Source organism: Oncorhynchus masou, chromosome 32, assembly GCF_036934945.1.
Source record: "Oncorhynchus masou masou isolate Uvic2021 chromosome 32, UVic_Omas_1.1, whole genome shotgun sequence".
Classification (NCBI taxonomy): Eukaryota; Metazoa; Chordata; class Actinopteri; order Salmoniformes; family Salmonidae; genus Oncorhynchus; species Oncorhynchus masou.
This window is the reverse complement of record NC_088243.1, coordinates 62,174,338-62,237,665: the sequence shown is the minus strand read 5'-3', so window position 1 is coordinate 62,237,665 and position 63,328 is coordinate 62,174,338. Positions and strand designations below refer to the sequence as shown.

General features: G+C 43.9%; 1 protein-coding gene across 1 annotated transcript; it reads left to right on the top strand.

Moving 5' to 3' along the window:
* Positions 1-18,674: 18,674 nt before the first annotated feature.
* On the top strand, positions 18,675-34,541 carry LOC135527062 (neuronal acetylcholine receptor subunit beta-2-like). Its single transcript, XM_064955714.1, has 3 exons — positions 18,675-18,829; positions 31,889-32,897; positions 33,112-34,541. The coding sequence occupies exons 1-3, from the start codon at positions 18,693-18,695 to the stop codon at positions 33,265-33,267; spliced, it is 1,302 nt and encodes a 433-aa protein (XP_064811786.1). The 5' UTR covers positions 18,675-18,692; the 3' UTR covers positions 33,268-34,541.
* The last annotated feature ends 28,787 nt before the right edge of the window (positions 34,542-63,328 follow it).

The window sequence follows — 63,328 nt, the reverse complement described above, 5'->3', positions numbered from 1 at the left end:
CTCGTCCATCTCCAAGTTTTTCGGATCTCAGGGGCGCAGTGGAGGGAGCGAGCGGCGATGGCAGCCCGGGTGACAGCAGCGTTCGCTCTCCTGGTTCTCACGGTGGCAAGTGAGTAATCCTATACTTAGACAGGCCCATATAGCAATAGCCTACCATGGCTTCTCGATACTGTAATTTGTCCGCGACACACCCTGCATGTCCATGATGCTTACAGTTGGAGAGTGAATCATACTTTCTTGTGAATTTCAAGACCTAGAGGATACATAATGACACATATTCTCATTCATGTCTGGATATAGGCTATGCGTAACGGGGATTATGTGTATAATTGTTTCTATGATATTGTTGGAAGTGATTGTGATGTTTTAATTGTTGCCCTGGTTTGATAACATGATATATTTTCAACGGGACATTATAGTCCATTGGGGAAAGTCGTTTTCCGTGTGTCAGATTGTGTTAAGCACGTGATTTTTAACATGGCTCGATTAACTAACGTGCATTATTTTACACTTCTAATACACGCTGGCTGTTATGCACTACGCATAAATGTGCCATATACACACACAGGCTTAGAGAGAAGTCTCCGAATTTCACACAGGAGGCCTACAGTAGGCCTAGCCAACTTTATTAGGCTAATGTTTGAAGCTTTTGGCCGAATTGATTAAATTATAAAACGTACTCACTTCACGTATCTTTGAAATCTTGTGACATTATATACATTTTATGACAGCCTTTTAACCGACAGGGAATTTCCATTTAGTGTCTAATTGAATTCTCACAATGCCAATTAAACATGCTTGATTAGGCTATTATGATTTCATTATGGCTAATTGTGCTTAATGGTTTAGTTTGCGCAAAGCCCACTGCTGCTGATGATTAGGAAGGACATCAAGTTGCCATTCCATCCAGGATTTGGAACAATAGCCTCAGTTGAATTTGACTCAAACCCAAAGAGGAATGCTTTTCTTTTATTTTGAGTTATCCCTACAACATAGATATGTACATATGTGCGTCAGTGTGTCACCTTTTTAGTTTCTTTATTGTCCCTAGGCCTTCTTTATCAAGCCCTTTCATTCTGCATTTGTCAGTCACGAGCTGGTCAGCTACTGTATAGCAACCTAACGGTGTCAAAAGCCCTGGTCTGCCCTTGACTGACACTATCCATGGTGCTGAATTATGGCCCCCTTGACTGATGCTGTCCATGCCGCTGAATTAGAGCCCCTTGACTGACGCTGTCCATAGTGCTGAATTAGGGACCATTGACCTACACTGCTCATGGTGCCGAATTAGGGCCTCTTGACCAACGCTTTCCATGGTGCTGAATTAGGATACATTTCAGTATAGTCACGTTTTTCAGCTCAGCCTACTGGATTGTGGATTGTACCAACATGGTTTAAATTAATCTAGGATTAGAGCTAATCTAGGTTTTGTAAATCTAGGTTTGTAATTAGTCAGAGATGTGTTGCACCAATTAATTTTAAATCTGGATCAGTAAATCTATGACTAACGGTTTTAAACTGTGATTAGTGACATGTTACACCAATTTATGAGGTATTTCATAAATTGAAATGAAGTAGCTAGCCTACTTGACAAATGAGGCCACAAAGTTTATGTTCCTTGATAAAATAATAACAACGTAACGTTAGAACTATTTCAACTCCATCTGAAATGTTCTCATGTGTTGCCTGAATTTGAAATAAAATCCGTTATTTGCCAGTACTATACAGAAAACTAATTTGTTAGCTAACGTAGCTAGGTAGTTTCTAAACCAAGATAGCTAGCATACAATATTGTTTATTATTGTCGTTACTTAAAGTTATTTAGCAACTGTATTATTTGTCCGCTAGCCACCTGATCATGGCACGTCAAAGAAGTAAACATGTCTGTTTCTGAAAAAAAATATTCTCGGAGCTGATGGAGAAATGTAGTAACGTACTGGAGGATAAAAAGAAAGCCAACACGACTGTCAAAAAAGAAGGAAGACACCTGTGCCACTTTTTGTGACAAATGTAATAGATCAACACGGATTAAAGAGAAGAGGGAAAAACTTCAAAGCGAAAGCCAATCAGGATGCGGCAAAGGAGAGGCGGGGGCTATTTCAGACGGGAGCCTCTGTCCTAGGCAATTCATCCTATCACCCAGAAGATATGCGATATGATTCTCCAGCAGTTTGCTCCTCTTCATAACCCATATGATGACGACGGACAATTTGACCCACCAATATTCAGTAAGCACAAATAATTGGTAAATATCAATGCCTATAATGTGTTAAGGCTAACGTCACTTCACTACAATCAGGCCGTTATCAGGCCCGTTACAGCATGTTGCATAATAATTATTAGCTGAGGAACTCGTTTTGGTCTCTCCACAGTAGGTATGCTGCCATTTTATCAGTTAAACCTCCTCAAGTGGCAGTTTAGAATTCATCTCCAATCTAAGTTTATATTCATTGACCAAAAGTATTACCTTTAATCTATGTTCAACGTGAAAACTAAACTTAGATTAGTAGAAGGATTTCATTTAACTAGGATTTATTTCAAACTAGGTTTAAACTAGGATAAACCTTGATTTAACCCAGTTTCAGAGTTCATCCATGTTGTTGCAACCCACCCTGTGTCTTTTAAAATATACTATTTCAAATCAAATTTGATTTGATTAGTGTGTTTGGACCATGATAGTTTGTTGGTGATGTGGACACCAAGGAACTTGAAACTTTCATCCTGCTCCACTACAGCCCGGTCGATGAGAATGGGGGCGTGTTCGTCTTTTTCCTGGGCACAGAGACTATGGTGGTCTGCTTGAAACATGTTGGTATTACAGACTCAGTTTGAAAATGGTTGAAAATGTAAGTGAAGACAATTGCCAGTTGGTCAGAGCATGTTCATAGTACACGTAATCCATCTGGGCCTTGTGAAAGTTGACCTGTTTAAAGGTCTTACTCACGTCAACTATGAAGAGCGTGATCACACAGTCGTCCGGAACATCTGATGCTCTCATGCATGTTTCAGTGTTACTTGCCTCGAAGAGGGCATAGAAGTAATTTAGCTCATCTGGTAGGCTCATGTCACTGGGCAGCTCATGGCTGTGCTTCCCTTTGTAGTCTGTAATAGTTTGCAAGCCCTGCCACATCCGACAAACGTCGGAGCCGGTGTAGTGCGATTCAGTCTAGGTCCTGTATTGACGCTTTACCTGTTTGATGGTTCGTCAAAGGGCATAGCGTGATTTCTTTTAAGCTTCCGGGTTAGAGTCCTGCTCCTTGAAAGTGGCAGCTCTACCCTTTAGCTCAGTGCGGATGTTGCCTGTAATCCATGGCTTCTGGTTGGGAAATGTATGTACGGTCACTGTGGGGACGACATCATCAATGGGCTTATTGATGAAGCCAGTGATTTATGTGGTGTACTCCTCGTTGTTCTATCCTGCCGAAAAATCTTAAAACCCACCAGCTGTGTTATTCATGTCGTCGTTCAGCCACGACTCGGTGAAACATAAGATATTACAGTTTTTAATGTCCCGTTGGTAGGATATACGTGATCGTAGTTCATCTATTTTTATTTTCCATTGATTGTACATTGGCTAATAGGACCGATGGTAAAGGGAGATTACCCGCTCACCATCGGATCCTTACAAGGCACCAAGACCTTCGTCCCTGGTATCTCTGTCTCTTTCTCATGCGAATGACGGGGATGAGTGCCTTGTCAGACATCTGAAGTAAATCCTTCCGGTCCGACACGTTAAAGAAAAATATTTTCACCAGTATGGGGTGAGTAGTTGCTGTCCTGATTATCTAGAAGTTCTTTTTGGTCATAAGACACTGTGACAGAAACATTATGCACAATATAAAGCAAAAAAAATAAAAATAACGCAAAAAAAACCCCACACACAATAGCACAATTGGTTAGGGGATCGTAAAACGGCAGCCATCTCCCCCGGCACCAGATGGCCACACCAAAAGCATATGTCTCCCAATACCAGATACTTGGATACTCAGGTAGGCCTAAAGAGTGGTCATCATGTCAGCTCAGGTGAGGTTGCATTGAAAAGTTGGATTGTAACTCTTACATTTTCTTTGATAAAATTACATAAATATAAACTTTCATGACACATGGTGTCATTTTAAGGTGGGCTAGTAACACATGGTTGATATGAAGATGTAAAATGTCTAACTTCAAGTGCAGTAGGCTGCTTAATGTGTTTTTCTAACGTGGCTTATCTTCCTCCTGCGGACGTGTAGTGAGCACCTGTAGACCAGGCACTCTGCCTGTCCTCTGAGAGCTGTCTAGGAAGACAACATAGAGTGACTGTCACTGTCACCTCTCGTCTCACTCTGTCTGGAAACAGCTAAATCTGACAACTGCCTCACTGGAGTTTAGCTTAATGTTCTCACTGTCTGGCACTCTATCTCAGTCTTTTCTTCTGTCTAGATCTCTTGCTTTTTACCTGGCTGCTCAATGCTGGTCTGCTCAAGGTTGGGCTGCTCAATGCTGGTCTGCTCAATGTTGGGCTGCTCAATGCTGGGGCTGCTCAATGCTGGGCTGCTCAATGCTGGGGCTGCTCAATGCTGGGCTGCTCAATGCTGGGGCTGCTCAATGCTGGGCTACTCAATGCTGGGCTGCTCAATGCCCAGGAGTGCAGGAAGGGCAATCACATGCTAGCAGTCTTTAGCTTGCTGCACGCATGCAAATCAAGTCACATTTTATTTGTCACGTGCGCCGAATACAACTCATGTAGACTTTACCATGAAATCTTTGCTTATGAGCCCTTCCCAACAATGCAGAGTTTAAAAATAATAATGACAATAAAATATTAACACAAGAGGAATAAAATAAAATACACAGAATGGAGCTCTATACAGGATGTACCAGTACCAGATCAATGTGGAGCTCTATACAGGATGTACCAGTAACAGATCAATGTGGAGCTCCATATAGGACGTACCAGTACCAGATCAATGTGGAGCTCTATATATGACGTACCAGTACCCGATCAATGTGGAGCTCTATATATGACGTACCAGTACCCGATCAATGTGGAGCTCTATATATGACATACCAGTACCAGATCAATGTGGAGCTCTATATAGGACGTACCAGTACCAGATCAATGTGGAGCTCTATACAGGGTGTACCAGTACCAGATCTATGTGGAGCTCTATTTAGGACGTACCAGTACCAGATCAATGTGGAGCTCTATACAGGATGTACCAGTACCAGATCAATGTGGAGCTCTATACAGCATGTACCAGTACCCGATCAATGTGGATCTCTATACAGGATGTACCAGTACCAGATCAATGTGGAGCTCTATACAGGATGTACCAGTACCAGATCAATGTGGAGCTCTATACAGGATGTACCAGTACCAGATCAATGTGGAGCTCTATACAGGATGTACCAGTACCCGATCAATGTGGAGCTCTATACAGGATGTACCAGTACCAGATCAACGTGGAGCTCTATACAGGATGTACCAGTACCAGATCAATGTGGAGCTCTATACAGGATGTACCAGTACCAGATCAATGTGGAGCTCTATACAGGATGTACCAGTACCTGATCAACGTGGAGCTCTATATAGGACGTACCGGTACCAGATCAATGTACAGAGGTACGAGATATTTGAGGTAGACATGTACTTCAAGGGTCAAGTGACTAGGCATCAGGATAGAAAATAATAAGAGTAAAATAAAGAACAGAGTAGCAGCAGCAAATTATGAGTGTAGAAGTGTGTGTGTGTGTGAGAGTGTGCGTATGTGTGTGTTTGTATTGTGTCGGTATGCATACTGTATGTGTGTTAAGTGTCTGTGTGCATATGTAGTGTACAGTATGTGAATGTGTGTGGGTTTTGAGTGGGAGTGTCAATGTAGTGTGCATAGGGTAAGCGCAAGATAGAGTCAGCAGAGCTACTTTGGGTAGCATTAATTGACTATTTAGCAGTCTGCACCCCCACAACCCCCCACCCTCCCCCACATCCCGCTGGGCTATGGAAATCAGCTCTCTTTTGTGTTAAAAACATAGTTTGTGGGCCTTTGGATCTGCGTAAGGCTTTTACATTTTGTTGTGTGTTTGTTCTATTATATGTGGCTGTTATTATGTTGATGTTTTCCACTTGACAAAGTTTACAGTGTAGACGTGCATACTCACTGACAGGCAACGCTAGAGATTCAAATTAACATTGTAGGTGTCCTACAGTATCACTTGTTTGAATGTGTTATTTTTTTTAATGAGAATCGTTAGTGCATCACTGTGGTCTTGATCCTGTCCATTCCTGAGGTGATATTTTAAATATTGAGGTAATATTTTAAATATTTCAGAAACACTGTTGAGGAAAGAATTGGCACAATACCTGTCACGCCTTGGTCTTAGTATTTTGTGTTTTCGTTAATTAGTTGGTCAGGCCAGGGTGTGACATGGGTTTATGTTGTTGTATTTCATAGTGGGGTTTTTTGTAGTATTTGGGATTGCGGCTGAGTAGGGGTGTTGTATAGGCTTGGCTGCCTGAGGCGGTTCTCAATCAGAGTCAGGTGATTCTCGTTGTCTCTGATTGGGAACCGTATTTAGGTAGCCAGGGTTTCACTTTGTATTTCGTGGGTGATTGTTCCTGTCTCTGTGTAGTGTTCACCAGATAGGCTGTAATAGGTTTCACGTTCCGTTTTGTTGTTTTTTGTATTTATAAGTTATTTTGTGTATCGTCATTTGTTCCATTAAAGAACATGAGTAACCAACACGCTGCATTTCGGTCCGACTTTCTTTCGACAAACGAAGAACGCCGTTACAATACCTCAACGAATAATCTGGAGACCATATTCAGAGAGCAGAAGAAAATGCGATAGAGTGATCGAGAGGGAGAAAAAGGGGAGAGAGAGAGAGCTTGAAAGTGAGAGATTATACTCTTTTCAGACAGACTATTTGGTATATTACCAGTAAAAAAATATAATTCAATGTTTACATGACCTCCTTTCAAACAGCCCCTTATTTACATATCCGTGGGAAACTGGAAGATTGGGAGGGGTTGGGGGGTGTTGTTAAACCATGGGAGCTGTATGCATTTAAAAGGAGGGATGTGTTAAATAATGGAAGTATTCATGAATTTACCTGCAAAAAAGTAGCGAACCAGTCACACAGACCCGATACCTGTATTTTGGTTACAGGGTCTGTGAAAATGCAGGAATCATGACCAGGTCTTTTGGTGGCTTTTAATTTACAATGTTTTTGTTTTTTTACCGCCTACCCCTTTAAGATACACCAAAATGCTGGTATAAAAAAGCAGGCATGGTAAATGATTGGGATTTTGGTCTCTTTGTGAAAGGGATAGACAGAAAGATAGAGAGAGAAAGAGAGAAAAGGAAAGAGAGAGAGACGTCGAGGGGTCTCTTATCTAGATGACGTTCTGTGAGAGCCAGCAGCAGGAGTTGAATCAGTTGGTTTTAGAAACCAGGCTCTGCTCCCTCTCCTGCTCCAGGCCACATTGGTTGATGTGAGAATGACACACAGGGAGAAGAGAACAGGAGAAAACCAGTCTCCCTCTCCTGCCTTCGCTCTGCTCGACCTGCACTTGTAACCTGTTACTGTCGCTGGAGAGGAGAGTGGAGCAGGGGAGGGAAAGGGAAGAGGAGAGGAAGCGAAAGAAAGAAAGGAGAGATGAGAGCAAGGGAAGAGAAGAGATGTGGGAGGAGAGTAAGGGAAGGGAGGGGGAGTAGAGGAGAGGAGAGCAGAGGAAGGCAATGGAGGAGTGGAAAGGGGAGAAGAGAGCAAGGGAATAAAGGAGATGGGGGATGAGAGAGCAAAGGAAGAGAGGAGAGGAGGACAAAGGGGAGAGGAGAGGGGGAGGAGTGCAAGGGAAGAGAAGAGAGAAGAGGAGGGGGTGAGGGGAAGAGAGGAGATGAGTAGGCTGCACGCACACGCACATGCACACGCACACACCACCACCGCCAACAACAACAGTTCTAACACAACCTAACACAGCCTAGGACAGCCAGCGCAGGAAATTTACAAACTGCATAGTTATGGCAATGATCCCAGTCAACACAATTATCACCTTCACAAGAATCATGATCAGAGCAGACAAATCACACCCACAAAACAAGGTTAACAGTCAGAGCAGCCAAATCACAATGTTAACATTCAGATCAGCCAAAACACACCCACAAAACAAGGTTAACAGTCAGAGCAGCCAAATCACAATGCTAACATTCAGATCAGCCAAAACCCACCCACAAAACAAGGTTAACAGTCAGAGCAACCAAATCACACCCACAACACAAGGTTAACAGTCAGCACAGCCAAAACACACAACACACCCACAACACAAGGTCAACAGTCAGAGAAGACAAAACACACAGCTACAGTATCTGAGCTATCATAACCAGACCAATTTACAGAATATATATATATATATATATATATATATATATATATATATATATATATATTGTTTGTATATTATATATACAGTCCCAGTCAAAAGTTTGGACACACCTACTCATTCAAGGGTTTTCCTTTATTTTTTACTATTTTCTACATTGTAGAATAATAGTGAAATCATCAAAACTATGAAATAACACATATAGAATCATGTAGTAACCAAAAAAGTGTAAACATATCAAAATCTATTTTATATTTGAGATTCTTCAAAGTAGCCACCCTTTGCCTGGATGACAGCTTTACACACTCTTGGCATTCCTTCGACCAGCTTCATGAGGTAGTCAACTGAAACGCATTTCAATTAACAGGTGTGCCTTGTTAAAAGTTCTTTCCTTCTTAATGCATTTGAGCCAATCAGTTGTGTTGTGACAAGGTAGGGGTGGTACACAGAACATTGCCCTATTTGGTAAAAGACCAAGTCCACATTATGGCAAGAACAGCTCAAATAAGAGAAACGACAGTCCATCATTACTTTAAGACATAAAGGTCAGTCAATCCGGAAAAGTTTATTAAAGTGCAAATGCAAAAACCATCAAGCGCTAGGATGAAACTAGCTCTCATGAGGACCGCCACAGGAAAGGAAAACCCAGAGTTACCTCTGCTGCAGAGGACAAGTTCATTAGAGTTAACTGCGACTCAGACTGCAGGCCTCAATAAATGCTTCACAGAGTTCAAGCAACAGACACATCTCAACATCAACTGTTCAGAGGAGACTGTGTGAATCAGGCCTTCATTATCACGCCTCAGGATATGACCCAGACGCAGACACAGGAGGTTGATGGTTAAGTTCTCTGATCATTTATTATAACACAGGGGGCAGGCAAAGGGCAGGTCGAGGACAGGCAGAGGTTCGTAAACCAGGTCAGAGTCCGACAGGTGCAGGACGGCAAGTAGGCTCAAGGCAGGCTGGAAACAGGAGACAAAGGGCTGTGAGACAGAGGTTGGATCCTAGACACATGAAAAGTGGGATGTATACGGAGGGTGTGGGGCAACAGAAGACAAACAGCAGAGGGGCTAAGAATCTTGGGGAAGGTTTATGGGACTCCACCCAGAGGGGCAGATCGCGAGTGGACAGCCATACCCTCTGCCTGAGACTATAGCGGGGAGCAGGAGACCGGTGGCGGCTCGCCTGTTGCCGATAACTGGAGGTGGTCTTTGGAAGGGCGGACCGGGCTTTCTTCCAGGTACGGCGACAGTGGCGGACGAACATCTGGGCCGAGGGTATGCTGACCTCTTCCTCTTGCTCAGGAAAGAGTGGAGGCTGATATCCCAAGGAATACTCGAAAGGCTGGTTGGTGTTGCGAGCTTATTCCACCCATACGAGTTGCTGGCTTCAGGTGGTGGGGTTGGCGGAGACGAGGCAGCAAAGAGCCGTCTCCAAGATTGGCTCGCTCTGACTGGCCATTGGACTGGGGTTGATGACCCAATGAGGGTGCAGAACGCCTTCCAGAACCGGGACAAGAACTGAGGACCGCGATCAGAGACCATGTCCACTGGAAGACGTGCTGCACCATGAGCTGGGCCGTCTCCTTGGCTGAGGGTAACTTGGGAAGGGGAATGAAATGGGCGGCCTTGGAAAACCTATCTACCACCGTAAGGATAGTGGTGTTGCCATCTGATGGAGGGAGACCTGTGACGAAGTCCAGGGATATATGGGACCAGGGGTGGTGAGGAACAGGGAGTAGTTGAAGGGAGCCAGCCGGAGCTTGCCGCGTGGTTGAATTCTGAGCACACACAGTGCAGGCGGCAACAAACGCGGAGACATCAGGAACCATGGTGTACCACCAGGATGGCAGGTCAGTCTGGAGGAATGAGACCATTTCAGGATTGGGGAATGAGTCCGGGACAAACATTGGGTTAGCCGGGCACCCCCCAGGGTCCAGATGAGAATGCTGTGCCTCACGGACCTGGTTCTCTATACCCCAGTTGAGTGCAGCCGCAAGACAAGAGATAGGGAGGATGGGCTCGGGGTCCGACGGTGTAGCAGCGGGGTTAAGACGATTGCGAAAGGAAAGCAAAGGGATGCAGCTTTTGGTCCTGGGAAGAACGCTGGGACAGGATGGACCCAACTCAGATGTCCGAGGTGTCGACTTCCACCATAAACTGACGGGTCCAGATGGATAGTGAACTGATTCTTGAGGTGCGAGAATGCCCGGTCAGCTGCTGGAGACCACGTGAATGGAACCCTGGGAGAGGTGAGTGCTGAGAGGGGGGAAGCTTGGGTGCTGTAACCCCGAATGAAGTGGCGGTAGAAATGAGCAAACCCCAGGAAACGCTGAAGCTGCAACTCTGGATGTGGGTTGAGGCCAATTTACCACCGCTCTCACCTTGTCAGAGTCCATCGGAATATTTCCAGCAGCATTGCCGTACCCTAGGAAGGAGATGGTGGAGCGATGGAATTCACCATTTTCTGCTTTAACAAAAAGCTGGAGACGTTGAATGATCAGTCGGACGTGAAGGACGTGTTCTTGAGCTGACTGGGAAAAAACGAGGATGTGGTCAAGGTAGACAAACACAAACCATTTCAACATGTCACGGAGCACATCGTTGACCAGGGCCCGGAACACTGCGGGACTGTTGGTTAGTCTGAATGGCATAACCAGGTACTTGTCGTGCCCACTAGCCGTGTTAAAAATGTTTTCATTTGTCTCCTTCCCATATCCAAACCAGATGGTAGGCAGTCCAACTTTGAGAAGATCGTCGCCCCCTGGAGAGGCTTGAAAGCCGAGGAGATGAGTGGTACTGTGACAAAACTGCACATTTTAAAGTGGCCTTTTATTGTCCCCAGCGGAAGGTGAACCTGTGAAATGATCATGCTGTTTATTCAGCTTCTTGATATGCCACACCTGTCACGTGGATGGATTATCTTGGCAAATGAGTCTCACTAACAGGAATGTAAACACATAAGCTTTTTGGGATCTTTTAATTCAGCTCATGGAACATGGGACCGACACTTTACATGTTGCGTTTATATTTCTGTTCAGTAAAAATAGAGAGATGTCAATATATGGCTCTGGTCATAACTAAGACATAGGGTGCTGCTGAAGCACGTAGCTAAACCAGTTGAATGCTGGGAGATATAGGGGCAGGGCAGAGGCAGACGCAGCGGAAGTAGTTGGCCATGACAAGGCAAGGCCACCATACTGTAGATGGTGGGTCATTAAATAATTTACTGGCTGGATACTTCTGCCCATGAAGAAGTCGAATATGTGTTGGATGGTGTCTTTTCCCATAAGAAACCAACATATGTTGCTCTGAGCATTTGTCTGAAGTCTAATCAAGTGTGTTTGTACATTGTGGAAGAGACTGTTGTTGTTCCCGGTTGGAAATTAAAGCGTCAGAGTATAACCTTTGATTGTGTTTCATACTTTCTACATGTGAGATGATGCTGTTTTTAAAAATTTGAGATCAGATTAATTATTGAAGCAGTTAGAGTGCAGTGGGTGGGAGGAAGAGGAGGAAGAGGTGGAGAGGGATATTATGCATTGGTCTGAAACAAAGTCCTCATGCTCTTTGTCTGTCTCTGTTTCTGCTCTGCCACGCCTCTGCCTCTCAAAATGAAGACTTACAGTGTAAATCTTACATACTCCCACTTCTGTCAATCATTTTGTAAGCCAGTAGATCTTTGAAGTAGAGTCAAGAGCGCCTGTAGGATTATAAGAATGATCAGTGTTAGAGAGCAGTGTGTCCTATTCTGGGTTAGAGAGCTGTGTGTCCTGTTCTGGGTTAGAGGGCTGTGTGTCCTGTTCTGGGTTAGAAAGCTGTGTGTCCTGTTCTGGGTTAGAGAGCTGTGTGTCCTGTTCTGGGTTAGAGAGCTGTGTGTCCTGTTCTGGGTTAGAGAGCTGTGTGTCCTGTTCTGGGTTATTGGGCTGTGTGTCCTGTTCTGGGTTAGAAAGCTATGTGTCCTGTTCTGGGTTAGAGAGCTGTGTGTCCTGTTCTGGGTTATTGGGCTGTGTGTCCTGTTCTGGGTTAGAAAGCTATGTGTCCTGTTCTGGGTTAGAGAGCTGTGTGTCCTGTTCTGGGTTAGAGAGCTGTGTGTCCTGTTCTGGGTTAGAGAGCTGTGTGTCCTGTTCTGGGTTAGAGAGCTGTGTGTCCTATTTAGAGGTAGAGTACAGACCTATATGTGTGTAAGAGTCAAGGATTTGATGGCACCTGATCGATTCCTATAGGCCCTGGTCAAAAGTAGTGCACTATATAGGGAATAGGGTGCCACTTTGGGAAGTAATAGTGGTGCCGGTCTCAGTGAGTGTGGGTTCATCAGTGGGGCATCTGAGGTGCCTGACCTTCAGGTGACAGTCTTCCTGAGATGGTGCCATCGTTTGGAGTGCATTACTCAGCTGAGAACATCTTAATGGAAGGGAATGTGTGAGTGGTACAATGAGCTGATCTGAACCATGTGACTAATCCAGTTAACTGGAGATAATCATCACATCAGCTCCCTGTCATACAGCAGCCCCTGGACTGTGGCGCTTTAGACTGTGTGTGTGTGAGTAAATGTGTAGTGTGTGTATACAGTATATACATGCAGTATGTTTAAGTGATAATGCCCTCAAAGCCGGTATTTTGGAGGATATATTGGCACGGTGTTGTTAACCTCGGACCGACAAACCGTGCTAATATATCGTCCAAACACCGGTTTCGATGGCATTGTCACTTTTACACAACGGGTTACCAACATATTCAAATAATGATTGACATGTTTTCATTGAAAACGTTATTTGTATTAATTTATTCATACAATTTATCCTTCCACAATATATAATTCCGACACAAATCTAGGGTTGCTACCCAAGCCGGCTGGTCGTTCGTTCTATTGGTTCGGTTGCCAGAGACGCAGCCCAGTCGTTAATTCTTTTTGCTCTAAATCTATGGACCCATTTGGTTGGTTCTAAATGTTCCGTTGCCATGATGGCTGCAATGTTTGCATCCCTTGCTTGTTAGCTATCCAACTACAGCTAACACAGTCCCTTCAACCAGTGCAGCCAGAATAACAGCAAAGTAGCTGCTTTTGTTTAATTAAGCGTTTTGTTTTCGTGATTTCTTTTTTATAGATACATCCATAACAATGAGCTAATGATGCATGATTTCCAGGACACTGTTCAGAGGAGCTAGCCAACTACACAGCTAACAACAATAACTTCAAACAGAAGTTGGAACGACAGCAAATGATTCATGATTTTGACTGGTTGAGAACAGCTGCCATTATGTCTGTCTCATCCTGACTCCCGACACGTTCATTATGGGACATTTGGAGATCAAATTTCAATATTGAAACAATGTTGCAAATGTCGGAAAGACAGACAGCAAGGTGAATACACATCTCCACTGTTGAAAACCAAATGCTCGTCTCAACAAAATGGGATATAAGGTCTCAATTATTTTTACAGTGGAGATCAAGTTTATAAATTGCCTGGCTTGGTTGATGAGACAGTGGATTGCGCAGTCAGAGGGATCACTGAATAGTCATTTTAACTTCATAGCCTTAGCTGGTGGTAATTTGTGGAATAGACACCGGCTGGAACACGGTTTTAACTAATCAGCCTCCAGGATTAGACCCACTCGTTGTATAAGTAAGGGATAATCAACGAGGGGCTATGCGTTCTATGGAAAATAGTGTATGGTGTGTAAGATGTGTTCTGCAACATGTTAGCAGAGGGGAACAAGCCTTCCATTAATTGCTTTATTTTCCAGAGAACACATAGAGCTATGAGTTGATTATCCCTTAAATACCATGCCTATAACATATTTGCCGCTAGAAATATTTTAGCTAACCAAACCATCATTCCAGCTTGCTATTATGAAAATCAATAATGTTGTCAATTTGACGTTTTGCTTTCAAAAGCAGCTACAAAATAGAACATATAAGAATGAACTTCATAGCCATTGAATTATACAGTGCAATTATACTGTGCTTTATAGGAAAATAATGCACGCATTAGAATTCCCTTCAAGCCAATCAAAAATTAATATTCAACAATGCCATGGTATAAGTATGTAAATACTGTATGTGTGTGTGGATGCGTGTATTGGACCGTCAGTAAAGACACAATCACATCACAACTGTTTGTCAGATCAGAGACTATAGAATGTCCGTACACACCCACACATACACACACATTCTATCTGGAGAGATTTTGCACATTGCATTCTCATTGCAGCGGCAACAGGCGATGAGAACATCCCACGACCCTGCAGTCCAGATTAGAAGGACCTTCGCTCAGCACGAGATTTAAACCTCGCTCTGCTAAACACTGCCCTCTCTCTCTCTCTGTGTGTGTGTGTGTGTCCACTAATCAACTAACCTTTCAATTATGCTAATCAAGAAGCAGTTAGTTCATAATAATCCTCATTAAAAGCGATGCACTGAGTCAGCTGTGGTCTGAAAGTTCTGATGTTGGTCTGATGTGCCTCACTTGCTCTGCTACATGACAATCCTTTATAATGGATGGCTTACACACGCTCTGTTATGCTGAGTTATGTAAATATATGCACAGTGAGGATGATACCAGGGCATGATGAATACGGCCATGGTGATATGAAATGGCAGGGTAATTGTAGAGTACAGTGTGTACTAGATAAGAGTGTTTAAAGTTCAATATAAATATAAGTGATGAGTATGAATATGAAGTAGACGGGTTCATTTTAGTTCTATATGAATATATACTGAAACGGTTATGAGACTTTAGTATAAATAGAGAGGTGATTAGTTCTATAGGAATATGTACCAGATGTCACGCCCTGGCCTGAGTGTTTTGTGTTTTCTTTATTATTTTGGTCAGGCCAGGGTGTGACATGGGTGATTATGTGTTTGTCTTGTCTAGGGGCTTTGTAGATTAATGGGGTTGTGTTTAGTAGAGTAGTCTTAGGTAAGTCTATGGTTGCCTAGAGTGGTTCTCAATCAGAGGCAGGTGTTTATCGTTGTCTCTGATTGGGAATCATATTTAGGCAGCCATATTCTTTGAGTGTTTTGTGGGTGATTGTTCCTGTCTCTGTGTTTGTTGCACCAGATAGGGCTGTTTCGGGTTTTCACGTTTCTTGTTTTGTATATTTTTCGTATTTTTCATCTTTTATTAAAGATGTATAAAGATAACCACGCTGCATTTTGGTCCTCCTCTCTTTCGACTGAAGAAAACCGTAACAGAATCACCCACCACAACAGGACCAAGCGGCGTGGTGACAGGCAGCGGCAACAGGAGCAGCGCAAGGAGGAATGGACATGGGATGATGTGTTGGACGGTAAGGGTTGCTACACTTGGGAGGAGATCCTGGCTGGAAGAGATCGCCTCCCATTGGAACAGGTGGAGGCACTTAGGAGAGCAGAGGCAGCCGGAGAGAGGAGCTGGCGATACGAGGGAACACGGTTGGCAAGGAAGCCCGAGAGTCAGCCCCAAAAATGTATTGGGGGGGCACACAGGGAGTATGGCGAAGCCAGGTAGGAGACCTGCGCCAACTTCCTGTGCTTACCGGGGGGCTAGAGAGACCGGGCAGGCACCGTGTTATGCTGTGGAGCGCACGGTGTCTCCAGTGCGGGTGCATAGCCCGGTGAGCTACATACCAGCTCCTCGTATCGGCCGGACTAGAGTGGGCATCGAGCCAAGTGTCATGAAGCCGGCATTACGCATCTGGTCTCCAGTGCGTCTCCTTGGGCCGGCTTACATGGCACCAACCTTGCGCACGGTGTCCCCGGTTCGCCTGCATAGCCCAGTGCGGGCTATTCCACCTCGCCGCACTGGCAGGGCGACCGGGAGCATTCAACCAGGTAAGGTTGGGCAGGCTCGGTGCTCAAGAGCTCCAGTGCGCCTGAACGGTCTGGTCTATCCAGTACCACCTCCACGCACCAGCCCTCCGGTGGCAGCTATCCGCACCAGGCTTCCTGTGCGTGTCCTTGGCCCAGTACCACCGGTGCCAGCACCACGCATCAGGCCTATAGTGCGCCTCTCCTGTCCAGCGCTGCCAGAGCCGTCCTCCTCGCCAGCGCTGCCGGAGTCTCCCGCCTGTCCATTGCTGCCAGAGTCTCCCATCTGTCATGAGCCGCCAGATTCTCCCGTCTGTCATGAGCTGCCAGAGTCTCCCACCTGTTCAGCGCTGCCAGAGCTGCCAGTCTGCAAGGAGCCGCCAGAGCCGCCAGTCTGCAAGGAGCCGCCAGTCTGCAAGGAGCCGCCAGAGCCGCCAGTCCGCAAGGAGCCGCCAGAGCCGCCAGTCTGCAAGGAGCCGCCAGAGCCGCCAGTCTGCAAGGAGCCGCCAGAGCCGCCAGTCTGCAAGGAGCCGCCAGAGCCGCCAGTCTGCAAGGAGCCGCCAGAGCCGCCAGTCTGCAAGGAGCCGCCAGAGCCGCCAGTCTGCAAGGAGCCGCCAGAGCCGCCAGTCTGCAAGGAGCCGCCAGAGCCGCCAGTCTGCAAGGAGCCGCCAGAGCCGCCAGTCTGCAAGGAGCCGCCAGAGCCGCCAGTCTGCAAGGAGCCGCCAGAGCCGCCAGTCTGCAAGGAGCCGCCAGAGCCGCCAGTCTGCAAGGAGCCGCCAGAGCCGCCAGTCTGCAAGGAGCCGCCAGAGCCGCCAGTCAGCATGGAGCAGCCGGTCTGCCAGGATCTTCCAGAGCCGCCAGTCAGCCAGGATCTTCCAGAGCCGCCAGTCAGCCAGGATCTTCCAGAGCCGCCAGTCAGCCAGGATCCGCCAGTCAGCCAGGATCCGCCAGTCAGCCAGGATCTGCCTGAGCCGCCATTCAGCCAGGATCTGCCAGAGCCGCCATTCAGCCAGGATCTGCCAGAGCCGCCAGTCAGCCAGGATCTGCCAGAACCACCAGTCAGCCAGGATCTGCCAGAGCCATCAACCTGCCTGAGCTTCCTCTCAGTCCTGAGCTTCCTCTCAGTCTTGAGCCACCCCTCAGTCTTGAGCCACCCCTCAGTCTTGAGCCACCCCTCAGTCTTGAGCCACCCCTCAGTCTTGAGCCACCCCTCAGTCCCGAGCTACCCCTCAGTCCCGAGCTACCCCTCAGTCCCGAGCTACCCCTCAGTCCCGAGCTACTCCTCGGTCTCGAGCTGTCCCTCAGTCCGGAGCTGCCCCTCAGTCCAGTGGGGCCCTTTGTTAGGGTTACTAGGCCAAGGTCGGCGGCGAGGGTCGCCAATCTAAGGACGCGGAGTAAGCGGACTAAGACTATGTTGGAGTGGGGTCCACGTCCCGCGCCAGAGCCGCCACCGTGGACAGACACCCCCCCAGACCCTCCCTTATGGGCCGGGAGTCCGCACCTTTGGGGGGGGTACTTTCACGCCCTGGCCTTAGTATTTTGTGTTTTCTTTATTATTTTGGTCAGGCCAGGGTGTGACATGGGTGATTATGTGTTTGTCTTGTCTAGGGGTTTTGTAGATTAATGGGGTTGTTTAGTAGAGTAGTCTAGGTAAGTCTATGGTTGCCTAGAGTGGTTCTCAATCAGAGGCAGGTGTTTATCATTGTCTCTGATTGGGAACCATATTTAGGCAGCCATATTCTTTGAGTGTTTCGTGGGTAATTGTTCCTGTCTTTGTGTTTGTTGCACCAGATAGGGCTGTTTCGGGTTTTCACGGTTCTTGTTTTGTATATTGTTCGTATTTTTCATATTTTATTAAAGATGTATAAAGATAACCACCCTGCATTTTGGTCCTCCTCTCTTTCACCTGAAGAAAACCGTAACACTGGAAGGGTCATAGAGTATATTGCACACATTTCCACTGTACTGCGATGATGACATTAGGCCAGTCTGAATATGTACAATCAGGGTGTTTTTGGTTGCTCCTGTTTACGTATTTGGCTTGGAGTCCACTTTGAAAGTTCACACAGTGGTCAAAGATTAGTGCATTTGAATCGCTGAGGGTCAAATGCGGCTGTGGGGCAACATGGCATGTTGTCTTGAAAGTTAGTTTAAAACTCCTTTTGGGGATGTTTTTTGTGTATGTACGCCTTTTCTGCCAGTTACATAACTGTATCCCTCTCCCTCTGTCTGTGTGTGTGTGTGTGTGTGTGTGTAGCTGCCTTGGGTGCGGAGATAGAGGAGCGACTGGTGACCTACCTGCTGTCTCCAGAGCGCTACAACAAACTGATTAGACCTGCTGTCAACAAGAGCCAACAGGTCACCATCCATATACAGGTGTCCCTGGCCCAGCTCATTAGTGTGGTGAGTACACACACACACACACACACACACACACACACACACACACACACACACACACACACACACACACACACATTCGCTCTCATGCTCCTCTCTGTCTGTCTGCCTGTTGCAGAATGAGAGAGAACAGATCATGACCACCAACTGCTGGCTGACTCAGGTATGGAATGACTACAGGTTGATGTGGGACCCAGAGGAGTATGAGGGCATTAAGAAGGTCCGCCTCCCGTCTCAACACATCTGGCTGCCTGACATCGTCCTCTACAACAAGTGAGTGAGCTGTGTGTGTGTTTGTGTGTGTGTGTGTTATGTGTAAATATAAACTGGGTGGTTCAAGCCTTGAATGCTGATTGACTGAAAGCCGTGGTATGTATTTGTGTGTATACCCCGGGTATGACAAAACATTTATTTTACTCTTCTAATTACATTGGTAACCAGTTTTTAAAGCAATAAGGCACCTCTGGGGTTTGTGGTATGTATATATGATGGCTAAGGGCTGTATTCAGGCACTCCGTGTTGCGTCGTGCGTAAATACCAGCCCTTAGCTGTGGTCTATTGGCCACACACCACAAGCCCTCGAGCCTTATTGCCGAAATATAATCCATGTTTATATATCAGACACTATGTGTTATAAATGTATGCAGTAAAAAGTACATAATTTTCTTTGAGAATGTAGTGAAGTAAAAGTAAAAGTAGTCAAAAAATATATACCCCAAAAAACTACGTAAGTAGTACATTCAAGTATTATTACTTAAGTACTTTACACCACTGAAATACTGTATGTTGACTGTGTACATTTCTCTGTCTGTACATTTGTCTATTGCTGGCAGCACTAATTCACAGGTTGCCATTTATTGACATGAATTTTGCCCTGTTGGCAGCTCTGCAGAGTGGTCCCTAGCTGGCAAAGCCAAAAAGTCATAAAGTCATTGATCCCTAAGCTTAACCCTAAACTTAACCTAAACTTAACCACACTGCTAACCATAATGCATAACCCTAAACCGTAAATTAAGACTAAACAGCTTGTATTAGTTTTCATAAATTTTTACAATACAGCCAATTTTGATTTTGTAGCTGGCCCATCTTGCAGAAATCGCTAAATCTTATTCTGGGTATGTGTCAATGTACTTGGCAACTAATAGTGATTCTGGTTCTAATCTGAGCCTCAGCTAACCTAAGGTCTTCAGGACAGGAGGGAGGGCTAAAGTCAAGATGTGATTACTGTAATAATTTGGAGGGAGGGATCAGGAGACAGAGGTGAGGGCTTAGCGAGAGAGGGGATAGATGAGCACTGTTAAATCTGCAGAGAGGAGATTTGGATTATGAAACTCCTGTGTGATGTGTGCAATTAGAGGCCAGGTCAGATGGCTGTGTGATGTGTGTAATCAGAGGCCAGGTCAGGTGGCTGTGTGATGTGTTTAATCAGAGGCCAGGTCAGGTGGCTGTGTGATGTGTTTAATCAGAGGCCAGGTCAGGTGGCTGTGTGTGTGTGTAATCAGAGACCAGGTCAGGTGGATGTGTGTGTGTATGACAGAAAGGCTCTCGCCCTCACCTGTTTCACACTCCTGGTACTCAACACCACCACCATGGGAGTTCTGTCCCGATCTAGTCTTTCTGGACTTTAGCTTTTATAGTGGAAATAAGGAAAATTATTTTAGTTGCGAAGAATCATGTGAAATATGGAAGTGCAATAGAATTTCTATTTGATTATATTGGGCTGACTTGTCAAAGTGTGACATGGTGAGTTTGGAACCAGGTGCAGAGAAGAGACCAGATGAGGAATCAGCGGTTAAGGATAAACAGAAATACGTTACTAAGAAACAGTAGCTGCAGAATCACAGTACACTGGGGAAAAACAACAAACACTATGTCTCAAAAACGCACGCACTGCACACGATAAACAATTCAAGCTTCTGCAAGGGACCACAGAAACACACCTCCTTTAACAGGGACACAATCATGAAATAATAAGACACACCTGAGTTCAATAAAAGTCTATAGGGCGGTCTCTGCCGCCCTCTAGTGCCAGGAGGAACCATGACACAGTGAAAATAAATGATTTCATTTTTTCATGCATGAAAGTGTTTAGTTGACAAATGTTTTATTGACTATGAAGTTATTATATTTATTTGGATATTGAGTAATAGACGTTTTCAGGAATAGTTGTTCGGGTATCAAGGTATAGCTGTACTGTAGTTAGTTCAGAGTCACAGCCAAACCTTTAGATCTCAATGTGTTGGAAACCTGGTCTGGTCTGCGGGTTGATAGTTACAGTTGTTTGGGTATAGAGCTATAGTTGTTTGGGTATAGAGCTATAGTTGTTTGGGTATAGAGCTATAGTTGTTTGTGTATAGAGCTATAGTTGTTTGGTTGTTGAGCTATAGTTGTTTGGGTGTTGAGCTATAGTTGTTTGGGTGTTGAGCTATAGTTGTTTGGGTGTTGAGCTATAGTTGTTTGGGTGTTGAGCTATAGTTGTTTGGGTGTTGAGCCATAGTTGTTTGGGTGTTGAGCTATAGTTGTTTGGGTATAGAGTTATAGTTGTTTGGGTATAGAGCTATAGTTGTTTGGGTATAGAGCTATAGTTGTTTGGGTATAGAGCTATAGTTGTTTGTGTATAGAGCTATAGTTGTTTGGTTGTTGAGCTATAGTTGTTTGGTTGTTGAGCTATAGTTGTTTGTGTATAGAGCTATAGTTGTTTGGGTATAGAGCTATAGTTGTTTGGTTGTTGAGCTATAGTTGTTTGGGTATAGAGCTATAGTTGTTTGTGTATAGAGCTATAGTTGTTTGGTTGTTGAGCTATAGTTGTTTGGTTGTTGAGCTATAGTTGTTTGGGTGTTGAGCTATAGTTGTTTGGGTGTTGAGCTATAGTTGTTTGGGTGTTGAGCTATAGTTGTTTGGGTGTTGAGCTATAGTTGTTTGGGTGTTGAGCTATAGTTGTTTGGGTGTTGAGCTATAGTTGTTTGGGTATAGAGTTATAGTTGTTTGGGTATAGAGCTATAGTTGTTTGGGTATAGAGCTATAGTTGTTTGGGTATAGAGCTATAGTTGTTTGTGTATAGAGCTATAGTTGTTTGGTTGTTGAGCTATAGTTGTTTGGTTGTTGAGCAATAGTTGTTTGTGTATAGAGCTATAGTTGTTTGGGTATAGAGCTATAGTTGTTTGGTTGTTGAGCTATAGTTGTTTGGGTATAGAGCTATAGTTGTTTGTGTTTAGAGCTATAGTTGTTTGGTTGTTGAGCTATAGTTGTTTGGGTGTTGAGCTATAGTTGTTTGGGTGTTGAGCTATAGTTGTTTGGGTGTTGAGCTATAGTTGTTTGGGTGTTGAGCTATAGTTGTTTGGGTGTTGAGCTATAGTTGTTTGGGTGTTGAGCTATAGTTGTTTGGGTATAGAGCTATAGTTGTTTGGGTATAGAGCTATAGTTGTTTGGGTATAGAGCTATAGTTGTTTGGGTATAGAGCTATAGTTGTTTGTGTATAGAGCTATAGTTGTTTGGGTATAGAGCTATAGTTGTTTGGGTATAGAGCTATAGTTGTTTGGGTATAGAGTTATAGTTGTTTGGGTATAGAGCTATAGTTGTTTGGGTATAGAGCTATAGTTGTTCGGGTATAGAGCTATAGTTGTTCGGGTATAGAGCTATAGTTGTTTGGGTATAGAGCTATAGTTGTTTGTGTATAGAGCTATAGTTGTTTGGGCATGGAGGTAGATGTTTGAGTATAGAGCTATAGTTGTTTGTGTATAGAGCTATAGTTGTTTGGGTGTTGAGCTATAGTTGTTTGGATATAGAGCTATAGTTGTTTGGGTGTTGAGCTATAGTTGTTTGTGTATAGAGCTATAGTTGTTTGTGTATAGAGCTATAGTTGTTTGGGCATGGAGGTAGTTGGTTGGGTATAGAGCTATAGTTGTTTGGGTATGGAGGTAGTTGTTTGGGTATGGAGGTAGTTGTTTGGGTGTTGAGCTATAGTTGTTTGGGTATAGAGCTATAGTTGTTTGGGTATAGAGCTATAGTTGTTTGGGTATAGAGCTATAGTTGTTTGGGTATAGAGCTATAGTTGTTTGTGTATAGAGCTATAGTTGTTTGTGTATAGAGCTATAGTTGTTTGTGTATAGAGCTATAGTTGTTTGGGTATAGGGCTATCGTTGTTTGGGTATAGAGCTATAGTTGTTTGGATATAGAGCTATAGTTGTTTGGGTGTTGAGCTATAGTTGTTTGTGTATAGAGGTAACGTTGTTTGGGTATAGAGCTATAGTTGTTTGGGTATAGAGCTATAGTTGTTTGGGTATGGAGGTAGTTGTTTGTTGTTTGGGTATAGAGCTTTAGTTGCTTGAGTTTTGAGCTATAGTTGTTTGGGTATAGAGCTATAGTTGTTTGTGTATAGAGCTATAGTTGTTTGTGTATAGAGCTATAGTTGTTTGCGTATAGAGCTATAGTTGTTTGGGTATAGAGCTATAGTTGTTTGGGTATAGAGCTATAGTTGTTTGTGTATAGAGCTATAGTTGTTTGGATATAGAGCTATAGTTGTTTGGGTGTTGAGCTATAGTTGTTTGTGTATAGAGCTATAGTTGTTTGTGTATAGAGCTATAGTTGTTTGGGTATGGAGGTAGTTGTTTGGGTATAGAGCTATAGTTGTTTGGGTATAGAGCTATAGTTGTTTGGGTATGAAGGTAGTTGTTTGGGTATAAATCTATAGTTGTTTGGGTATAGAGCTATAGTTGTTTGTGTATAGAGCTATAGTTGTTTGGGCATGGAGGTAGTTGTTTGGGTATAAATCTATAGTTGTTTGTGTATAGAGCTATAGTTGTTTGTGTATAGAGCTATAGTTGTTTGGGTATAAATCTATAGTTGTTTGGGTGTTGAGCTATAGTTGTTTGGGTATAGAGCTATAGTTGTTTGGGTATAGAGCTTTAGTTGCTTGAGTTTTGAGCTATAGTTGTTTGGGTATAGAGCTATAGTTGTTTGGGTATAGAGCTATAGTTGTTTGGGTATAGAGCTATAGTTGTTTGGGTATAGAGCTATAGTTGTTTGGATAAAGAGCTATAGTTGTTTGGATATAGAGCTATAGTCGTTTGGGTGTTGAGCTATAGTTGTTTGTGTATAGAGCTATAGTTGTTTGTGTATAGAGCTATAGTTGTTTGGGTATAGAGCTATAGTTGTTTGGATATAGAGCTATAGTTGTTTGGGTGTTGAGCTATAGTTGTTTGTGTATAGAGCTATAGTTGTTTGTGTATAGAGCTATAGTTGTTTGTGTATAGAGCTATAGTTGTTTGGGTATAGAGCTATAGTTGTTTGGGTATAGAGCTATAGTTGTTTGGGTATGGAGGTAGTTGTTTGTTGTTTGGGTATAGAGCTTTAGTTGCTTGAGTTTTGAGCTATAGTTGTTTGGGTATAGAGCTATAGTTGTTTGTGTATAGAGCTATAGTTGTTTGTGTATAGAGCTATAGTTGTTTGTGTATAGAGCTATAGTTGTTTGGGTGTTGAGCTATAGTTGTTTGGGTGTTGAGCTATAGTTGTTTGGGTATAGAGCTATAGTTTTTTGGGTATAGAGCTATAGTTGTTTGGGTATAGAGCTATAGTTGTTTGTGTATAGAGCTTTAGTTGTTTGGGTATAGAGCTATAGTTGTTTGGCTATAGAGCTATAGTTGTTTGGGTGTTGAGCTATAGTTGTTTGGGTATAGAGCTATAGTTGTTTGTGTATAGAGCTATAGTTTTTTGTGTATAGAGCTATAGTTGTTTGGGTATAGAGCTATAGTTGTTTGTGTATAGAGCTTTAGTTGTTTGGGTATAGAGCTATAGTTGTTTGGCTATAGAGCTATAGTTGTTTGGGTGTTGAGCTATAGTTGTTTGGGTATAGAGCTTTAGTTGCTTGAGTTTTGAGCTATAGTTGTTTGGGTATAGAGCTATAGTTGTTTGTGTATAGAGCTATAGTTGTTTGTGTATAGAGCTATAGTTGTTTGCGTATAGAGCTATAGTTGTTTGGGTATAGAGCTATAGTTGTTTGGGTATAGAGCTATAGTTGTTTGTGTATAGAGCTATAGTTGTTTGGATATAGAGCTATAGTTGTTTGGGTGTTGAGCTATAGTTGTTTGTGTATAGAGCTATAGTTGTTTGTGTATAGAGCTATAGTTGTTTGGGTATGGAGGTAGTTGTTTGGGTATAGAGCTATAGTTGTTTGGGTATAGAGCTATAGTTGTTTGGGTATGAAGGTAGTTGTTTGGGTATAAATCTATAGTTGTTTGGGTATAGAGCTATAGTTGTTTGTGTATAGAGCTATAGTTGTTTGGGCATGGAGGTAGTTGTTTGGGTATAAATCTATAGTTGTTTGTGTATAGAGCTATAGTTGTTTGTGTATAGAGCTATAGTTGTTTGGGTATAAATCTATAGTTGTTTGGGTGTTGAGCTATAGTTGTTTGGGTATAGAGCTATAGTTGTTTGGGTATAGAGCTTTAGTTGCTTGAGTTTTGAGCTATAGTTGTTTGGGTATAGAGCTATAGTTGTTTGGGTATAGAGCTATAGTTGTTTGGGTATAGAGCTATAGTTGTTTGGGTATAGAGCTATAGTTGTTTGGATAAAGAGCTATAGTTGTTTGGATATAGAGCTATAGTTGTTTGGGTGTTGAGCTATAGTTGTTTGTGTATAGAGCTATAGTTGTTTGTGTATAGAGCTATAGTTGTTTGGGTATAGAGCTATAGTTGTTTGGATATAGAGCTATAGTTGTTTGGGTGTTGAGCTATAGTTGTTTGTGTATAGAGCTATAGTTGTTTGTGTATAGAGCTATAGTTGTTTGTGTATAGAGCTATAGTTGTTTGGGTATAGAGCTATAGTTGTTTGGGTATAGAGCTATAGTTGTTTGGGTATGGAGGTAGTTGTTTGTTGTTTGGGTATAGAGCTTTAGTTGCTTGAGTTTTGAGCTATAGTTGTTTGGGTATAGAGCTATAGTTGTTTGTGTATAGAGCTATAGTTGTTTGTGTATAGAGCTATAGTTGTTTGTGTATAGAGCTATAGTTGTTTGGGTATAGAGCTATAGTTGTTTGGGTATAGAGCTATAGTTGTTTGGGTATAGAGCTATAGTTGTTTGGATAAAGAGCTATAGTTGTTTGGATATAGAGCTATAGTCGTTTGGGTGTTGAGCTATAGTTGTTTGTGTATAGAGCTATAGTTGTTTGTGTATAGAGCTATAGTTGTTTGGGTATAGAGCTATAGTTGTTTGGATATAGAGCTATGGTTGTTTGGGTGTTGAGCTATAGTTGTTTGTGTATAGAGCTATAGTTGTTTGTGTATAGAGCTATAGTTGTTTGTGTATAGAGCTATAGTTGTTTGGGTATAGAGCTATAGTTGTTTGGGTATAGAGCTATAGTTGTTTGGGTATGGAGGTAGTTGTTTGTTGTTTGGGTATAGAGCTTTAGTTGCTTGAGTTTTGAGCTATAGTTGTTTGGGTATAGAGCTATAGTTGTTTGTGTATAGAGCTATAGTTGTTTGTGTATAGAGCTATAGTTGTTTGTGTATAGAGCTATAGTTGTTTGGGTGTTGAGCTATAGTTGTTTGGGTGTTGAGCTATAGTTGTTTGGGTATAGAGCTATAGTTTTTTGGGTATAGAGCTATAGTTGTTTGGGTATAGAGCTATAGTTGTTTGTGTATAGAGCTTTAGTTGTTTGGGTATAGAGCTATAGTTGTTTGGCTATAGAGCTATAGTTGTTTGGGTGTTGAGCTATAGTTGTTTGGGTATAGAGCTATAGTTGTTTGTGTATAGAGCTATAGTTTTTTGTGTATAGAGCTATAGTTGTTTGGGTATAGAGCTATAGTTGTTTGTGTATAGAGCTTTAGTTGTTTGGGTATAGAGCTATAGTTGTTTGGCTATAGAGCTATAGTTGTTTGGGTGTTGAGCTATAGTTGTTTGGGTATAGAGCTTTAGTTGCTTGAGTTTTGAGCTATAGTTGTTTGGGTATAGAGCTATAGTTGTTTGTGTATAGAGCTATAGTTGTTTGTGTATAGAGCTATAGTTGTTTGCGTATAGAGCTATAGTTGTTTGGGTATAGAGCTATAGTTGTTTGGGTATAGAGCTATAGTTGTTTGTGTATAGAGCTATAGTTGTTTGGATATAGAGCTATAGTTGTTTGGGTGTTGAGCTATAGTTGTTTGTGTATAGAGCTATAGTTGTTTGTGTATAGAGCTATAGTTGTTTGGGTATGGAGGTAGTTGTTTGGGTATAGAGCTATAGTTGTTTGGGTATAGAGCTATAGTTGTTTGGGTATGAAGGTAGTTGTTTGGGTATAAATCTATAGTTGTTTGGGTATAGAGCTATAGTTGTTTGTGTATAGAGCTATAGTTGTTTGGGCATGGAGGTAGTTGTTTGGGTATAAATCTATAGTTGTTTGTGTATAGAGCTATAGTTGTTTGTGTATAGAGCTATAGTTGTTTGGGTATAAATCTATAGTTGTTTGGGTGTTGAGCTATAGTTGTTTGGGTATAGAGCTATAGTTGTTTGGGTATAGAGCTTTAGTTGCTTGAGTTTTGAGCTATAGTTGTTTGGGTATAGAGCTATAGTTGTTTGGGTATAGAGCTATAGTTGTTTGGGTATAGAGCTATAGTTGTTTGGGTATAGAGCTATAGTTGTTTGGGTATAGAGCTATAGTTGTTTGGATATAGAGCTATAGTTGTTTGGGTGTTGAGCTATAGTTGTTTGTGTATAGAGCTATAGTTGTTTGTGTATAGAGCTATAGTTGTTTGGGTATAGAGCTATAGTTGTTTGGATATAGAGCTATAGTTGTTTGGGTGTTGAGCTATAGTTGTTTGTGTATAGAGCTATAGTTGTTTGTGTATAGAGCTATAGTTGTTTGTGTATAGAGCTATAGTTGTTTGGGTATAGAGCTATAGTTGTTTGGGTATAGAGCTATAGTTGTTTGGGTATGGAGGTAGTTGTTTGTTGTTTGGGTATAGAGCTTTAGTTGCTTGAGTTTTGAGCTATAGTTGTTTGGGTATAGAGCTATAGTTGTTTGTGTATAGAGCTATAGTTGTTTGTGTATAGAGCTATAGTTGTTTGTGTATAGAGCTATAGTTGTTTGGGTGTTGAGCTATAGTTGTTTGGGTGTTGAGCTATAGTTGTTTGGGTATAGAGCTATAGTTTTTTGGGTATAGAGCTATAGTTGTTTGGGTATAGAGCTATAGTTGTTTGTGTATAGAGCTTTAGTTGTTTGGGTATAGAGCTATAGTTGTTTGGCTATAGAGCTATAGTTGTTTGGGTGTTGAGCTATAGTTGTTTGGGTATAGAGCTATAGTTGTTTGTGTATAGAGCTATAGTTTTTTGTGTATAGAGCTATAGTTGTTTGGGTATAGAGCTATAGTTGTTTGTGTATAGAGCTTTAGTTGTTTGGGTATAGAGCTATAGTTGTTTGGCTATAGAGCTATAGTTGTTTGGGTGTTGAGCTATAGTTGTTTGGGTATAGAGCTATAGTTGTTTGTGTATAGAGCTATAGTTGTTTGGATATAGAGCTATAGTTGTTTGGGTGTTGAGCTATAGTTGTTTGTGTATAGAGCTATAGTTGTTTGTGTATAGAGCTATAGTTGTTTGGGCATGGAGGTAGTTGGTTGGGTATAGAGCTATAGTTGTTTGGGTATGGAGGTAGTTGTTTCGGTATAAATCTATAGTTGTTTGGGTGTTGAGCTATAGTTGTTTGGGTATAGAGCTATAGTTGTTTGGGTATAGAGCTTTAGTTGCTTGAGTTTTGAGCTATAGTTGTTTGGGTATAGAGCTATAGTTGTTTGGGTGTTGAGCTATAGTTGTTTGTGTATAGAGCTATAGTTGTTTGTGTATAGAGGTAACGTTGTTTGGGTATAGAGCTATAGTTGTTTGGGTATAGAGCTATAGTTGTTTGGGTATGGAGGTAGTTGTTTGTTGTTTGGGTATAGATCTATAGTTGTTTGGGTATAGAGCTATCGTTGTTTGGGTATAGAGCTATAGTTGTTTGGATATAGAGCTATAGTTGTTTGGGTGTTGAGCTATAGTTGTTTGTGTATAGAGCTATAGTTGTTTGTGTATAGAGCTATAGTTGTTTGGGTATGGAGGTAGTTGTTTGGGTATAGAGCTATAGTTGTTTGGGTATAGAGCTATAGTTGTTTGGGTATGAAGGTAGTTGTTTGGGTATAAATCTATAGTTGTTTGGGTATAGAGCTATAGTTGTTTGTGTATAGAGCTATAGTTGTTTGGGCATGGAGGTAGTTGTTTGGGTATAAATCTATAGTTGTTTGTGTATAGAGCTATAGTTGTTTGTGTATAGAGCTATAGTTGTTTGGGTATAAATCTATAGTTGTTTGGGTGTTGAGCTATAGTTGTTTGGGTATAGAGCTATAGTTGTTTGGGTATAGAGCTTTAGTTGCTTGAGTTTTGAGCTATAGTTGTTTGGGTATAGAGCTATAGTTGTTTGGGTATAGAGCTATAGTTGTTTGGGTATAGAGCTATAGTTGTTTGGGTATAGAGCTATAGTTGTTTGGATATAGAGCTATAGTTGTTTGGGTGTTGAGCTATAGTTGTTTGTGTATAGAGCTATAGTTGTTTGTGTATAGAGCTATAGTTGTTTGTGTATAGAGCTATAGTTGTTTGGGTATAGAGCTATAGTTGTTTGGATATAGAGCTATAGTTGTTTGGGTGTTGAGCTATAGTTGTTTGTGTATAGAGCTATAGTTGTTTGTGTATAGAGCTATAGTTGTTTGTGTATAGAGCTAAAGTTGTTTGGGTATAGAGCTATAGTTGTTTGGGTATAGAGCTATAGTTGTTTGGGTATGGAGGTAGTTGTTTGTTGTTTGGGTATAGAGCTTTAGTTGCTTGAGTTTTGAGCTATAGTTGTTTGGGTATAGAGCTATAGTTGTTTGTGTATAGAGCTATAGTTGTTTGTGTATAGAGCTATAGTTGTTTGGGTATAGAGCTATAGTTGTTTGGGTATAGAGCTATAGTTGTTTGGGTATAGAGCTATAGTTGTTTGTGTATAGAGCTATAGTTGTTTGGATATAGAGCTATAGTTGTTTGTGTATAGAGCTATAGTTGTTTGTGTATAGAGCTATAGTTGTTTGGGTATGGAGGTAGTTGTTTGGGTATAGAGCTATAGTTGCTTGTGTATTGAGCTATAGTTGTTTGGGCATGGAGGTAGTTGTTTGGGTATAAATCTATAGTTGTTTGTGTATAGAGCTATAGTTGTTTGGATATAGAGCTATAGTTGTTTGGGTGTTGAGCTATAGTTGTTTGGGTATAGAGCTATAGTTGTTTGGGTATAGAGCTTTAGTTGCTTGAGTTTTGAGCTATAGTTGTTTGGGTATAGAGCTATAGTTGTTTAGATATAGAGCTATAGTTGTTTGGGTGTTGAGCTATAGTTGTTTGGGTATAGAGCTATAGTTGTTTGGGTATAGAGCTTTAGTTGCCTGAGTTTTGAGCTATAGTTGTTTGGGTATAGAGCTATAGTTGTTTGTGTATAAATCTATTGTTGTTTGGGTATAGAGCTATAATTGTTTGGGTATAGAGCTATAGTTGTTTGTGTATAGAGCTATAGTTGTTTAGATATAGAGCTATAGTTGTTTGGGTGTTGAGCTATAGTTGTTTGGGTATAGAGCTATAGTTGTTTGGGTGTTGAGCTACAGTTGTTTGAGTATAGAGCTATAGTTGTTTGGGTATAGAGCTATAGTTGTTTGGGTATGGAGCTATAGTTGTTTGGGTATAAAGCTATAGTTGTTCGGGTATAGAGCTATAGTTGTTTTGGTATAGAGCTATAGTTGTTTGTGTATAAAGCTATAGTTGTTTTGGTATAGAGCTATAGTTGTTTGTGTATAAAACTTTAGTTGTTTGGGTATAGAGCTATAGTTGTTTGGGTATAGAGCTATAGTTGTTTGGGTATAGAGCTATAGTTGTTTGTGTATAGAGCTATAGTTGTTTGGGTATAGAGCTATAGTTGTTTGGGTATAGAGCTATAGTTGTTTGGGTATAGAGCTATAGTTTTTTGGGTATAGAGCTATAGTTGTTTGGGTATAGAGCTATAGTTGTTTGGGTATAGAGCTATAGTTGTTTGGCTATAGAGCTATAGTTGTTTGTGTATAGAGCTATAGTTGTTTGGGTATTGAGCTATAGTTGTTTGGGTATAGAGCTATAGTTGTTTGGGTATAGAGCTATAGTTGTTTGGGTATAGAGCTATAGTTGTTTGGATATAGAGCTATATTTGTTTGGGTGTTGAGCTATAGTTGTTTGGGTATAGAGCTATAGTTGTTTGTGTATAGAGCTATAGTTGTTTGGGCATGGAGGTAGTTGTTTGGGTATAAATCTATAGTTGTTTGTGTATAGAGCTATAGTTGTTTGTGTATAGAGCTACAGTTGTTTTGGTGTTGAGCTATAGTTGTTTGAGTATAGAGCTATAGTTGTTTGGGTATAGAGCTATAGTTGTTTGGGTGTGGAAGTAGTTGTTTGGGTATAGAGCTGTAAAGAGACTTTTAACCAGCTGCATATTTCAAACAGGAGTATATTTATTGCGTAGAGCAGCGTGTCTGTGTGTGTGTTTGTGCTCAGGAGCAGAGCAATGTGATGGCTGGATTCCTCCTGACCTGCTCTATAATTGATAACACTTTTATGTATAATGTATAACACCTGCGGCCTGGTGAGAATCTAAAATCGAAATCTCAGCAGATTCAGACATGTCCTGTGACAGGGGTGTCTGATGTAGTTTCCCCCATCCCTGTCCCTGGTCCCCAAGCACAACAACCCAAATGCCCAGTCCACAACACCAGCTACCATATCTTCCTCTGTCTTCTCTTCACCTAATGCTAACAGCCACCTCTCACCAATTTCTCTCCCCTGTGTGTTTATTTGTATGTATTTATCTCCTTCTTCTATGTGTTTCTCTTCTTCTTCTATGTATTGATCTTCTTCTATGTATTTTTCTTCTTTTATGCATTTATCTTCTTCGTTGTATCGATCTTCTTCTATGTATTTATCTTCTTCGATGTATTTCTATTCTTCTATGTATTTATCATCTTCTACGTATTTATCCTCTTCTTCTATGTATTTATCATCTATGTATTTATCTTCTTCGATGTAGTTCTATTCTTTAATGTGGTTCTATTCTTCAATGTAGTTCTATTATTCAATGTATTTATCATCTTCTACGTATTTATCTTCTTCTTCTATGTATTTATCATCTATGTATTTATCTGTGTGGTATCTCTGACTCCTCCTCTCTCTCTCTCCACCCATGGTGTCCTGTCTCTCAATGCCGATAGGAACTATGAGGTCTCCTTCTAATATGTATCCTATCTGTGCATGTGTGCTGGTTCTGACTCCTTTCTGTCTTGTCTTCACCTCAGTGCGGATGGGAACTATGAGGTCTCATTCTACTCCAACACGGTGGTCTCCAACAATGGAGAGGTGAACTGGCTGCCCCCCGCCATCTACAAGTCGGCCTGCAAGATCGAGGTCCGCGACTTCCCCTTCGACCAGCAGAACTGCACACTCAAGTTCCGATCCTGGACCTACGACCACACGGAGATCGACCTGATCCTGCTCAGCGACTTCGCCAGCCGCGACGACTTCAAGCCCAGTGGCGAGTGGGACATCGTGTCTCTGCCGGGACGCAAGAACGAAGACCCCTCTGACATCACCTACCTGGACATCACCTATGACTTCATCATCAAGCGCAAGCCACTGTTCTACACCATCAACCTCATCATTCCCTGTGTCCTCATCACCTCTCTGGCCATCCTGGTGTTCTACCTGCCCTCTGACTGTGGAGAGAAGATGACTCTCTGTATATCAGTCCTCCTGGCCCTCACTGTGTTCCTGCTGCTGATCTCCAAGATCGTCCCACCTACGTCCCTGGCTGTCCCTCTCATAGGGAAGTATCTGATGTTTGCCATGGTGCTGGTCACCTTCTCCATCGTCACCAGTGTCTGTGTGCTCAACGTGCACCACCGCACGCCCTCCACACACACCATGCCCCCCTGGGTCAAACGCCTCTTCCTGCACCGCCTCCCCTCCTTCCTGTTCATGCGTCGCCCGGCCAACTCCAACATCCGAGAGAGGTTCCGCCAGAAGCACCAGCGGCCCTCCTACTCCGACCTGAAGCTGAGAGACGGGGCAGTGGCCCCGGCCGCGGGGGGAATGGGGGTGGCAGAGGGGTCTGGGATAGGCAGGGCCGACTCCTTCTACGTGAATGAGGAGTCGGCCAAGCGGTACGGCTGGAAGATCAGCGACCTGTCGGAGAACACAGAGTTCAGAAAGAGGATGACAGTGAAGTGTCACGCAGACGTTGAGGAGGCTGTGGACGGGGTGCGCTATGTCGCCGAGAAGATGAAGAGTGAGGACAACGATGAGGGGGTGAGTGTGTGTGTGTGTGTGTGTGGTGGAAGGACAGCCTTGAGATGATATGAGCAGAAACCGCATACCCAACAGATACATCACATTTTCAGTTTCTTACAGTTTGTATGTCTTTTCACTCAGAGCCCTTTTAATAGTTTGGAGCCGACAGTATTGTGCTTCTATTGTCAAAATATTATTAATCGTGTATCGCTCTTTTTGTATCCTGCCACAGGTCATCGAGGACTGGAAGTATGTTGCCATGGTGATCGACCGGCTCTTCCTGTGGATATTTGTGTTTGTGTGCATTACTGGGACGTTGGGGCTGTTCATGCAGCCCCTCTTCCAGAGCTACAACACACCCACGGCAGATGACCTGGAGCAGAACTGACCTATGACTTTTGACCCGAAACCTGACCCTGACGCCCCCCAACACCCCCACGAGGAACAACCGCCGCGAGTAAAACAGCTACTTACCAACACCTTGAAACAGAACTGTGTTATTTTGACACACTCACATACTGTACGCTCACAGCACACCGGCCGCCACCACACCAACCAATGCCCCCCAACCACCCCACTTAACATCTTGTATGGAACAGAGCAACCCCACCAACCCTAGAAAATGGGTCTGTTGTTTTTCATTTTATTTCTGCATTTAGTTTGAAAAGGGGAACCAATCTTTTCTGCAGAGTTCCAGAATAATTTGCTGAGCCCAAAGATCCACACACACACACACACACACACACACACACGACGAGCCCGACCCTGGCCAGAAGACGAGGACAGAGCCTCCAGTCTCTGCTACAGAGAAGGACAGCTCCTCCGTGTGTCCTCGTCCAGTGAAGCACAGACACACAGACACACAGACATAACTCTTGCCTTCAGACGAAGAGGGAGAGACGCATTTCTTTAGACAGGAATGCCAGCAGGCTTGTTATTTTGCTGTGAAACAGGAAGCCTTGACTGTCTCCCCTCACGCTACAGTGTGTTGACTGAGTACTACTGTACAGTATTCGGGACTGCTTCTGGCCCCAGGTGGTCAGTCACCTGATGGTCTTTCAATGCGTTAACATGAGCTTTTTTAGTCGACCGGGTCATGTGTGTTATTTTACGTTCAAAATGGTTGTTCTTATGTGTTCAAAGAGGGTGGGACCAACGGAAAGCTGGCTGTTAAGTAAAATGACCATCAAACAGTTGTCACTCACCTTTGCTTCTCTTAAAGGTACAGTACGCCGGTGTAAGACGTGTTCATTCTCACAAGGTTTTCCAGGTAACCAGCAGCTGTACACAAACTCCATAAGTAAACCGGTCAAACTGAACAGCGTTTGGCTCTGCACTAGCGATCTTCCAGGCGGTATAAACACTGCTCAGTATTTTTTCAGAAATCTTTAACCTAAGTCTGTGTTCAACTTATTTATTGTCACTGTCATATATGCACTCTGTCACTGCTATAAATGCTAGCCAAGGGAAGGAATACTGTACACATTTCAAGTGAAGAGTTTTGTTCTCATCTCATGTATTTCTTTTCATCAGTGTAAAGAAGGGGACATGTGTTTTTCTTCCGCTGGCCAGTTATGTGACCTGTTTTGGTTTGTCGTCCTGGACTGATGTATTCTGGGTTGCGCTCAGAATTACAGGTAACAACGCTGATGTCATGTTAAAGAGGTCAATAAAAGGAAACAACAACGGGATGAGGTTCTGGAAGGTGGTCCTGTGTGGGTCAGGAGCGTGGGTTTGATTCCCACCAATACAAAAACATATACATGCATGATTACGAGTTCGGCGAAAAGCGTCTGCTAAATGATATTATTCTGTTTTACATAATACATACTCCTGTTGATACTTTTCTCACCAGGGTTTTTACACAACATTATGAATCAAGATTATCAGACCCTCCGTTGTACCCTCATAATAAGAGCTGACTGACCACATGACAAACCATATCCTCGAGCTCTTTCTTTTTCCAAAATGAACCTCACAGATTGTTCAGTACGCTTTGTTTCCGGATAATGTTGACTCACAGAATTAAGCAGATTCTCCGAGCGGTTGGAGTCTTTGTTACCGTCGGACGAAAGGCGAGACGTTTCAGGAATGCGTAGCTATGGGCGGTTTTGTGTCTCGTCTGAATTGTCTGGCGCTCAGGCTAAATGTTAGTCAGCTGATGAAGAGTTCATTAGAAAGCGCTCTGAAGTCAGAACCCTTCATGTTCGGGTTAAGATGGCAGAGATGAGACGCTCTGCCTAACTCATGTTGACACACACACACACACGCACGTGCGTGCCCACAAAACGAAAATGTGCACACGCTGGTCTGGAAGGAGCAAAATGAGGAGAGGCAGCTGGTATAACATTAGCCTTCATAACCTAACTTGGATCTGTCTGTGTTTATCTGTTCTGGAGAGGACGTCTTAAATCATAACCTAACTTGGATCTGTCTGTGTTTCTGTTCTGGAGAGGACGTCTTAAATCATTACCCAACTTGGATCTGTCTGTGTTTATCTGTTCTGGAGAGGACGTCTTAAATCATTACCTAACTTGGATCTGTCTGTGTTTATCTGTTCTGGAGAGGACGTCTTAAATCATTACCTAACTTGTTTCTGTCTGTGTTTATCTGTTCTGGAGAGGACGTCTTAAATCATTACCTAACTTGGATCTGTCTGTGTTTATCTGTTCTGGAGAGGACGTCTTAAATCATAACCTAACTTGGATCTGTCTGTGTTTCTGTTCTGGAGAGGACGTCTTAAATCATTACCCAACTTGGATCTGTCTGTGTTTATCTGTTCTGGAGAGGACGTCTTAAATCATTACCTAACTTGGATCTGTCTGTGTTTATCTGTTCTGGAGAGGACGTCTTAAATCATAACCTAACTTGGATCTGTCTGTGTTTATCTGTTCTGGAGAGGACGTCTTAAATCATAACCTAACTTGGATCTGTCTGTGTTCATCTGTTCTGGAGAGGACGTCTTAAATCATTACCTAACTTGGATCTGTCTGTGTTAATCTGTTCTGGAGAGGATGTCTTAAATCATTACCTAACTTTCAGTGTTTAACATTCTAGATGACATTTGTATGTGGGCCTGTGTATGTCTGTCTGTGTATATGTCTGTCTGTGTATGTTTGTCTGATTCCATCAACATAGCCTTTATGGTTGGGTTATGTGGATAAACAGACTGTTTGAGATACCCCACTTCTCACCATATGCATGTAGGTATGATCCATAAATTAAATATAGTGACATCTACATCAACTTCCATTAACAGAGTGGATGGGGTGGGGGGTTGGGGGTGGGAGTGGGGGGGATGTTTACATATTTTTATATATCCTTCTCCAAATATTTTAATCAGTTATTTTGCGTATTAGCGTACAGTAAGTCTGCCATTTTAAAACCTGAACCTATTCAAAACTATATATACAATATATCAGAATTTGATTAGTCAATTCAGTTCCTCGTTATCTAGTTATTTAGTGCTAAAGGATGGATTACACACGCACATACCTTATGGCCTTGAGCCTAGAGATGAGCAGACCGCGTGAAGGCGGAGATGAGAGGAGTCATATCGAGTCAGATATGAATGATGAATCTCAGTCATAAAGCCTAGACGCCGTTGGCCCACTGCATCTCCAACCAACCTGACTCACTGAACTTCACAGGGCATTTCACTCTGCTCAGAGATCAATACCCCACATCTCTAGTTTCATAAACACACATGCACACACTTTATCAGGCACACTCTTATTCTACGGTAGAGTATTTTATTTGGTTCTGTCCATTCTATTTGTGCAGACGTAGTTCTCTTATTTTGTCTCCAAAGTGCCCTGTCTTGAACTCTGTAAAGAGTAAGTCAGAGACACCATGATGAGCCCCCATAACCCCAGTTGCACTCGGCATCTTCTGCTAGACACGGTTGGAGAATTTATATCCACCATTCTGTCCCCAGTCGATATTTATGAAGTACATTACTGCATGTGTAACTGCTGAGTGGCTGGGACCATAGCACATCACTCTACCTCTGCCTTCCTGCCACCTCCCATCACAGTGAGACCTGGGGAGAGAGGGAGAGAGTGATGGACCCATGGCCTCAGACACAAAGACATTTTTTATTGCTGGTAAGGCTTGTTCTATTAAATCATACAGCACTCATCAAATATATATAGGGTGCTCTTTGATTTTGTGTGAGATTGAACATCTACTACTGCCAACTAGTGGCCACATCAGTCATGACATGATCCCGGAGGTGAGACTGGAGGACACTAAGAGGACACACAACACACCATGAGAGAAGGAGGAGGAGAGAAAGAAGGGGAGAGAAGAAGGAGGAGAGAAGGAGGGGGAGAGAAGGAGGAGGAGAGATGGAGGGGGAGAGAAGGAGGAGGAGAGAAGAAGGGGGAGAGATTGAGAGAAGGAGGGGAAGAGAAGGAGGAGGAGAGAAGGAGGTGGAAAGAAGGAGGAGGAGAGATGGAGAGGAGAGATGGAGGGGGGAGAAGGAGGGGGAGAGAAGAGGGGGAGAGAAGGAGAGAAGGAAGGGGAGAGAAGGAGGAGGAGAGAAGGAGGAGATGAGAAGGAGGAGGAGAGAGATGGAGGAGGAGAGATGGAGGGGGAGAGGAGGAGGAGAGAAGGAGGAGGAGAGATGGAGGAGCAGAGAAGGAGGTGGAAAGAAGGAGGAGGAGAGATGGAGAGGAGAGATGGAGGGGGGAGAAGGAGGGGGAGAGAAGAGGGGGAGAGAAGGAGAGAAGGAAGGGGAGAGAAGGAGGAGGAGAGAAGGAGGAGGAGAGAAGGAGGAGATGAGAAGGAGGAGGAGAGATGGAGGAGGAGAGATGGAGGGGGAGAGGAGGAGGAGAGAAGGAGGAGGAGAGATGGAGGAGCAGAGAAGGAGGGGGAGAGAAGGAGGAGGAGAGATTGAGGGGGAGAGAAGGAGGAGGAGAGATGGAGGGGGAGAGAGGGAGGAGGAGAGAAGGAGGAGGAGAGAAGGAGGAGGAGAGAAGGAGGAGGAGAGAAGGAGGGGGAGAGAAGGAGGAGGGGAGAAGGAGGGGGAGAGAAGGAGGAGGAGAGAAGGAGGGGGAGAGAAGGAGGAGGAGAGAAGGGAAGAGCCATGAAGGGAAGAGCCATGAAGGGAAGAGCCATGAAGGGAAGAGCCATGAAGAGAAGAGCCATGAAGAGACAGGTAAATACAGGCTGGAGGAGATGTGGTCCTGTGTGGCTCAGTTAGTAGAAAAAGAGAGAGGCAACTGAAAGAGGAAAGCAGAAAGGAGAAAGGTGCGAGGGAAGTGCAGGAGGGTTGTGTGTGAGAAAGGAGAGAAAAACGCAGTTTAATTAGCAGTGATGGCTTTAATCAGATAACTCTGGTTTGAGCAGCCAGGGACTTTAATTGGTTGCTGGCGGCAACAGGCAGGCCACATGGCAGCATGACTAATTTTCTAAAGCATTATAACTGGGGAGTAAACATCGGTCTCTGGTCTGCATGTGAGTGACAGGCTGCCTGGGCTGTGTGGCAGGAGAGGCCAGGGGGAGGGAAGGAGAGGAGAGGAGGAGGAGAAGATGGAGGAGGGGGAGAGTGGTTAGGGGAGGTTAAGAAGGTTCTGGAGAAAAGCTGTGTGTGATTGAACCAAAAGCCATACTATCTTACTACAGGATACAAAATATAAATAGGAAAATTGCACCATTCGAGAGTTAGCAGTGTGTTATGTGAGGGTTGATACTGTGCAGACTCTCTTTTAGTCTATTCAGAGAGTAAGTAATATGCTGTGTGAGGGTTGTTGACTGCGACAAACTGTGCCCCCAAATGTCCCACTGTCCACAAATATGGGAATGCGCTGTCCTTTCAGCACCTCAGAGTGACTACCACCACTTGCCTGTCAGACTAACGCTGTCCATTCAGTGGTGCTGATTGTTCCTGGTGAACACACACGCTAGAACATCATCTGTACTTCCTCATTTTGCCATTGTTTGGTCGGTTTGCTTTGTTTGCGATGAGTCCTTGTTGAATGTAACCAACATCATACCTGATTTATGCCTTCTATTTCAATGCATTCTGTTGATTAATCTGTCATCGCTTGCATTTACGGGTCAGCTGTCTAGTGTACCGATTGCTTTCCTTTTGAAGTCGGCCTTGTTGTAACAGGATGGCCTTTTTACTTTACTGGCTTTAATACATGCACATGTATGTAGCGTCTTTGGAGTGTGATTAGAGCAGACCCTAGCTGGATCCCAGCAGCACAAGGGTGTAGATATTAGAAATATCCTAGCAGGCTGTAGATAGTTACAACGTTCCAGAGATGGAGGGGTATTTTTGGAGAGAAGCGACATGGAAACGTATCTCCGGGCAACTAGCTTTCCCCCTGGTTACCGCCTTATTTAGGCATGAGTCTAAGTTTAGCCGACACTGGGCTTGGAGGTGAGGCAGGACCAGAAGGAAAGTGTGTTTGTATGTGAATAGCACTGTTCTAGAGGATAAACATGAAGACCATTTTCCTGTGTAGGACAGGGATGTCCCAAAACCCCAGACAGAGAGAGGGAACGAGGCAAAGAGAGAGAGGGGGGATACGAAAAAGCATTCAAATATATGCACTTACTGTTGTGGATAAGAGCGTATGCTAAATGACTAAAATGTAAATGTAAAGAACAGAGCCGAGAGAGAGGGTAAGAGAGAGAACGAAAGAAAGGAGACACAATAGAGAAAGAGTAGAGAAAGCAGCACAGATAGAGAGAAGCAAAGAGAGAAAGTAGGAGAGGTAGAGGGAGCGAGACAAAGCTTGAGAGTGTGGTGCTGATGTGTTTCAGTAAGCAAAGTCCTCTCTGAGTCCCCTTGCTCTAAATGTCTTTGCCCTTTTCCTCTCCCTCCGTCTCTGCCTACTCTCGCCCTCGGGGTCCATCTGCTGTGTCTGAGCCGTCTAAGTGGATGCCTGCTGTTTTTAAATAGCAGTGGAGTCTGGGCGCCGGCTGTGTGTGGAAAGGGAGATATAGAGAGTGTGTTTTTCCCGGCTACACTGTTTGAATAATAGCGGCATGGGGATATCCCCTCGCATTGCAGTGTCCTGGCACCACCTGACCCACATGGACACGACACTGGAGAAACATACATTCTCTATGGAAGGTCTCACTCCTGCTCTGCTGACCTAACTAACCCATATCCCTTCATGTGTACTTTTCCAACTCACTAAACTCTCTTTCCTGATCTCTGTGTGTGTCTGTCTCTTTCGCCTGGTCGGAGCGCTGAGTTGTACTTTAGCTGAAGGTTAAACACAGGCTGTCCTTTACCTTAGAAAGACAGAGCAATCGGATGTTGGCACGCAAACACACACACATTTATTCTGTTCATCGCCAATGGCCATAAGTTCACGAGGCATTTGGTGGTCAGTGATGCGAGAGGACATTGCTATGGTTGATCAACCCATAATGGAAATTAAACGGTTAAAATTCATTAAGCAGAACATGAGAGAACAGATTCAGGTCTCATCCTCACCAGACTGGAATACAGGCACTAAAACCTTAATGTTGGGATCTAATTGACTGGAATACAGGCCCGAAAACTTTGATGTTGGGTTCTAATTGACCAGAATACAGACCCTAAAACCTTAATGTTGGGTTCTAATGACTGAAATACAGGCCCTAAACCTTAATGTTAGGTTCTAATTGAAACCTTCTCAGAGATGTTGAAGAAAATAATTGAAGAAATGAGACCCTTCCGTTATATTCTGCCTGGTGTTCATCACGGAGATGAAACAGAAATGGACACCTGTGTGGGATCCCTAAATAACATAATAAATCCCAATCAAAATCCATCATTAAGATAGAGGTCTCTTTTTTGCATGGGCTGTGTCTCGATCCACGGCATCCGCCTATGTCGTCACATCCATCCGCCTATGTCGACACATCCACCCGCCTATGTCGACACATCCATCCGCCTATGTCGACACATCCATCCGCCTATGTCGACACATCCATCCGCCTATGTCGACATCCACCCGCCTATGTCGACATCCATCCGCCTATGTCGACACATCCATCCGCCTATGTCGACACATCCATCCGCCTATGTCGACACCCACCCGCCTATGTCGACACATCCATCCGCCTATGTCGACACATCCACCCGCCTATGTCGACACATCCATCCGCCTATGTCGACACATCCATCCGCCTATGTCGACACATCCATCCGCCTATGTCGACACATCCATCCGCCTATGTCGACACATCCATCCGCCTATGTCGACACATCCATCCGCCTATGTCGACACATCCATCCGCCTATGTCGACATCCACCCGCCTATGTCGACACATCCATCCGCCTATGTCGACATCCACCCGCCTATGTCGACACATCCATCCGCCTATGTCGACACATCCACCCGCCTATGTCGACATCCACCCGCCTATGTCGACACATCCATCCGCCTATGTCGACACATCCACCCGCCTATGTCGACATCCACCCGCCTATGTCGACACATCCACCCGCCTATGTCGACACATCCATCCGCCTATGTCGACACATCCATCCGCCTATGTCGACATCCACCCGCCTATGTCGACACATCCATCCGCCTATGTCGACACATCCACCCGCCTATGTCGACATCCACCCGCCTATGTCGACACATCCACCCGCCTATGTCGACACATCCATCCGCCTATGTCGACACATCCACCCGCCTATGTTGACATCCAACCGCCTATGTCGACACATCCAACCGCCTATGTCGACACATCCATCTGCCTATGCCGACACATCCATCCGCCTATGTCGACATCCACCCGCCTATGTCGACACATCCATCCGCCTATGTCGACACATCCACCCGCCTATGTCGACATCCACCCGCCTATGTCGACACATCCATCCGCCTATGCCGACACATCCATCCGCCTATGTCGACATCCACCCGCCTATGTCGACACATCCACCCGCCTATGTCGACACATCCACCCGCCTATGTCGGCCATCCACATCTGTGGTGGAAGGTGACCGAGCTACATGAGACATCCCGAAAACCGGTCTTCTCAAGAATATGTCTGTAGATGAGACTCATGAACACGATGGTGTTCTCCGTTTTGTTCCACGACCACCACAAGTGTCAAGGGACCTGTCTGAAGGTACATTTTTTCATGGCAGTTTGGAAGTGTCGACAAAAAAAGAGGTACAAAAGACAAAAATATTTCCTTCGCTTTCTTATGTCTCCTAGATATAGGACAGACACTTCAAATACTTAGTCCTTAATGATGTATTTTTTGACTGTCTGTTGTGCCATTTATGAATGTGTTATTCAATATGGGCTATAGGCCAAATTCAATGTTTAATCAAATCGTTTTTACTAGAATTCTAAATCGAATAGCTAAATGATTCATGGTATGACCATCTTAAAATCATTCCATATACAGTAGAATCCTTGTGTGACAGAATAGTGAGCGGTAGAGAAAGAGAGTGACTGCGAAATGGAGAGTGGGTGTGTGATGGAGAAAGCACGAGGGAGGGAAAGAGAGGTAGGCAAAGAGAGATGACAGTGTTTATCCTCAGCTCGAGTGCCAATGGGAGAGAGACGCCTCAGTGTGTTACCCCGAGTCTGCCGGAATACAAGGAAATTCTCCACAAACCAGATGTTTTTTAGTCTTTGGTTATTTTTCGTCTCTTGTTCTGGAGCTGTAGTCTATTCTGAACCTTTTTAACATTTATGGTGGAGTGGGTGGTGATGTAAGTGGTCTCTCTCTCTCTCTCTCTCTCTCTCTCTCTCTCTCTCTCTCTCTCTCTCTCTCTCTCTCTCTCTCTCTCACTTCATCCGTTACCCATTTAGAACTCCAATCACGAAGGCCAGAGTTGACACAACGCCCAAGAACGAACCTAGTTCAGCTCAAAAGAGTGAACACTTAATTCGCCTTTCAGCCCAGGAGCATGAACTACACATGACTTCTACTGTCTACATGTCTACCTATAGCACCAGTAAGTAAATAAACATATGTCTCTGATCATTACCTGCCAAAAGCATCAGTCATCCTTCATGTTATTTATGTGACCTCAAGTGTGTTTACTCTGAAGTGTAATAGTAAACAACAGCAGACGGCCAGCCAGAGGCGAGTTGACAGAGGCTGACAGAGTGTGCTTGCTAAATGACAAACAGGACCCCAGGCCCTCTTCAGACCACAGAGAGATGGAGAGAGGAGAGGGGGATGATAGAGGAGGGGTGCGCCCCTAACGGCAACTTGTTCCCTATGTAGTGCACTATTCCTATAGGAAATAGGTTGTCATTTGGGCCGAAAACATGAGCTAAGGAGGCAGTTGTAAGCTGTTAAGTGATAAGGAGGGAAGTCTGTGCCCTTACCAGGAGTCAGCTATACTGTACATTGAATTCAAAACTGGGTGTATTGACTTGAAGTGCACCTAATGCATTCCAGAAACGTCTCAACCCTTTTCTCTGGAGCCCTTGACTGACTAGGGTCAATTGTTCGGAGGGAAGCCCTGCTCCGTAACCATTGTATAACATGACATCACATGGGGCCAGAACACCCACTCTAGCACAGGTCAGAGATAAAGCTCTTTATTAGGGTTAGGGTGAGGACTGTTATCCTTGATTGTTATTCTAATCAAGAATTATTTCCTTGATGTTTATAAGTGAATACCTACGGGGCGGCAGTGTAGCCTAGTGGTTAGAGCATTGGACTGGTAACCGGAAGGTTGCAAGTTTAAACCCCCGAGCTGACAAGGTACAAATCTGTCGTTCTGCCCCTGAACAGGCAGTTAACCCACTGTTCCTAGGCCGTCATTGAAAATAAGAATTTGTTCTTAACTGACTTGCCTAGTTAAATAAAGGTAAAATAAAAAAATATGTAGTTATATGCAGTGCATTCGCAAAGTATTCAGACCCCTTCCCTTTTGTTACGTTACATCCTTATTCTAAAATGTATTTAAAAAAAAAAATTCTCCTCAATCCCCATAATGACAAAGCAAAAATAGTTTTGGGGATTTGTTTTTGCAAATGTATTAAAAATAAAAAGCAGAAATACCTTTACATATTATTCAGACCCTTTGCTATGAGACTGAGCTCAGGTGCATCCTGTTTCCTTTGATCATCTTTGAGATGTTTCTACAACTTGATTGGAGCCCACCTGTGGTAAATTCAATTGACTGGACATGATTTGGAAAGGCACACACCTGTCTATGTAAGGTCCCACAGTTGACAGAGCATGTCAGAGCGAAAACCAAGCCATGAGGTCGCAGGAATTGTCCGTAAAGCTCCGAAACAGAATTGTGTTGAGTCATAAATGTGGGAAAGGGTACCAAAAAATGTCTGCAGAATTGAAGGTCCCCAAGAACACAGTGACCTCCATCATTCTTAAATGGAAAAAAATTGGAACCACCAAGGCTCTTCCTAGAGCAGTTGGGGTGAAGGTTCACCTTCCAGGATAACGACCCTAAGCACACAGCCAAAACAACGCAGGAGTGGCTTCGGGACAAGTCTTTGAATGTCCTTGAGTGGCCCAGCCAGAGCCTGGACTTGAACCTGATTGAACATCTCTGGAGACACTTGAAAATAGCTTTGAAGCGACACTCCGCATCCAACCTGACAGAGCTTGAGAAGATCTGCAGAGAAGAATGGGAGAAACTCCACAAATACATGTGCCAAGTTTGCAGCGTCATGCCCAAGAAGACTCGAGGCTGTAAATGCTGCCAAAGGTGCTTCAACAATGTACTGAGTAAAGGTTCTGAATACTTATCTAAATGTGATATTTCAGTTTTTATTTTATTTTAATACATTTGCAAAAAAATCGAAAAAGCTGTTTTTGCTTTGTCATTACATTACAAAATGTGGAAAAAGTGAAGGGGTCTGAATATGAACATATTTTTGTAAATATGAGCAGTAGAAATGCTGTGTGTACTGTGTTTATTCATGAACTCAGAGTTAATAGCTGGGGTACATACCCATACTGTATATGCAAGGTAAGCCGATTAGAAAGGAGAGCATGGTGGTGGAGATAGACTCACACAAACCTCCTCCTTTTCACAAACTCTCTCTGCTCTCCCAGCTGCTGCTCGCTGCTGCAACACATAGATACTGCCTCCAACAGCTCAGTACAGCACAGCTGCAAAACTATACTATACTCAACCACCTGCAAAACTACGCTATATCCAAAATGTCGGGCTTATAGTCTGGATAAATACACCAGAATGAAAGGATTATGTATCAAATATTAGATGGTAGCTGTCAAGTACAGTTTAAAGTGGAGCTTATGTTCAGCAAATAGCCTAGCTTCCCTGTCTAAGTAGTGTGATAGAGCCGTGAAGTGATGCGTTAGCCTCCAGGACTCTGTTAGTCAGAAGTTCTAAAGTAAGATATTTAGCTGGCTGATCATTGTTATGCGTGCAAAATCAATTAAGTGTCTAAATAGGTCATTTACAGCCCAGCAGTAAATTGTGTGTGTGTGTGTGAGGGGGTCGGGTGTCTATGTGTGTGTGTGTGTGTGTGTGTGGGGGGGGGGGGGGGGGGGAGGGGGGGGGGTTTATGTGTGTGTGTGTGTGTGCGCGCAACACACACACACACACACACACACACACACACACACATGTGCGTGGGTGTGGGTGTGTGTATGTAAATCCAGTGTGCATAGAAAAATGCCGTATATGGTATGTGGGTGGTGGTCGGGACGGAAGGTTACCTGATATAACCTGCCTGGACTGTGACCTTCCATGTATCAGCTGTTCTGATTAGGAGAAACAGCCAGGTACAGCAGTGAGGCCCAGCTGGGCAATATGTGGCTATTATTTCATTGAGAGGTTGATCAATGAGATTTGAACATTTATTCACTCTCTCAAAAAGACAGCCAGAAGTTAGTTGAATTTCCAACGCGTTATCACTATGCTTCAACCAACTAAAAGCACTACCAAATTCCAATGGAAAAAACAATGTCTGATTTTTGGTTTAATTGTCGTCTAAATGTGTTATCACTGCACTTTAAACCATTTCAAACCACAACAAAGTTAATATCGGAATACAATGTCAGATATTTTGTATTTATATCAGATTAAGGTGCTTAACAGAACCAAATGACCTGGATTGCAGTTGAGATTACATTAAAAGTATGTAGTCCAAAGTAATCAATGCTTTGAAGTTCCGCACAGATTTTTATAGCAATTTCGTGAAGATCTCCACAGACCTGCAACCTTTGCAAGCATTCTTGAACATGCACTCTTTCTATGATGGAGAACTGAATCCAACATATACATGATTAATTTGTAGACAAACTGTAAATAAAGCCGGACTAAGTCAGTGGCACAGATGGAACTATCCAAGCAGAATATACAAGTAACTGCCAAAATAAAGGAAACACTTGAGTAAATGAGGGATAGAAAGTATACTGAAAACAGGTGTTTCCACACAGGTGTGGTTCCTGGGTTAATTAAGCACCAGGGGATGTTTTAGGGTCATGTACAAAATTGCCCAGTTGCCCTTTATTTTGGCTACCACGGCTAGAAGAAGAGATCTCAGTCACTTTGAAAGAGGTTTCTTCCAAAAGAGCGTCGGGGGTTTAGAGGGTGTATGTGTGTTTGTCAGTCACCAGATCTCAACCTAATGAAATACTTATGGGAGATTCTGGAGAGGGGCTTGAGACAGCGTTTTCCACCACCATCAACAACAAAAAACGATTCTTCTCATGGAAGAATGGTGTCGCATCCCTCCAATAGAAGTCCACAACACTTGTAGAATCTATGCCAAGGTGCATTGAGGCTGTTCTGGTGGCTCGTGGTGGCCCAACAAACGCTTAAGAAACTTTATGTTGGTGTTTCTTCTATTTTGGCAGTTACCTGTACATCTCCTTCAGAAGTTGATATTTCATTGTCTTGACAAACAAACACATTTCAATGCCCTGCTTGTCTACGTGGTATGATGTCTTGAATTCACGTCTCCATCTCAACCAAAGTTAAAGAATATAACTAAACTAATCTAATCAAACTTCTTTGACTGCACTTTAAATTACATTTCATTTGATTAAGTCCTATTCATTGACTTTGTTATTAATGTGAATCCAACATATGAATTATTAACTTGAAGATTACATTTGAAATCAACCAAAGCTTGAAACCCTAACGCTAGGCCTATATGTATTGTCTATTTTTAGTTGAATTCTGGCGTCGAATTGAAACAATAGCTGTTGATTACTTTGTAAATGCTATATTGTCCTAAATAGTATAATTGATTATATATGTAATAAAGTATGGTTACATTTCATTTACTCTGTTAAACCGACCCGATAGCAACTGTGAATCGATTTAGTTATTAAGAGATCTCTCAATAATCAATCTCACGATAGCACATTGGTAGTAGTCAGTGACAAATATAAAAACTAAACAGGGCTGGGTTTGGTTAAAAATTCAGGAGTGGCAATGCGCGCAACCATCCTGTCTGAACGCAGGTCTCGACATCAATACCGTAGCCTATGGGTTAGTGTGTTGTAACTTTTCTTAGGGCTATCGTGGGCTAACAGTAGGCTATATTGGTCATGTTTGCATAACATGTTGAAATATCTCAAATTACTTTGTGAGAAAAAAAAAACAGGCGTGAGGTTGTGCCCGAGGAGGGCGGGACAGGCGCTCAATGTCGGAGAGCGCGCGCTGACATCAATCTCACCATGCGCAGCGCCCACAAAAAATGTCTCTCTAAATTTTACCCATCGACTCCTTCTGTGTGTTTACCAAATAGTCCCATTTCTCATCTAAAAGGCATCCCCAGATCGCCGAGGTGTAGATGAGTTCCTCCAGGAAAGTCACCGTGCTGCTTATGCTGGTTGTCCTGACAGTGCAAGGTAAGACAAGCGTTTTGAAGAAGTGGGGCTGTTGGAGAGTTTGGGGAGTGCAGAATCAATTTACAATATGAGAGATCTGAGCGCTACTGCAAACTTAACATAGTATAATATAGGCTAGATTATTCATCTCACAGATACATTCATTATGTATTTTCTGTCTTATTGTAAGCAGGTTCGCGTTGTTGGTGGGTTGATTTTTTTCTGATTGTGCGACGAACTAGAAACCCCGTTTTTCAATCCGCAGCATTGTACGGTCAGAAATTTAGCCATCATCTCCCGACAGAAATTCACAAATTAATCGTAATGATTGTTATGTTTGCCCGTTGAAGCATTTCAACAAAGTAGGCTAATTGTCTTTTGAGTGGGGTTCTGCGATAACTTGGACAAGAAACTAAACCACATAAATGAACGTTAATCCGTTTTTTTAAAGGCTACAAAAGTTGGTTATAATCACAGATTCTGAGAAAATGTAATAGAAAATGTAATGTCATAGGGCCTCGCAGCGCTGTCTATTCAGATTAATATAGCTGCATGGCTGTGGTGGCTGGTGGCACATTAAATTGGGAGGACGGGCTCATGGTAATGGCTGGAACATAATGAAAGGAATGGTATAAAACACATCAAACACCTTGTTTTCCAAGTGTCTGATAACATTCCATTTACTCCATACCATACCATCTGATCCTTCCTCCCCCCACAAGACTCCTCTACGGTAGGCTATGGTTTGTCATCCCAGGGGATGAACTGTGGTCGTGACACTACGTGCCTTCATGCACACGGAACCTATGTTTTCAGTTTTTACTGCATGCCTGTCCAGAGATTCGTACACTGTGCATGCTGAGTGTGTTACTGACGTATCATTTCAGCTGTGCCTCTTCAAAACAGATGTAACATGCTAAAATAAATCTATACCTCCAAGCCACACTAAAGTGCACCTGACCTAACTTTCTGTGCCAAGCATTATGTACCATGACCGTGTACGTTGTGCATCACACACGTGGTTTATGTATACCTGAGTTAAATAGAACTGTCCATTCCAGAGCTGTGAGTTGACTCACATGTGCCTGTGATCTGGAAAGTCTGCCGTGAGTAGCACAGAGTACATCTCATCCTGTCTCTGCATTCTACTCTATAAGTCTGTTCTGTTCCCATCTACAGTACCGTTCCATTCTGTTCTGTTGTTCTGTTTAGTCATTCTGCAGTTCCACTCTGGTCTTTTCTGTTCTGTGTCACAGCTTTCTGTTCTTTGTTCTCATCTTGTTGCCCAGGGATGGTTCTGGTTCTATATCTTGGTGTGTGCGTGGGTGTGTGCGTGTGTGTGTGCGTGCGTGTGTGTGTGTGTGTGTGTGTGACCCTTCCTGTAACACCGACACCATTCTGTATACATCTGGCCCTTCTTTGGACACTGTGTTAACAAAACTCTGAACCAGCTTCAATGCAATACAACACTCCTTCCATGGCCTCCAACTGCTTTTAAATGCTAGTAAAACTAAGTGCGTGGTCTTCAACCAATTGCTGCCCGCACCCTCCCGCCCGACGAGCATCACTACTCTGGACGGTTCTGACTGAATATGTGGACAACTACAAATACCTAGGTGTCTGGTTAGACTGTAAACTCTCCATCCAGACTCACATTAAGCATCTCCAATCTAAAATTAAATATAGAATCGGCTTCCTATTTTGCAACAAAGCCTCCTTCACTCATGCTGCCAAACATACCCTCGTAAAACTGACTATCCTACCGATCCTTGACTTCGGCGATGTCATCTACAAAATAGCCTACAACACTCTACTCAGCAAATTGGATGCAGTCTATCACAGTGCCATCCGTTTTGTCACCAAAGCCCCATATACTACCCACCACTGTGACCTGTATGCTCTCGTTGGCTGGCCCTCGCTTCATATTCGTCGCCAAACCCACTGACTCCAAGTCATCTATGAGTCTTTGCTATGTAAAGCCCCACCTTATCTCGCTCACTGGTCACCATAACAACAGCACGCGCTCCAGCAGGTATATTTCACTGGTCATCCCCAAAGTCAACACTTCCTTTGGCTGCCTTTCCTTCCAGTTCTCTGCTGCCAATGACTGGAACGAATTGCAAAAATCACTGAAGCTGGAGTCTTATATCTCCCTCTCTAACTTTAAGCATCAGCTGTCAGAGCAGCTTACCAATCACTGTACCTGTACACAGCCAATCTGTAAAAAGCACACCTAACATCTTACTCTTTTGTACCTCAGTATCTCTACTTGCACATCATCATCTGCACATCTACCACTCCAGTGTTAATGCTAAATTGTAATTATTTCACCCCTGTGGCCTATTTATTGCCTACCTCTCTGCTCTTCTACATTTGCACACACTGTACACAGATCTTTGTCTATTGTGTTATTGACTGTACGTTTGTTTATATGTAACTCTGTGTTGTTGTTTTTGTCGCACTGCTTTGCTTTATCTTGGCCAGGTCGCAGTTGTAAATGAGAACTTGTTCTCAACTAGCTTACCTGGTTAAATGAAGGTGAAATAAAATAGAATATTGCATTCTGATCCTGTGTATGTTTGTGTTTTTGTTCCAAACCTGCTACCTGCAGACTGTGCCATACAGTCCCACTGTAGCAGCCAGTGAGAGACTGGGACACAACTCTCTCTCTCTCATGGTGTGTAGTGTCTTTACTATCACTAAATTGAATACTTAGTTTTTATCAAAGATTCTCTGTAATTAGTATTACGCGATCATACTGATTAATCATGTAACTGTAATTAACTAGGAAGTCGGGGCACCAAGGAAAATATTCCGATTACAAAGTTATAATTACCTAATATAACCTTTCAGATATTTTATATCTGATCAATTAGTCTTCGAATTAATGAATTATTTACTCATTCCAAACGTCGTAAAATGTTGGTTATCTGCACAAACCCAGTCTTCACTTCACAAACAGTAGATAAGTACAAGGAAATTATAACGGAGTTTCCCTTGTGGGATAAACCGGTATCGCGGCTTGGTGGAGAAAAGGGGAAGTGGGGGTCAACTGAGATGAGACACTACAAAGTTGATAATTATAACAATTGAAATGCTAATCCTTTGCACATGAACGCTCACTCATTCGGGAACAATTGCAATCAATCAATATATTTACGCTCAGTGTGTCGTCGGGATCATTGTTGAAAAGTTAGTTTCTGTTGGAGAGTTTTCATCCTCTCTCGCTCTCTCTATCGTGGTTAGAGAGAATAGTTCAGAGCGACATTCATTAATGTAGTTGTAGAATGGATGTTTCGGGGGGGTTGTCGTTCTTCGCGTTCAATGATACCGAATTCCTAGCTGCAGGCTAGTAATTAATATCAAAGACTTATTCTTATTCTGTCGGTATCGATAGTCTAAGAGTTTAACCGTGTGGTATGGTTAAAAGATTCAGCAATGGTCTATAGCCTTTGTCCCCTCGTAATGGAGAAAAACATGGCCTGGTGAGAATTTCTCAAAGTTGGGATTTATTCGGAATTGCAGAAAAGGGCCTGTCCCAGGATGCCCGACCCTAACTGGGCTCATGGCCGGTCCTCTGATTTAGTTCAACTCAAAAGGGAATTGGAGTTTCCTTCATTAAACAGTCCAAAATCACATTACAATTTTACAAACAGTATCATCCTCACTCTGAGGCTATTATATAAACAGTGTTATGGTAATGTGGCCACACCGTCTCCCATGAGCTTGCCCAAGTTGTAACAAACGGACCAGTTCGTAACTGGATTCTTCACCGATCTTTTATACCTTCTCCGGAACATAAATGTTGTTCGGACCTCAAGTTCTGTGAGGTGGAAGAAATTCCTTTGTTCTCTATGAAAACTCACTCTGTCTCTATACTGTGTGGCCATGAGGCTCTTTGACCACAGCAGCCTGGTTGTAGGAGCAGAGATGGGGGGGATGGTGCTCGCTGTACCCTAAGAGGGCAACGTCATGACAGGTGTTAGTGGGAGTCAGAAGGAAGTGTGTTTATGAGGAGGACTCTGTAAATCCACCAGGATTCACCCATTGCCCTTTACCTGTTATGGACAGTTGCAAGACAGATGGTGTTTCTACTGTACTATAGTGTATACAGGCTATTAAACTGGGATTAGATTATGAAAAAGTAAAAGTAGGAGAACATTGTAATACGCCTTTCTGAGGTTCTCATCTCGGGTCCTGTCTGTTTGACAGGAACATGGACACAGAGACACTTTCAATTCAATTCCATTCCATTCAATTGTTTTATTTAATTATGTGGACCCATTTCTGTTATAGTGAGGGCACAGAGACCTCTCTCTCTCTTCTTCCTCCTCTCTCTCTTCATCCCCCTTCTGCCTACCCTTTCCCCTCCTCACTATCTTCCTCCCCTCTCTCTCTCTCTACCTACCCTCTCCCTCTCTCTCTCTCTCTCTCTCTCGCTCGCTCTCTCTCCTTCCCCTCTTTCTCTGCCTACCTCTCCCCACCTCATCCTATCCTGCCCCCCATGCCTCCCTCTCCTCCACTCCACTTAGGTGCCATGGTGAATGTGTGGGCTTTGTCTCAGTCAGGGCTGTATCCTGGTCAGTGTGTAGATTAGAGTGTACAGTACAGTACACTCTGAGAGGAGGTCCATTCAGCCTCCCATACTGAGGCATTAGAACAGGTATTGTCTCCATCCTGTGGATTGGTGGTTTGTCTCTGTAACAGAGGAATTGCTGATCCTGCAATCCTAGGATTTGGGGTATTTATAGTGAGGGACAGAGACTGGATGAGGGAATTTGGAGGTAAGGAAGGACAAATAGGTACACTAGAAAGAGGCCGTCAGAGTAATGTGTATTCATAATATTTAAAGAGTGCTTAAGAGTCCACTCCCAAAGTCCTAATTCTACTTCTGGCCTTATTAAACATAAACCTAAGCCTTAACTGAAACCTAAGCCTATAGCTTCATATCCACCAACCCTTTCCTTACATCCAGCCCCAGTCTAATGACTGAACCTTTCCCAAACCCAAATGGTCGCAAAGCAGTGCTGCGTTTCTCGGTGGTGCCTCTCCCACAACCCCTATAGTAAAACTACAGCCCAATTTGCCTTTTTATGGTGAGTGTTTATTTTTTCTTATGTTTGTGTGGGTGTTTGTGTGGATGTGTATTAGTGTCTCAGAGGTTCACAGATCCTCTTAACATGATTGCTGTGCGATTATTGCTCGGCACTTCGATTTTACACACACACACACACACACACACGTTGGGAGCCTCATTTCACCGCAATATCCCCCACAGCCTAGCAAACCCCCCTTACCTCCCCCTGCCTCCCTCCTCCTTCCCATGGATGTCCGTTGAGACATCCCAGTCTTCTGAACTGCGGACAGACTGAGTCACGTCTGAGGATAGAAAGAGGAGAGGATGGAGGGATGGAGCCTTGCCCGGAGGAGAGAAAGAGGAGAGGATGGAGGGATGGAGCCTTGCCCGGAGGAGAGAAAGAGGAGAGGATGGAGGGATGGAGCCTTGTCCGGAGGAGAGAAAGAGGAGAGAATGGAGGGATGGAGCCTTGCCCGGAGGAGAGAAAGAGAAGAGGATGGAGGGAGGGAGGGAGGGAGGGAGGGAGGGAGGGAGGAAAGGAGTCTTGTCGGAGGAGAGAAAGAGAAGAGGATGGAGGGATGGAGCCTTGTCCGGAGGAGAGAAAGAGGAGAGGATGGAGGGAGGAAAGGAGTCTTGTCGGAGGAGAGAAAGAGAAGAGGATGGAGGGATGGAGCCTTGCCCGGAGGAGAGAAAGAGGAGAGGATGGAGGGATGGAGCCTTGCCTGGAGGAGAGAAAGAGGAGAGGATGGAGGGAGGAAAGGAGTCTTGTCGGAGGAGAGAAAGAGAAGAGGATGGAGGGATGGAGCCTTGCAGGAGGAGAAAAAGAACACTCCAGAGCAGGAAGAGAAGGGTGTCTTCTTCCGTCTTGATGTCTTCCTCTCTTCCTCCCTTTCTATTTCCTTTCGTTCTTAACCTCATCTCCCTGAAGAACTCTTGCTGTGCTGCCTCTAGTTGTACTGTGACAGTAGAGTGGCTAACATTACCAACCATGCATTTAGCAAAGTGGCCAATAGCGGCCTTGCTACATATAGAGACAGCATGCCTGTATAAATATGATCCCTTTTCAATCCCTTGCTCCATATTCTGAATGTTCTGAATGTTCTGAATGCTCCTCGACATCCACTCCTGTCTGCATGACTGCTGTCTGACTGCATACGTACATTCATGAATCATGATGCAAACGCCACTGTGCTTTCAACTCAACAGTACTGGCTGCCTACCTTTGTCACACACATTTGGGAAGCCTGTAGATTCTGTTGCGCGCTGCAGTCCAGGGCCACTACATCTCCTGTGGAATTCCATCCTCGTAAACCGCTGTGCACGTGTCTCTGAGTGTGTGTGTGTGTCATCTGCTTCTGTGTGTGTGTTTGCCCGTGGTGTGGGGCAGTTGAAGTGTGAGAGGTTCAGGGCAAGGTTGTTTTGAGGAAAAGGGAATGGTGTTTGTTGATGGAGATACACCAGGTAGCTGACCTCAGGTAGCAGGGTTACTACACAGTAGGCTGGCAGACATTCGCATAAGCTCCTCACTGTGGACATTCAGCATGCAAGAGGGCAGCAGATAGGAGCAATATGGGGAGTATGGTAATCAAGGGTGGATGGATAGAGAGGCAACGCGCACACAAGCCCACACACACACACACTGCTTCGTGGTCAAACGTTCAGTGATCACATTAATTTCTCTAGTGAATCATAAAGCATGTCACAAACACCCATCTTACTCTCTTGGACAAACGCTAACGCACACACACACACAGACCAATCAGAGCCATCAGCTTATTTTTGGTCGTAATTAGTTCCTTTGGAGCGGGCGACCCGCAGCATCACGCATCTTGGTCAATCACGTCAAGCACACGTCTGATCAAAGGGCTCTCAGCCAATGAGGTTTCAGCCCTTTAGGGCTCTCTGCTCCATTTCCACAGAAAGGGACACTCTGCTTGGCTTCTTAACTCCTAATCAATGTGGCCGTTGAAAAGATGTGTCTGCTTAGTGCTTTCTAAGAGCTGTCTCTGAGAGTCAGGCGTAGGTTCAGTCAGATCAACTGTTAACCGGCGATAGCCGACACCCAAATAGCTGATGTTTTGGCGGTGTCGGAGCTGGAACTGCGTTGGAGCTGTCAAATCGGTGAGCAACTGCTCTTGATCATTGTCATGATGCCACACCCGTCCCACAAGTTAGAAGTTCAGAATGAGAAAGTATAGGCTATATAGAAATAATGATGCTCAAATTGAAAATCATTTAAACTAAATAATGTGGATTTCTATCAGCTTAATGGAGGTGTAGATCACAATAATTAATAATAATAATAATAATAATAATAATCTTAATAATTAGGGCTGAGATCCCGCTAACGGGATCAATATGACAACAGCCAGTGAAAGTGCATGGTGCCAAATTCAAAACAACAGAAATCCCATAATTAAAATTACTCAAACATACAAGTTTTTCACACCATTTTAAAGATGCACTTCTTGTTAATCCCACCACAGGGTCCGATTTCAAATAGGCTTTACGGCGAAAGCACCACAAACGATTATGTTAGGTCACTGCCAAGTCACAGAAAAACACAGCCATTTTTACTGCCAAAGAGAGGAGTCACAAAAATCAGAAATAAGAGAGAATTAATCACTAACATTTGATGACCTTCATCAGATGACACTCATTAGACTTCATGTTACACAATACATGTATGTTTTGTTCGATAAAGTTCATACTTATATATAAAAGTCTCAGTATACATTGGCGCGTTATATTCAGTAGTTCCAAAAACATCCGTTGATTTTGCAGAGAGCCACATCATTTTACAGAAATACTCATAAAAAATGTTGTGTTATACATGGAATTTAAGATACACTTCTCCTTAATCCCACTGCTGTGTCAGATTTCAAAAAAGCTCTAGGGAAAAAGCAAACCATGCAATAATTGGAGTACGGCGCTCAGAGCTCAAACAAGCCAAAAAGATATCCGCAATATTGTGCAGTCACCAGAAGTCAGAAATAACATTATAAATATTCACTTACTTTTGATGATCTTCATCAGAATGCATTCCCAGGAATCCCAGTTCCACAATAAATGTTTGTTTTGTTCGTTTATGTCCAAATAGTTCCTTTTGTTAGCGCGTTTGGTAAACAAATCCAAACTCACGAAGCGCGTTCACTAGGAGCAGACGAAATGTCAAAAGTTCCATTCCAATCCGTAGAAACATGTCAAACAAAGTACAGAATCAATCTTTAGGATGTTTTTAACATAAATCTTCAATAATGTTCCAACCGGAGAATTCCTTTGTCTGTAGAACTGCAATGGAACAGAGCTCGCTCTCACGTGAACGAGCGTCACGAGCTCAAGGCATTCTGGCAGACCTCTGACTCATTCCCCTCTCATTCACCCCCACTTCAGAGTAGAAGTATCAAACAAGGTTCTAAAGACTGTTGACATCTAGTGGAAGCCTTAGGAAGTGCAACATGACCAATATCCCACTGTATCTTCAATAGGGAATAAGTTGAAAAATGACCAACCTCAGATTTCGCCCTTCTTGGTTGGATTTTTTCACAGGTTTTTGCCTGCCATATGAGTTCTGTTATACTCACAGAAATCATTCAAACACTTTTAGAAACTTCAGAGTGTTTTTAATCCAAATATACTACTAATAAGCATATATTAGCAACTGGGACCCGTGTAGCATGCAGCTTACTCTGAGCACCTCTGGGCACCTTATTTATCCAAGCTACTCAATACTGCCCCCAGCCATAAGAAGTTTTAATGTGACTCTGTAAAGCCAATGGCATTGTCCACTTTAGGTATAACCCAGAAGCAGCTTGTTGATTTGAAAGATCTAACACAGTAGCCTAGTGGTTAGAGCGTTGGACTAGTAACCGAAAGGTTGCAAGTTCAAATCCCCGAGCTGACAAGGTACAAATCTGTCGTTCTGCCCCTGAACAGGCAGTTAACCCACTGTTCCTAGGCCATCATTGAAAATAAGAATTTGTTCTTAACTGACTTGCCTTGTTAGAAAAAAAAAATTCTACCTTCGCCAAAACAACCGCTATGCTGATGTCGGCTGAAGTGGATCTGATTGAATTAAGCCCCTAGTCTTAGGTTGTACCGAGATTTGGGATAAAGAGTTGATGGATCAGGAGGAGGACATATACATATGTCTGGTTCTCTGTGTTTCTGGTTCTCTCTCCATAGTTGCATACAACACACAAACACATATCCTTGCGTCTTGACTGAGCCATGTTTAATGTGACAGCTGGCAGTTTCTGTCATAATGATGTCACCAGTGGTTGAAAAGTGAGAGGGTATTATTATGTCTGTATGGTGTAAGGGAACCTTCCAATCTACACAGAGAAAAAGAAAGAAAGAAAGGATGAAGAAGGGGGAAGGATGGAACAGAGGAAATGCATTTATTTTATTTTTCAGTGCGAACAAAAGGACCAATTAATGAACAGATTATAATTGCCCTCATTTCCCCTACCCAATTTGGGGTTTAAACGAGGTTCTCAGAGCGCAGCCAATCAGGGACCAGTGCTGTGTTTTAATGTCGGCAGGTAGCGAAGACAGAAATTACAGCCATCCACTGGGCTTTCTCTGGAGAGGAGATCTTTCATTAAGCTGTAAGACTCAGCAGGTCTCGGCGCCGCTTTAAGTGACCTCAGAAATTTTGTGGAAAGTTTGTCTGGGATCTTACTAACTTCTTCAGAATGTATTACTGTAACATGGAACATTAGGGCTGTGGGAAACTGTAAGAAGGTTCTGACATGTACCCATGGTGTCACACCCTGGCCTTAGTTATCTTAGTTTTCTTTATTGTTTTGGTTAGGTCAGGGTGTGACAGGTGGGATTTATGTGTTTGTCTAGTCTAGGGGTTTTTGTATGTTTATGGGGCTGTGTCCTTTCTAGGTAGTTTCTAGGTCTATGGTTGCCTAGATTGGTTCTCAATTAGAGGCAGCTGTCTATTGTTGTCTCTGATTGGGAACCATATTTAGGCAGCCATATTTTGTGGGTACAGTACAACGGTTTGATTTGATTGATCGTAGCTAGCTAGCTACATAGCCGTCTTTGTATCTAAGACAATTGTGTAGTCTAGAGCGATTTTCTAGGTTAGCGAGCCAGCTATTGTCGTTCTTTTAACGTAACGTAACGCAATCAACACTGCTAGCTAGCCAGCTAGCCCCCGAATAGCAGCACTGTAGTAACTATTACAGTACAACGGTTTGATTTGTTTGATCGTAGCTAGCTAGCTACATAGCCGTCTTTGTATCTAAGACAATTGTGTAGTCTAGAGCGATTTTCTAGGTTAGCTAGCCAGCTATTGTCGTTCTTTTAACGTAACGTAACGCAATCAACACTGCTAGCTAGCCAGCTAGCCCCCGAATAGCAGCACTGTAGAAACTATTACACTCGACGGAACGACTTGATTAGTGTAGTGTCAACATCGCAGCCACTGCCAGCTAGCCTACAAAGTAAACAACGCAGCCACTGCCAGCTAGCCTACTCCAGCAGTACTGTATCATTTCAATCATTTTAGTCAATAAGATTCTTGCTACGTAAGCTTAACTTTCTGAACATTCGAGACGTGTAGTCCACTTGTCATTCCAATCTCCTTTGCATTAGCGTAGCCTCTTTTGTAGCCTGTCAACTATGTGTCTATCTATCCCTGTTCTCTCCTCTCTGCACAGACCATACAAACGCTCCACACCGCGTGGCCGCGGCCACCTAATCTGGTGGTCCCAGCGCGCACGACCCACGTGGAGTTCCAGGTCTCCGGTAGCCTCTGGAACTGCCGATCTGCGGCCAACAAGGCAGAGTTCATCTCAGCCTATGCCTCCTTCCAGTCCCTCGACTTCTTGGCACTGACGGAAACATGGATCACCACAGATAACACTGCTACTCCTACTGCTCTCTCTTCGTCCGCCCACGTGTTCTCGCACACCCCGAGAGCTTCTGGTCAGCGGGGTGGTGGCACTGGGATCCTCATCTCTCCCAAGTGGTCATTCTCTCTTTCTCCCCTTACCCATCTGTCTATCGCCTCCTTTGAATTCCATGCTGTCACAGTTACCAGCCCTTTCAAGCTTAACATCCTTATCATTTATCGCCCTCCAGGTTCCCTCGGAGAGTTCATCAATGAGCTTGATGCCTTGATAAGCTCCTTTCCTGAGGACGGCTCACCTCTCACAGTCCTGGGCGACTTTAACCTCCCCACGTCTACCTTTGACTCATTCCTCTCTGCCTCCTTCTTTCCACTCCTCTCCTCTTTTGACCTCACCCTCTCACCTTCCCCCCTACTCACAAGGCAGGCAATACGCTCGACCTCATCTTTACTAGATGCTGTTCTTCCACTAACCTCATTGCAACTCCCCTCCAAGTCTCCGACCACTACCTTGTATCCTTTTCCCTCTCGCTCTCATCCAACACTTCCCACACTGCCCCTACTCGGATGGTATCGCGCCGTCCCAACCTTCGCTCTCTCTCCCCCGCTACTCTCTCCTCTTCCATCCTATCATCTCTTCCCTCTGCTCATACCTTCTCCAACCTATCTCCTGATTCTGCCTCCTCAACCCTCCTCTCTTCCCTTTCTGCATCCTTTGACTCTCTATGTCCCCTATCCTCCAGGCCGGCTCGGTCCTCCCCTCCCGCTCCGTGGCTCGACGACTCATTGCGAGCTCACAGAACAGAGCTCCGGGCAGCCGAGCGGAAATGGAGGAAAACTCGCCTCCCTGCGGACCTGGCATCCTTTCACTCCCTCCTCTCTACATTTTCCTCCTCTGTCTCTGCTGCTAAAGCCACTTTCTACCACTCTAAATTCCAAGTATCTGCCTCTAACCCTAGGAAGCTCCTTCTCCTTCTCCTTCTCCTTCTCCACCTTCTCCTCCCTCCTGAATCCTCCTCCCCCTCCCCCCCCTCCTCCCTCTCTGCAGATGACTTCGTCAACCATTTTGAAAAGAAGGTCGACGACATCCAATCCTCGTTTGCTAAGTCAAACGACACCGCTGGTTCTGCTCACACTGCCCTACCCTGTGCTCTGACCTCTTTCTCCCCTCTCTCTCCAGATGAAATCTCGCTTCTTGTGACGGCCGGCCGCCCAACAACCTGCCCGCTTGACCCTATCCCCTCCTCTCTTCTCCAGACCATTTCCGGAGACCTTCTCCCTTACCTCACCTCGCTCATCAACTCATCCCTGACCGCTGGCTACGTCCCTTCCGTCTTCAAGAGAGCGAGAGTTGCACCCCTTCTGAAAAAACCTACACTCGATCCCTCCGATGTCAACAATTATAGACCAGTATCCCTTCTTTCTTTTCTCTCCAAAACTCTTGAACGTGCCGTCCTTGGCCAGCTCTCCCGCTATCTCTCTCAGAATGACCTTCTTGATCCAAATCAGTCAGGTTTCAAGACTAGTCATTCAACTGAGACTGCTCTTCTCTGTATCACGGAGGCGCTCCGCACTGCTAAAGCTAACTCTCTCTCCTCTGCTCTCATCCTTCTAGACCTATCGGCTGCCTTCGATACTGTGAACCATCAGATCCTCCTCTCCACCCTCTCCGAGTTGGGCATCTCCGGCGCGGCCCACGCTTGGATTGCGTCCTACCTGACAGGTCGCTCCTACCAGGTGGCGTGGCGAGAATCTGTCTCCTCGCCACGCGCTCTCACCACTGGTGTCCCCCAGGGCTCTGTTCTAGGCCCTCTCCTATTCTCGCTATACACCAAGTCACTTGGCTCTGTCATAACCTCACATGGTCTCTCCTATCATTGCTATGCAGACGACACACAATTAATCTTCTCCTTTCCCCCTTCTGATGACCAGGTGGCGAATCGCATCTCTGCATGTCTGGCAGACATATCAGTGTGGATGACGGATCACCACCTCAAGCTGAACCTCGGCAAGACGGAGCTGCTCTTCCTCCCGGGGAAGGACTGCCCGTTCCATGATCTCGCCATCACGGTTGACAACTCCATTGTGTCCTCCTCCCAGAGCGCTAAGAACCTTGGCGTGATCCTGGACAACACCCTGTCGTTCTCAACCAACATCATGGCGGTGGCCCGTTCCTGTAGGTTCATGCTCTACAACATCCGCAGAGTACGACCCTGCCTCACACCGGAAGCGGCGCAGGTCCTAATCCAGGCACTTGTCATCTCCCGTCTGGATTACTGCAACTCGCTGTTGGCTGTGCTCCCTGCCTGTGCCATTAAACCCCTACAACTCATCCAGAACGCCGCAGCCCGTCTGGTGTTCAACCTTCCCAAGTTCTCTCACGTCACCCCGCTCCTCCGCTCTCTCCACTGGCTTCCAGTTGAAGCTCGCATCTGCTACAAGACCATGGTGCTTGCCTACAGAGCTGTGAGGGGAACGGCACCGCAGTACCTCCAGGCTCTGATCAGGCCCTACACCCAAACAAGGGCACTGCGTTCATCCACCTCTGGCCTGCTCGCCTCCCTACCACTGAGGAAGTACAGCTCCCGTTCAGCCCAGTCAAAACTGTTCGCTGCTCTGGCCCCCCAATGGTGGAACAAACTCCCTCACGACGCCAGGACAGCGGAGTCAATCACCACCTTCCGGAGACACCTGAAACCCCACCTCTTCAAGGAATACCTAGGATAGGATAAGTAATCCTTCTCACCCCCCCCCTTAAATGATTTAGATGCACTATTGTAAAGTGGCTGTTCCACTGGATGTCAGAAGGTGAATTCACCAATTTGTAAGTCGCTCTGGATAAGAGCGTCTGCTAAATGACTTAAATGTAAATGTAAATGTAATGGTATTTTGTGGGTGATTGTTTCCTGTCTTCGTGTTCTCTGCACCAGATAGGACTGTTTCAGTTTTGCCACGGTTGTTGTTTTTGTAATTGTGTTCATGTTGAGTTTCTCATATTAAAACCATGAACTCTAAAAACGCTGCATTTCCCTCATTAAAATGCAAATCAATTTATAACATTTTTGACCTATGTTTTCCTGGATTTTGTTGTTGTTATTCTGTCTCTCACTGTTCAAATAAACCTATCATTAAAATTATAGACTGATCATTTCTTTTTCAGTGGGCAAAATCAGCAGGGGATCAAATATTTTTCCCTCACTGTACATGTGATATGAGTAATGAAAGATGTAAACATTATTAAAGTGGCATTAATTCGAAGCGTGGCTTCCTATTGGTCGGACCAGCGTTGAATGGTTCTCGTCACCGGTACATCCTGTTTGAGTTTCTGCATATAAGACGGAAGGAGCAAGATGGCGTCGTGGTCGGATTTGCCGTAGGGAGGACGGGAGAGGGCTTTGTATGCATCGCGGAACTTAGAGTAGCAGCGGTCGAGGTTATTGCGCAATCAATGCTGGAAGAATTTTTGTAGACTTGTTCTCAAATTTGCTTTGTTAAAATCCCCGGTTACAATAAATGCAGCCTCAGGATGTATGGTTTCCAGTTTGAATATAGTCCAGTGAAGTTCCTTAATGGCTGTCTTGGTGTGTGCTTGAGGGGGAATGTACACAGCTGTGACTATAACTGACGAGAATGGTCTTGGTAGGTAAAATGGCCGGCATTTGATTGTAAGGAATTCTAGATCAGGTGAGCAGAAGGATTTGAGTTCCTGTATGATGTTATGATCTCACCATGAGTCTTGAGCATAAACCACTGCCCTTCCTTTTCCCAGAGAGGTGTTTATCTCTGTTGGCGCGATGCGTGGAGAAACCCGGTGGCTGAACCGATTCCGACAACATATCCCGAGAGAGCCATGTTTCTGTGAAACAGAGAATGTTACAATCTTTGATGTTTCTCTGGAAGGTAACCCTTGCTCAAATTTTGTCTACCTTGTAATTCTTAGGGATCGGCGTCACGCTAGCAGGACACCAGCCAACAACATCTGGGGGAAATTCCTAGGGAGCCCAATTAAAATAAATAATTGGAATATTAAACATTCATGAACATTATATAATTTAAAACTTACAATGTCCGATTTACAATAGGCTTTATGGCGAAAGCATACCATGAGATTGTCTGAGGACGGCGCCCCACATCAACATATTTTTCAACCAACACAGGCTTCATAAAATCACAAATGGCGATTAAATAAACTTTTGAAGATCTTCCTCTGTTTGCAATCCCAAGGGTCCCAGCTACAACATTAATGGTCGTTTTGTTAGGAAAATCCTTCTTTATATCCCAAAAAGTCTGTTTTAGTTGGCTCCTTCGATTTCAGTAATCCACTCGTTCAAACAGGCAGACAACGGAGTCCAAAAAGCTACTGCTAAACTTCGTCCAAGCAAGTCAAATGATGTTTCTATTTAATCCTCAGGTTCTCTAAAATGTAAATGAACTATAATATTTCATACGGAAAGTAGTATGTTCAATAGGAAAGCAACATTTGTAAGCGCATGCCCTGTCCATTCACGCGCCGAAAGACCTGATATTGTTCCAGTGATCTCCTCAGCAGAACTCCAAATTCTTGCTTGTTTTTCAAAAAACAAGCCTGAAACCTTGAATAAAGACTGCTGACATCTAGTGGAAGCCATATGCATTGTAATCTGGGAGACTGATTTACATAGGAACAATAGGTTTCCATTATAAGAGCCTGGGACCTCAAAAAAATAATAATTCCGGTTGGTTTTTCTTCGGATTTC

Coding starts and splice junctions, on each gene's coding strand:
- LOC135527062 (XM_064955714.1), top strand. CDS start 18,693: ATGACCACCAACTGCTGGCTGACTCAGGTATGGAATGACTACAGGTTG. Junction 18,830..31,888: donor GACATCGTCCTCTACAACAA/GTGAGTGAGCTG, acceptor TCTTCACCTCAG/TGCGGATGGGAACTATGAGG. Junction 32,898..33,111: donor GTGAGGACAACGATGAGGGG/GTGAGTGTGTGT, acceptor ATCCTGCCACAG/GTCATCGAGGACTGGAAGTA.